Genomic DNA, 72,089 nt, shown 5'->3' on the forward strand with positions numbered 1-72,089 from the left:
GGGGCCTAGGCCAGAGGGAAATTTGATTAACTGGAATAATACTGAAAAATCTGTCCTTCTTTCTAACACTGAAGCTTTATTATCAGGTTAAGCTTTCATGTGAAGGCCTCTCTTCTTTGAGGATGACCTAATTTCCCAAGAATTACGTTCAATCTTTCATCCAAGTCAGCCTCCCTCTCACTACCCTTAGGGCCACCTCAACAGTCTTTCAGGTGCTTTAAGGTGAATATTTCTCATGTTCCAGTTGGAAATCTGCTACAGTTTCACATGTAGTGCAGAGGGTTTCAAGATTTTTCTTCTGAGGAGAAGAAGGTAAACTGGAAGGAAGAAATAACAGCATTAAGAAATGATATTGTTAAGTTAGGCTATAGTGAGACAGGGGCCTGGATCTGAATAGTGTTCCTGGAAAAATGGGCAGATGCAAGAGCCTTAGAGAAAGAACAGGCAGATGTAACCAGTGACTGGACTGGAGAAAGAGGCCTTAACGGTTCTCACGGGTGATTCTGAGTTCTCTGGGACTTTGAGAAATCTGATTTGTCTACACAGTAAAAATGGAAATTCTAGATCCTTAATGGAATTTTCCAGAATCCTTTGCCCTCAGTCCCACACCCCTTGCCATAAAACGACTCCCTTAAACCCCTCAGTGTCTACATTGGAGGCCCTTCTTCCTTTGCAGCTCTCAAAGCACCAGGCGTATGGGTGAGTTGCTGTAACTTGTCTGCTCACCTGTGTGCAATGGCGACATAGTCATGGTAGTCTTCATGAACCCGCTGGACCACCAGGGCAATCTGTCTGTGTTGGCATTGTTGCCTGCTTGGCGTTATTGCCTGTTCCCGGGACCCCTGGGATTCCTCTGGGAATGAAGGTAGATATAGTTCTCTGCATTCAAATATACATTGGATGAACATTCTTCACATGCCCATGTTTAGGAACAAATTTAAAAGGCATCGGGAACCAAAAAGTTGATTAGTCTCTCCTTCCCTCTCTTCTATACTTTTAGGTTTCAGACTATTAAACATATTTTGAGAAGTATTTGGCACAGTTTGAAATATTAATCTGAAACTTTAAGCAGAGGTACAAAAGCAGGATGGCTTTGGGCAATTCTCTGAATGGGTCTTCAGCAAACTTAGCCCTTTCCTCTGCTTTATCAGGGTCTTGATGCTGAGCCCTGGGGGCTCAGTGCTCTTCACAGGAAAGCTTGCCTAGACTGGCCTTCAGAATCCCTGTGGCCAAGCCTTTCCTCCCCAGGTCCTGTATCAGACTGTCATGTTTCCAGGGGTCTGAAGACAATGGGTGGCTTAAAAAGTAATAACAATAACAATGGTTTATTGAGTGCCTGGCTTCATGATTTTTATACATTATCTCATTTCATTCTCATACCAATTTTAGGAGACAAGTATTATGTCAAACTTTACAAATCAGGAGAGACTAAAATTCAAGAGTACAAGGAAGTTGGCAAAGGTCATGCAACTTGTAAGTGCCAGAAACAGAATAAGGCCGCAGGTGTCCCTCAGAAGTAACATCACTTTCAATCCCTTGATTCCAAGGAATGATTTCCAACGGGGATTTCAGGAATCAAGGCAACCCTCAGAGGCTTTATCCCAGTGGGGCCCTATTCTCTTAAACTTGCTTTTTGCAAAACTCTCTTTAGCAGAGAAAAACCACATGTCCTAGTTCAAAATGTTTCTTTGAAATCTCACAATCTGTTTTTTTTTTTTTTCAGAATATAGGGGCAGGTAAGCTGTTCATCTTAAAGAAATTTAAAATCTTTTTATCTTTAAAAAATAACCCAACTCTTTATAATCTCTCAATAACAGTTACTTCATCATATTTTGTTAAAAAGAATGAAGCAGACGTGTGTGGTCTGTAAAAATGTTTGGCATCTTTGGCTTTTTGGTTTCCTGATTCTGAATAAGTGAGTGGTTGTTTGTCAAACTCCTCTTTTCCTCCGTGAGCACAGAGCCCTTTCGGGGACTGAGCCCCAAGCAAAATGGTGAAGTGGCTGCAGTTTGGAAACAAGGGCACTTTCAGTGCTCTCCACCCTTTTCCCTCCCGTTTTTCTCCTGACTCTTTTTGTGTTAATAAAATAAAATAAAATGCAAATAAAACAAACTTTCCTTTTTCCTCACCAAGAAAAGATTTTCAGACCCATTTTGTGTGTGTGTGTGTGTGTGTGTGTGTGTGTGAGAGAGAGAGAGAGAGAGAGAGAGAGAGAGAGAGAGAGAGATATTCAAAGTAAATGTGATTGTTTAATCTCTGGGTGCTAGAATTTCCAGCTATATCTTTAATCATAGAATAAAAGATTTTCTTTTTGTCTCTGGTTAAAGAAACTTCAGATTAAGAAGCCTTGGGAGTGAAGGAGTGGGGGACACCAGAGGAAGAAATTGGGATAGAAATTGCATCTTCCCAAAGCAGATATGAGGCGTTATGAGAAAACATTTGAAAGTAGACTTTTCATAACTTATTTTTTTCCTTTGATTGATTTTGGCAGCTCTGCTCTGTCAGATGATACTTAAGACTCATTTTTCATTCTGCATGACAAGGAAAGAATGAGGTTTAAAGGAAATAGAGCTGTCCTCTGCTCTGGGCTTGTTGATCTGGGCAAAGTCCGTACCTTCCAGTGCCCTTAGGGGACGGAGGGACTAGTTTTTCCCCGTCTGATAAGGGTTTAGAGAATGAAACAAAGTTTACAAAGTACATTAATTGAACAGGCGAGTGGAGAAGTTTTTAACAAATGTGAAAGATTATTAAAAGTGCGTGTGGGTTATGTGGAGCAGCCTTTATTTGAAACAGTCTCTTAAAAGTTGAATTATTTTTCCCTCTGGTTATAAAAATACTTAAAAATGCTAAGCAGAATAAGCTCTTCCCTCCTTCTTGCCCTATTCCCATTTCACAAAGGTAGTAGAGAACGGTGCCAAAGTGGCCGTGAGAAACACAGGGTGGCCTGTTTGGGGTGTGACAAAATGTTTGCGGTGTTATACTGCCCACTCTGTGGTTACTGTATCGGGAAGATCACTCATGTTGTTGTCTAGTCAAGTTCCCCTACCTCCTACTTTCTAGCTGGGAGTTTCATGCTAGCTTGAAGTTTATTTTTTTGCACCATGCTAAGAAGCCATTCCACACCATTGTTGTTAAGCCTTTCTTCATGTTCATGGAACTTACTGAGACCTGAGGGCTCCTATCATACGGGGCACTATTAACCAGCAGATCTACTATGATCTCACTCTTGTGATCCATGATCATAGCTCAGGGCTATCTCTCATGTCCTTTATGTGCTCTTTTCCCATGACCCCCCCCCCCAAAAAAAAGCTGTCTTAGAGTCTGATTATCCTGCAGCAAAGTTCACTGTCAAGTCTTTCCTATTTTCAGTTTCTAATCAGCTTCTTGGTGTCTTCAATAGCCCCTCTTAAATATGAATGGGCAGTCAAAGATACCTAGATACTTGAGGAGAAATGTTAGCATGAAATGATCTCAGAGGAAGCAAAGACAAGGTTAGAATATATATGATTCTCAGAGAGATGAGAAGATAATGATTCCATGAACAAGAACCAAATACAACAAAAATGAATATAAGATAATAAAACAGAGCTCTAAATATAAAATTATGATAGCAGTTATTAAAAATTAAACCAAAGGTGTGCTAGAAAAGTTGAGTAAATGTCGCAGACTGAGTTGTGACTCCCCCCACCAAATTCATGTGCTGAAGACCTCACCCCCAGCACCTCAGCGTGTTACTGTATTTTTCAGATAGGCCTTTAAAGAGGTATTTAAGTTAAATGAGGCTATTAGGGTGTGCTTCAGTTGAATCTTACTGGTGTCCATAGGGGAGGTGGAGATTAGAACACGCAGAGACACCAGGGGCTGTGCCCACCCAGAAGGGCAACCATGTGAAGAGGGAGCAAGGGGGCTGCTGACTGACTGCAGGCTTTGGGGAGAGGCCTCAGAGGAAAGCCACCCCACTGGCAACCTGAACTTGGACTTCCAGCCTCCAGAACTGTGACAAAACAAATTTCTGTTGTTAATATACACATTATGTGGAATTTTGTTATAGTAGCCCTAGCAAACTAATGCAGATCATTTCCCAGAAAATAGAGTGACAACAATAAAAACCAAAAAAACAAAGCAAACAAACCAGAACAAAGAGATAGAGATCATAGGACAAAAGAAGAAATTAGACAAAAAATCCCAGTGGTTTGAGATGTCACAAAGAGAAAACAAACAAACAAAGAAACAAACAAAAAACAAAAAAGAAAGGAAAAAATGTATAAAAGAAATAATATAAAAACAGAAAATTAAAAAGTTTTCCAAGTGCCCAGTATCACAATTGAAACAAACCATACACCAAATCATATCACTGTGAAATTTCAGAAAACTGGGAATAAAGAACAGATTTTAAAATCTTCCGGAGAGAATTTGAAAGAAAAAGAAAGGTCAGAAGTTCGTTACACATACAATGAAACAGAAACCAGGATGATGTTCATTTCTAAAAAGAAAGTATACCTGAATAATTGTCGTAATCGAGAACTTATTTTATTAATTGAATTTGTTCCTATGACCATATGTTAGGAAACACCAAGGAACTTTTCTACTAATGTAAGAATGACATTTTCTGTATTTAACCCAAATTGCCAGACACCATTACACTTAGTAAGTTATGGTTTAGTCTGCATCAATGCTCAATACAAGTTCAAGGAAAATAAGAGGATAGACTAAATGTGGTCTATGTCAGCAGGGTTTGCTGCCACCAAAGTATTATACCATTGAATGTGTCAGATGACATTTGGATAACAGGATTCTCTTCTAAGCCACAAAACAAAATGGGACTTTTTTTTTTTAGAAGACAGAGAATAGGAAAGCGGATTAAGTTGGAGTCCAGTCATATGAGAAAAGAATAAAGGAAGTAAGAATATAAAGATTTAAAAAGGAATGTTTTAGTGAGGCCAAGAATTTGGTTTCAGAATAATTGAAGGGTCCTCACATAGAAAAGGGATTAAACTTATTCAATATGGACCAAAGACCAATGGATGGAAGCTTCAGGGTGAAATATTTTGGTTCAATAAAAAGTATGTGAGGTATTTATTTATTTGTTTGTTTGTTTATTTATTTTTGCTGTTGTAACAAATCACAAACTTAGTGACTGAAAAAACACAAATATATTATCTTACAGTTTTAGAGGTCACAGTGTAAAATGGACTCTACTGGGCTACAGTCAAGATGTCAGCAGGGTTGCATGTCTTTTGGAGGCTCTGGTGGAGAATCTCTTTCCTTGATTTCTTTGGCTTCTAGAGGCTGCCTGCACTTCTTGGCTTGTGACTCTTTTTTCCATCTTCGAAGCCAGCAGTGTAACATCTTACAGTCTCTGACTCTGACCTTCCTGTTTACCTCTTGTAAGGACTTTTGAGGTTATATTTTAGAATCATGCATGCACAATCTAAAAGTTAAGTAATAAAAAAATAGTTTGATGCTACTATATTGAATCATCAGGAAGACTAGAATAATAGAATATAAGCAATATATTGCATTGGTCAGCTGTAATGATCAGGAAGTCTTTTAAAAATGTTTCCTTATAAATTCAACTCATTGATTTTATAGTAAAATTTTGGTTCTTCAATGTCTCTCATCTCAAGCAATTTGGTTCTTGACCAAGTTGTTAATGAAAAAAAATTTTGTTTGTTGATCAAAATCTTATTTCTCAACCCAGTAGCCCTTTCATGCTGATACTTGTATGGTCAGTCACTATCATTCGATTTTCAAGCAAATTTCTTCTTGAACAGCCTTATAGAATGAATTAATTTCAAGAAATGAGGTTTCACTATATTCTGCCTTCTGAAACCACAGAGATCAAGTTCAGCCTCCATATATAAGGCAATCCTTCCGGTATATAAAAAGATCTGACAAGGTGACCCGGTCCGGAGGCACGTTTCTTGCAGGGGCAGTGCACCAACCACAGGGAATGAGTTTTCACAGGCAAGCTAAATTGGTGTGCAAGAGCAAGGACCCTGGCTTCAAGTTCAAGATGATGCAGCAGGAATATCCTGAGTTCACCTCCTCTCATTGGCACCAAAACTGCAACTAAATATAGAACGACTATCTCTGAGACCACCTGAAGACTATCAGAAAGATTTTCTACAACTACAGATATAAAGTAAAAGCCATATTGGAAAGGGTAGGAGGGGTAGAGACTAAGCCTAGCCAGCACCTACTCTACTCCCTACTCCTCATGCAGTGCCTCATGAGTGGGAGGGTTATCACAACCTCGGAGTTTGTCCCTGAAGAGAGAAGGATCTGAACCCTAAACCAGTTGACCTGAACTAGGAAGTGGAACCCTGATAACATTTGTCTTTGAAAACCAGCAAGGCTTACATCTGGGAGAGCCAAAGGGCTGTAGGAAACCCCGGTTGTGCTCTTTCCGAGTTCTGGCACAGAGGCAGCGGTTTGAAAAGCAGCTAGGTCATACTCGAAGGTGATACACTGACTAATTTTAGGGTGTGTGCTGGTGGGACAGGGATCTGTTGGAACTTGCTTGTGCCACAGGTGGTGGTGGGCACCATTTTTACTCTTCCTTGAACCTGGCTGGTCTGACATTGTCCATTAACCTTGCTAAAACTATTTTTCCCACCCTGGCATTTTCCTGAGGGCCTACCCAGGGTAGCACTGCTCCAAAGCACTTCCTGTTCTGCCACACATACTAGGTGGCATCACTCAGCACCAGCACACAGCAGTGTGTCTGCAATAAGGGGAGTGGGCTTTGCAGCCTGCCACATTGAAGGCTTTCTCTGTATTCCAGTGAGCCTGCAGAAGCTGTGGCCAGGCCTCAGAGCCAGCAGGCCAGATACCAGCCTTGCCTGCTACTATGTCCATAGAAGTTGTGACCCAGCCACAACAGGATAGGCTATGTTAGTCCCCCCTCTAGACCACTTGACTCTGGTGACAAGGGGGGGCATCAAAATAAGGGACCCATAGGAAAATACGGCCACTTTTTCAAGACCAAGAGTCTTAGCTTACCTACCTAATACAATTCATAGAAACACACAGGCAAAATGAAGATAGAAAAGAATATGTTCCAAATAACAACAACAACAAAAAGAAACAGGATAAAACCTCAGAAAAGGAACTACATGAAACTTAGGTCAGCTGTATACTAGATGAAGAGTTCAAAGTAACAGTCATATAGATATGCTCATTCAACTGTGCAGACAAACAAAACAACTCAGTAAGAACTTCAGCAACTTGAACAAAGACCTAAAAATTCTAAGAAAGGACATAACAGAAGTGAAGAATGTTACAGTTGAAAAAAATCACTGTAGGAAATCAACAGCAAATCTGTTGACAGAGAAGAATGAATCAGCAATCAGGAAAATAGGAAATCACCCAACTAGAAGATTAAAAAGAAAAAAAGGATTAAAAAGAATGAATATAGCATAAGGGACCTATGGGACAACGTCAAGTATACTAACATTAGAATCATAGGGGTCACAGAAGGAGAAGAGAGGCAGAAAGGGACAGAAAACCTATTTGAAGAAATAATAGCTGAAAACTTTCCTAACTTGGCAAAGGAAACAGACATCCAAGTCCAGGAAGCACAGAGAATCCCAAACAAGATGAACCCAAAGAGACACACATCATGACACATTATAATTAAGTTGTTGAAAGTTAAAGATAAAGCGAGAATTTTAAAAGCAGCAAGAGAAAAATAACTAGTTACATACAAGGGTATTCCCATAAGACTATTAGCTGACTTTTCAACAGAAACTTTGTAGGCCAGAAGAGAGTGGCATATATTCAATATGATGAAAGAAAAAAACCCTACAGCCAAGATACTCTACCCAGCAAAATTATCATTCAGAATTGAAGGAGAGATAAAGATTTTCTCAGACAAGAAGTTAAAGGAGTTCATCACCACTAAACCAGCATTGCAAGAAATGTTAAAGGGAATTCTTTAAGTGAAAAAGGCCAAAACTAGAAATAAGATGAAAAAAATATGTACTGGCAAATGTATAGTAAAGATAGTAGACCAACCACTTATAGTATGAGAACAATTAAAATGGCAATAAGCTATACCTATCAATAATTATTTCAGTTGAAGTTGACTAAGTGCTCCATTGCAAAAACAGGATGACTGAATAGTTTTAAAAAAGAAAAAACAAGACCCCTACATATACTGCCTACACTGAAAGACAATGTAGACTCCATATTGAAAGACACACAGAGATTGGAAATTAATGAATTGAAAAGATATTTCATCTAAATGGAAATGAAAAAAAAACAACAGAGAAGCTGGAATAGTAATACTTTTATGAGACAAAAAGACTTTAAAACAAAGGTTATACAACAAGACACAAAGAAGGACCCAGCAATTGCTTTCTTCAGTAAAGCCCCCAAAAGTGGAATAATTCAAAAAGCCCTGTGCACCTCTGTTTACTGCAGCATTATTTACACTAGCCAAGTTATTAAACCAACCTAGGCATTCATCACTAGATGAATGGATAAAGAAGTGGATGTGTATGTGCACATGTGCACAACACACTGGGATATTACACAGCCATAAAATAAACAGATCTTGCTATTTGCAACAACACGGATAGACCTAGAGGGTATTATGATAAATGAAATTAAGTCATAGAAAGACAAATACTGCATTATTTCATTTTGGGGTGGAATCTAAAAAATTAAAATGAACAAACTGAATAAACTGACCCATAGATACAGAAAAACTGGTAATTGCCAGAGGGTTGGGTGGTGGGGGTGTGGGAGAAAAGGCTAAGGAGATTAGGAGGTACAAACTTGTAAAAGTCATGGGGGTATAAAGTACAACACAGGGAATGTTAATATTGTCAATATCACAGTAACTTTGTATGGTGACATATGGATAGTGGATCCTTTTGTAAATAAGTCATGGGGGTATAAAGTACAACATAGGGAATGTTAATATTGTCAATATCACAATAACTTTGTATGGTGACAGATGGATAGTGGATTCTTTTGTGGTGATCATTTTGTAAAGTATATAAATGTTAAATCTCACTATGGTCTACACCCGAAGCCAGTACAATATGGTGTGTCAACTGTACTTTAATTCAGAAGAGCTTTACATTTCAGAATAAAAAATAGACATGAAACCAAAAAATAAATAAATAAAAGATCTGACATACCCTCTGGTCTGTCTTTAGTCTAATTGTCTTCTGCTTCTTTGAATAGGCTGTGGTGCATATGCATTTATTTTATAACAAATTCTGGACATTACATTTCTTTTCAACATAATCTCATTGGTTAAATCAATTGGTTAAATTTAATCTCTTTGGTCCATTGTTATGGCCAACAATATATCTTAGAAACCATATTCATTCATCACGGTTTTTAGTGTTTAGATCCCATGAGCAAAACATTTTCCTGAAACTTGTAGTTGAGTGGGTATTTTTGTTTGTTAGGATTTATTTCTGCTTTGGGTAAAAACTTTTACTAAATGATGTTTGAGATAACCTGTTCACCAAACTCCATCAAGCGTTGCAAGGTTAAACTAATTTGGGGAAATATAAAGAAATGGCCTTTGCTGTCAAGGAGCAGTTCTGATGTACTGTGATACTGTGCTTAGTCTATTTGTCCGGCTGACTGTGGGGCCAAGCTGATTTGTTGTCAATAATATACACAAGAGGCTGCTCTTCATTGATAAAACCTAAGACAACTGAACTCTATTGATTGATTTATTCCTATATTAGGAAGCATATTTGTTTATTCTGGAGATTTATGACCCTTTGAAATAAAGTATTACCTCCCTTATTATCCCTGAGACACAAGGGATGCTCAGAGGTCAAGATTAGACTAAGGCATAAACATACCAGGCAGTCAGTGGTCTGATACTTACTCAAATATATTTTTTCATTATGCTGTTCCTGGCATTGGATATTCTATTATTTATGATTCATTCCTTTTTGATCAGCATTGCCCATTGTCAGTAACCTCTTTTGGAATTCAGTTTTGTTTTTTTCCCTCATTAAATTGCTCAGTTTGAATTAATTAATTGATTACTTTTTCTTGTTTATCAATTTTACTTTATTTTTATTTATTTATTTTTTCAATTACTGCTGACATTCAATATTATATTAGTTTCAAGTGTGCAGCATAGGAGTTAGACATTTATATAATTTATGAAGTGATCGTCCTGTGCCTATTTTGTAACTACAAATTTTTGTTTATTTTATTAACCTTTTTCACCCAGCATCCCTCTCTTTTCAAGAGAATTTGTCCAGCCAGAGATTACTTTGACTTGGAAAATACAGGTCCATTGCTCTGGAATTTGAAGGCCATGTCCATGTAATACAGTGGAAGGTAGAAGTGATCTAATACAGTTTGTCTGTATTAGTCAAATACCTAAATTTATTTGGCCTAGCCTGCATCCTTTAGCTGCTTGCTCCCAATATATTAAATAAGGCAATTTCTAGACCTTATAAATCCACTTTATTGTGTGTCCCATAATACCAGCTACCAGGTAGAAGTCCCAAGGTATCAATACCTTCAGTCAGCATAATTTATTTTGATATCTTAAGAACATTAAAAAATGTCATTTCATGCAGAACACTAGATATATTGCAATACAGTGATGTCAAGTGGTCAACATTTGTCATTTCTTCTCTATTAAGTGTTTTATGGTGGAATAATAGTATTTATTCTTATTTATAATAACTGAAATATCGTGAATTATGTTCTGCTCCATAAGTGGTATTATGGAGCCATAATTCTGTTCACACACAAATAAAATGATTATCTGTATTTGTCCTTTGGACATGATGTTAGTGGAGAAAGACTTCATGGGATCTCAAATCCATGAGCTACATCAGGTATACCAGAATTTATGTCTACATGGGCTTTCTAGATTCGATCTAATGTGGGGGCAACTTTGCCCACGAGTCCCCCTGTCCACCATGGATGAAAGTGAAACTGCCAAGACATGATCTGCTTGGGGAGGAAAGGTGGTCAATCTCTCAGAGAAGAAAGACCAAGAACCTCTTCTTCAATGGCTTTTATTAGGTTTGTAACACACAAGAATGCAGGTAAAGCTCATCAATCAATGTCAGGCGGTAAGGATCAGACAATAGATAACATTTCAAAGAAATCTGAGGGCTTAGTCTGAGTCAGTGTCTGTCAGGTAAGGGGGTTGCAAAAACTTTGGGAAACATACTCATTTCCTGCTCAGACCCTTATCATTATGAATGAGAGCACTCTTAGCAAAGCAGGCTTCACAGGACTTTGTGCATTCTTTCTTATGCCCTATCACCCTGGAACCCGTTGTAGCTCGCAAAGGGCTGCACCCCCTTCCCTGCCATAAGTTTTTAGGCTTAAGTGGATTAGAGCCAGGAAGTGCTTCTCCCAGAGGACATAGGGACTCAGGCTATGTCAGAATAGGTGGGGGGCAAGGGTCCATCACTCCCTTTTTGCAGCAGCCCCCTGAGTCCTTCCATGATGGCCTCCCCAGTGATTGTGTCTGGCTTAGGTTGCCCCTCCTCTGAGGGGTCTTTCCTGTCTCTGACTAACCGACCAAGCGTTGGGGACAGAGATGGATGAAGCAGAAGCAGTGGTGCTGCCAGGGAGATAAGCTTTGTCTCCTTAGTGGCTCACAGTCTGGACGTTGCTCACGCAGCCTTATCTATGGGGGGGGGGCAGTTAAAACTCCCGAAACCAGGCACAGCGGTTCCCAACAATCTAAGTTTCAGATTTTCATAGGTCAGTAAGTATGAAAGTTAGAGCTAGTTTTCCTTCTCTTTGAACCAGTCATCTTTTGCATATTACCTATTTCTTTTAAATGTAGCTAGAGAGAGGAAGAAGCTTTCAATGCAATTGCTCACTGGAAAAGCAGAGAAGAAATTGGTTCTTTCTCTTATGGTTGCTGTTGTTAAATTCCAGATGAAAAGATGGCTTTATTAGGCTGTAAAAAGTGACTTCAAACAATGCTTTTAGACCCTGAGAAACAGAAATCTAATATAGTTAACTAGATATTCAAACAATTGAATTGATTTTATTGAATTTTTGACAAATTGAAAAAACTGTTAGCTTTGAGGATATTTTTCAGTAGCTTAGGTTCAAACTTAAATTCCTTAAAAGTAACAACTGCATATTTAAAAAGAGAAATGAACCTTCTTTCTAGGTCTCTCGATATAATTTATTTTATGTTCAGAGCATGCGATTATGCTTACTGTCCAGGGTTGGCCATATGACTCATAGTTTATGAGGATTTCATGTACTGTGTGGTTAACTGGTGATTGTTCGTGAAGTCCAAAGGGTATTTTTATGATCCTGACATGGAAAACCACAGCACAGATTTATCTTGGAGGCAGTTATGGGACGGTTATAAAATGACCTCAGTTGACTCCTGTGTCTTCCATTGACGTCAAGAGCATTTCATAGTTTGACTTTGGTGTATTTTTAGGGTTCTAAAGGCATGGATGGTGTTTTTAGTAGCATTAATCTCTGACTCACAAATTTGTTGTTAACCCTTATTATTATTATTATTATTTTTTTTTTAAATACAGAAGCAGCTATGGCTGGCAAAACTCTCCCAATCTTTCAAGAGATCTTTTTACTGGAAAAAGAAGTCATTAAATATTTCACTCCCAAGCTATAAAATTAGGGGGCTTTAGTATTTAATTTAGAAAAAAATGTGAGTGGGAGCAAGAGTAGGGGAAGTGAATCCTATAGTGCAAGAGCGATTTGCTGTATTTACATATATTCTTCAATACATGGGGGCTATTTTCCAAAGTTATCTTAGAAAGATATACACTTGTCCAGTGCCTTGAGCATGCTGTTGATCCCAGCTTCCACGCTCATGCGCAAGGCCTGTCCTGCCTTGGGTTCAGAAGTCACTGAGTGATGTTTGTGCTGATATTGGTGGCAGAACATGGAGTACCAGCAGCTCATGGACATCAATGACGCAGCTGGAGCAGGAGATCACCACCTACCACAGCCTGCTTGAGGGCAAGGATGCCTTTTACAACAACCTGCCCACCACCAAGGCTGCCGGAGTCCAGCAGCTCCTCCGGCTTCCTGCCTCCAGCAGAGGAGTGGAGCTCCTCGGTAGGGGCGTGGGCGGGGAACCTTTACCTCTGCCTCCTTCTCTGACCTGTTGATAAAATTTATGTCCCCCCAAAAGTTATATACCTATTACAGTGGTAGAACATTTATTTAGCAGATTTTAGATTACAATTTCAAAATGTCAGTGTATGTAATAACATTTGGCTTTATTTATATAGAGAAGTTTATGCATCCATATGTATCCTAGTGGAGTTTGAAAAGACCGAAGACTCTTCAGTGATACCCAGCATGATCCCATGACCACCCCATTTCTTGATTGAAGAACCAGTGAGGATACTTGAGGGGAGACAGCGAAGGTGTGAGAATACAAAGAGGACTCCTATTTTTGGCCCTGTAATTTGATCTGTATGACCTTTGGTAACTCATTTAGCTCCTGGGCCAGAGGTAAAAAATAGAAATAATGTTTGCCTCCGGGAAGGGCCATAAATTTCTTTAACAGTCACAAAGCAAAGGTTTTTTGTGTAAAAATAGGTTACAGTGTTTGTCTTCTCAAGAATTTGATATGGCTAGTCTCTTTGAAATAGGTGAGTAGATAGTTATCAGGTGAAAATGATCTTCCTGCAGTATTTTCACTTTGCTCATTTCAAGGTTCACAGCCATTTCTAAGATACAAGATAATAAAGATTTAATAGTTACTGCTAAAGAAGCTCTAGGTCTGAAGGTAGAAAGAAGCCGTGTGATGGGGTAGGCACATTATTTTACAGGTGTAAGGACAGGAAAAAACACTTTGTGGTTGCAATAACTTTTCTATTTACTTTAGGAGACTCTAGACCAATTGAAAGTACACGTAGGTTAATCCCTGATTAGCCCAGCTTTGAGTTCTGGTAAAAAATCATGCTGACCACATAACATGGACTGTTACATAATCAGGTGTATGGAATAACTCTTTCATAAAATCCAGCAAATTGTTCACTACCCAAAATTGACTAGTTTTGTTTTTAGTAGAATGCTAGTTCAATTTTACTTGCTCTAGGTTGATTATTTAATTTATTTCAACTTTAGTCTTTCCATGATTTACATAGTATTTCTCTCTCTTTCTCACACACTAACTTTTTAAGAAATAAATAATACCTTTAACAGGAATCTAAACAACAAAACAAAAAAGCAAGCAAAATATAACCAAAGACACTGAAATAGAGAACAGGCTGACAGTGACCAGAGGGGAGAGGGGAGGGAATTTCAGGGGAAAAGGGGAAGGATTTATAGGAACTAGTATAAAGGACACATGGACAACAACTAAGGGGTGGAAATGGGAGGGAGGTGGGGAGCACGGGGGGTGGACTGGGATGGGAGCAAAAGACAGAAAACTGTGTTTGAACAACAATTAAAATATATAGATTGTTTAAAATGGTGCTTATAAATATAAAAAGTAGCCCAGTAAGGAACACAATTATGAATAGCAATAGATAAATAAGTAAATAAATAAATAAAATGATAAAAACACTAATGGTAATATGTTTTGAGTGACTGCTACATAATAACCTCTGTGCTAAACAATTCAGCAGCATCATTTTATGTAATCCTATTCAAAATATGTGAGGAGTGCACTATCATTATCATCCCAGATTTCCAGGTGAAGAAATAATCTAATAGAGGTTAGTTAACCTCTACAAGGTCACACAGTTGGTGCATGGCAGAACAGGGTTGAAGCCCAGAGCATATGGCTCTAGAACACTCCTTTATGAAGTGAGCAAATACTAAGATCTATAGTAGACGAAACAGTATCTTATAGATAACTACTCAAGGACAAGGTCTATAATTTCATTTAGATTTCCTGAATGAAAGCTAGAACTAAGCTAGATTTCCTCTGGGCCTTGATTCACACTGGTCAGTAAACCATAGCTGGCAGAGAAGGCCAGTCCTGTCAGTGCCGTGGTCCATGGTTGGCTGAGCCAGCATTAGGAACCCATCATAGCTTTTCACCTAATGGATGGAGAGGTGTGGAAGCTCTGGGCCTGAGCAGCCTTGGCCTGGAATCCTCAGAGGCGGTGTGACAGGTAGTACCAGAGATCGATTGTCTGTTCAACCTGACAGCCCATTCTCCCTGGGGAGCGTTTTGCTCCTGAAATGACTTTCTGGGAATGTCTTCTGCCATTAGCTGTGATGGTTGCAGGCAGCTTAAAGGGCAACTCACCCACTTATAACCCTAAACCTGGATCTTGAAGATGATAGGGAAGAATGTGAGCTATGTGGTAGAAACAAAGCTAAATTATTCTCCCCAGTAGTAGGGCTGGCTCTAGCTTGCTCATTCCTGCCTCAACCCTGCAATAGCTCTTTGTTCTGCTTAATATCTGCTATGGGTTTCTGTGTAAGCTTTCACATGCATATATGTTCCCTGGTAAAAATATATTTTAGTGTGGCGTAGAAGTGGATTCATTACTCCATTATGGAGAAGCACTCTTAAACCCAAGGGTGCACTTATTACCAAATCCATTCAAGGGTCCTTACAAGATTTACATGAAGGATATAATTAATAAGATATTAAGATACGGTACTTTTTTAGTTGACAGATCTTTATCCTATGCCTTTTTCTTATTAATATATTAAGTCTAAGAAAGATTTGGGAAAAAAGGCACTTAGAACAGTTTAAAAAATTCATTTAGAGGAAAGGAAAATCTTTTATGAGTTCACACAATTGGGAAAACTTTGGCTCTTATTCTGGAAAAAGAATCATGCTTGGAAAACCCCCAGTGAAAAGGTCACTTTTAACTGAAACTGAAAGAATAAAAACTAAAAAATCAGGGGAAGAAGGGCAAGCTAACATTCTTTAAGATAAAATATGATACTTTTCTAAAGTGCTATCTCTGGGAAATACATGAAGTATTGGTTATTTTTCTTGACCTAAATGCTTTGATCATCTGTCAAGAAAATAAAATTAAAATTTCCTAAAAATATTGAGGAGAATGGATCTAACCTTAAACACAGGGAATCCTCTTTTCTTTCTGGTATTCCTTTAAGGGGGATTTTTATTGTTGAAGATAATGTTCCATTAACATTTTATGCAAAGCTCCTTTAAGAGTGCGTCTCAGTGGTAGAGGCTCTGTAATATTGTTATGTTGGTTATGAGCATGTTCTCTGTAACTTGTCAGTGGGGACTCCTTCATCTTCTAGGGTCACAGAATGCCTGGGCAGATGATCATACTGGACGAGTAGTTGTGTTCTTAGAGTTTTCACAGTGACAGAAGAGGTGTATGACGGGGTTCTTTTCTGAGGAGGATGAGTTCGAAGGTTTGCTTGCCAGCTGGAGTAATTCTGGTATCAGCCAGAACGGTCACCGGCAAACCCTTATGAGCTCTCCCGTGGAATGCCACAGGGGGAACTGGGGAGCTACGTTCTTTCAGCTATTTTACTAGCAGGGTTTCAAATTGGCAAGGCTCTGCCAATCAGCATTCTCCCATGGTTTTGCAGGGTGGCCAAGGCAGCATGAGCAGACAGTTTTTTTCTGTCCCCTGGCAGTGGTAGTGATCTCATGAGTGACTTCCCATGTGTCCTGACATGAGTGTTTGTGCCTTCACCCATTTTGGAGCCATGAGAAGCTGAGGAGGTGGCAGAAGCTGCTTGCATGCTTCCGATTTGGGGTGGCAGCCCTTTCCTTTCTCTTGTGGCCACAATATCTGAACTTGATGGCAGCTTCTGCTGACTTTGACTCTTCCAGAACTTCCAATAGTTTTAGAAGAACCTAGTTCTTTATACTGAATCTATTTCTGATTAAAATAGTTAGCATGGTTTCTAATTTTGGCTGATCCTCACTAACAGAGTATTTTCTCCACATTTTAATTTTTCCTGTGAAGAATGCTTTAATTCCTGGTTGCTGGAGTCCATTAAGGTTTGGAAAAGAAATTTTTATAGGGGGCCCATCTTTAGCAAGGACATGAGATATGGTTTTGTTTTATTTTTTAAAGTCACAATATTCTATCAAAATGACACAAGGTTAATAAAGTTTCTTTCTAGCTAAAGTTACAATGCAATTTGTGCATGCCAGCTTTTAATTTTATTTTTTTCAAATATAATTTTTATTGTATTTTTCCATAGCCATTTAACCCCCTTACACCCCTGCCCCTGCAATCACCACACTACATTTTAAGAAGCGAATTGGGCTATAAATATAAATGCAGCTGTAAAACACATATTTAATAGCCAAGGAAGGAAGCTTTCTTTTGTCATATTATTTGTGCAGTTCCTTTTCAATTGTGGTGGATATTGTTAACAATAAACAGGAAAAATCAAACACAACATCTAGGACCATCACCAATTAGTAATGTGTCCATCTGAACCTGATCCAGCAGAAGGTTATTTATCCTCATTCATGGCCTATGGCTTCACTGTAGACAATACAGAAATACTAAAAGATGGGGGGATTCTAGACCTTCGTCAGATGCTACATGGGTCTTCTTCCCAAAGGGTTCCTGGATCAGAGAGGTTTCACCCAGCAGTAGGCTCAGCTTCCACTGAAGGTTGCAGGGCATCATCCGCTAGTGGTCCTTCTCAGCCTCTTAGCTTTGGCTTATGGAAAGTCTCTCCAGAGTTGTTGATAGCTTTTGTTATTGCAGCCAAAACTGAGGGTCAGCCTTGTCTTACTGCAGTCTAGGAAAGGGAGAATCTTGTTTCTTCCTCCCTGGAGGAAGTAGAGTATAGATGGAGGTTCATAGAGGAGTCCAACTTAGCAGTTTTCAGGGGCTGTGGCACAACCTCCAGGTGAATTCCTAGATAGTAGGAGAGAGAGGGAGAGGTGAAATATGGTACAGTGAGCACCTGTTTTTGATGGGTGTAACATTTATATAATGGATATTCCAGAGAACCATTGTGTAGGTAATACCACATATTACATTCAGCTCTGAAAAACTAAGAAATGGTTGGATGTAGAGGGAGGACCACTTTACTGAGTCTCAGAACCAGAGTTCTGGCTCCCATTTCATCTCAGAGGGGCCTAAGAAACACATATTTCTTGAGGCTTTATCAGAAAAGAAGCAAGGAGATTCTGAGTGACCCAAATAGACAGTGCAAAGTCCTTCCCTTAAGTCCTATGCTCTTTTATTCTCTAGCTTTTTTTGAGGTATAATTGAAAAATAAAAATTGTATACATTTAAGGTGTACAACTTGATATATAATTATATATGTATATATATATGTGTGTGTGTATATATATATATGCTGTATGGTACCAGTTGTAAAATACATATATTGTAGGATTATTACCACAATCAAACTAATTAACTTATTCATCACCTCTCATAGTTACAATTTTTTTGTGTGTGTGTATGTGATGAGAATGCTTAAGATCTATGGTCTTAGCAAATTTCAAGTAAAAAATACAGTGTTATTAGCTATAGATACCATACCATATGTTAGGTCTTCAGAACTATTCACCCTACATAACTGAAAACTTTGTGCCCTTTAACAAATACCTCCCCATTTCCTCTACCCTCTAGTTCCTGGCAATCACCATTGGACTCTTTGTTTTTGAGTTTAACAATTTTAGATTCTACATAAAAGTGAGATCATGTTGCATATGTCTTTCTCTTTCTGGCTTACTTCATTTATCATAATGTCCTCCAGATCAATTAATATTATAAATGGCATTTTCATCAGTTTACAGTCAACTTATTGTCTACAAGTTCTATATTCTTTATGAATGGGAGTTCCTGGATACTTTATGAGCCCATTTACTCGTATTGTACTTATAACAGTCTTATTTTCAAATGCATTCTCCACCCATTCAAAAAATATTTATTGAGCACTTAGTATGTGCCCTGGATGGTAAAGTCTTGAAACTGCCAAAAGGACTGGATATGAAATCCTTTATGAAGTTATCAGATAATCTCCAGGCTTCAAATCAGCAGGCACGCGGGGCCACTGAGAACTCTCTCATTCAGAAAGAGTTATCACAGCATGAAAGAAGGAAGGTTATTGGGTACAACTTCTATATTAGGCAGGAAGCCCAGAGTTTTAAATGTAATTTCATTTACATATTTTTATAATCATGATATTATTCCAGATTTAAAATTTCTAATATATTAATTTATCTGTGAATATAAATGTAAATTTATTTAATCTATATGTTTTATAAAAATGGTGACATTCCATAATAGAAACTTCTAACATCTTAATATATTTGTGAATATATAGTAAATATATATTTTTTTCAGCTGCTGATTTATTTTCTCCTGTGTCTTATTGAACCTATTAGCTAATGCCCTTGATATTTTGCTTTTACTTCTGCAATATACTACTGGTGACTAACTGGGAAAAGCCACACAGAGCAGCACTGTCCAACAGAAACCTAACATGTTCACCAATATGATTAAAAGTTTTAAGTAACCACATTAAAAAAGTACAAAGAAACAGGTAGATTGCAATACAGGTGAATTTAAGCGATATATTTTACTTAACCCACCATATCCCAAACATTATTATTTCAACATGTAATAAATAAAAATGTATTCATGTGATATCTTGCATTCGGTTTTTCTGGTACCATGTCTTTGACATCTGGTGTGAGTTTTACATATGGCCCATCTCAGTATGAACCAGTCACATTTCAGGTGTTTGGTAGCCACATGAGATTAGTATCTTCCATACTGGGCAGTGACGTTCTGAGAACATCTTTTCTACCCTTTCTATGCCTGATGAAAATACGATGATAAATTGTCGATCATTAAAATTGCACAGTAAAAATTTACAGCCCCATCCATTGGCCCCATTTGTTTCAAGATCTTGTTCCTCATAAAGTGAACCTGGCTGTTCTACTTTGTTCCTAGTAAAGTGAACCTGGCATATAAAATGACTTATCCTTTTCTGCTTTTATCTCTACTCACAAACCGCTCATCTGCCAATGCATCAGCCTTACCTGGTTCAAGATCTCAATCCACTTCCTCCCTCAGGAAGCCTTTACCGGATCTGGCTCTTTGTTTTCCTTTGCACCAAGGTTTATAATCAGGTTGCCAGCCTGTACCTACATGTGGACACAGTACCCACTTCATATGGTCTCTTCAACCAGAACCCTTTGATTCTTTTATAACCTCTGTTCACAAGAGGTCAAAACCAGTGTTCATTGATTGGCTGACCAAGATTAGGCATGCTTCATTTCATAGAACCATAAATAAACTACCAAACCATATATTTTATTCTATGCAATTTCACTGGTTCATTCATTCATTTGTTTACCAAATATTAATTAAGCCCTTATTAGGAATCAAAGACGGTTCTAGGCATTGATGGTACAATATTCCCGGTATATTATGTGCATTGTTCAATGTGAGCATAATACCACAATGGAGAAACTGATGCTCATAGTGGTTACATGATTTAATTGGGTGGTAGAACTTACTGGTAGTGCAGCTGGGACTAGAAATAAAGTGTCAGCTTTTCTTCCAGCAGATTATGTTTCCTCTGCACTGTCATCACTGGTATCAGCACGCACATTACAAATCCTGCTTAACAAACCTGGATGTTATAGCAAACAACCCAGCTAACACTATTGCATGCTGGAAGAATTTTTCTACATGAAAAATTCTTTTGTCTTAAGCACTTTTCCTTCTCTATGACTGCTTTTCAAAAGTGCTGCAATTTTTATGATAAAATCTTAACTTGTGAATTAGTGGCAATTAGAAGGAAGACATGTTCCCAAAGTTAATTACAAATTTTATTTACCATAACTTTCTGCTTTCAGGATTCTGACTCACGAGTCAGTAAAGCTGTAGGAGTGCCTGTCACAGACAGGAAGGTCTACAGGAGAATTCGATCAATGCCACTTCCAAAGATAAATTTCAGTTTAGCCTAGAGCTAGACCTCAAATGATAAAAATCAGTCCCACAAGATTGTCTTCTACCTTAAGAAGTGATGGAGTATGAAATGTTGAAAGATGTAAGTAGTATGTATGTAAGGTTTTTAGTTGATATCTGAGCCTATATACACAGCAAGGACAGTTTTTAAACAAAAAATCTAATATTTACCTTTTCCTGCTTTGACTGTTTTGTAAAAGTCTTTTCCTTAATTATGGTGCTGTTTTAAAGGCATCATTGTCTAGAACATTGTCTTCATAAAATATATTTTATATATTATTTTAAAAGATATATTTTAAGGTTTGGTCTTTGTATTACTGCATCTGAGTAACACTAGGTGCTTATTCCTGTTACTCTAAACATACTAGGTTTACATTTTTTAAAATAAATCTTTCAGATGATTTTTATGCACATGAAATTCTAGGACACTGTAATTTGTAAGGAGAGAAGATTATAAGTTTAAAAATATTTCTGTTCTGCAAGACACTGATGGTTCCCTTGCCAGCAATTTTCTATGTATGTTACTAGAAGTAGAATTAACTGCTATTCATTAAGTTGATTGACATGACCTGGTATTCCAAAGATGGAATATCTTTGGCTAAATCATTTGCTCAGTTGAGTGCATTTATTTAGTTTATTTTCAATCAGCTGAGTAATCAGTATCTCTTCAGAACAGCTACTCATGCAAGGCTTTGCAGAGAATCACCAAATATGTCACAGAGCTGAGCCTCCAGAGCACTTTGTGAACGTCTCTATCACACATTTGTGCCACTGTGCTTGCTGCATTGCTCTGCTGTTGAGCCCAGAGCCCTGCCTGGATGGGAACTCCCTGATGGTTTGGCACCAAATCTTACTCATTTTCTGTGTCCCCAGTTTCCAGGACCATGATTGGTATGTAATAGTCACCAATTATGTGTCTGTATTTGAATTCTGAATAAATAGATATGCCACCAGAATATGTCCCAGGAAATAGGATAGTGTGATCAAATGGTTAAATCAGAAAGCCAGGGTGTGTTTAGAGACCACAGGTAACTCTAGAAAAATGTTCAAGGAAGAAAGTATAGGTGGGTCTCAACTTATGATTACTATTTTAATTAAATGTAGTGAAAATATATTCTATTAAATTTTATGTGATATTTTTCCACATATCATTGTGTTAGTATTTTTCAATGCTATTAAAAATGACCTAAGCAGCATTAATAATTATATAATATTTAATTGAATGTACGTATTCAATTAAAGTCACCTCAGGATTTTCCTGTGTTTTCTCTTACAAATGTTTCATTGATCATTCTTTATAGTTTTTTTCTACCTTTTGACTTATAGGGGACCAAATTATATTCTTATATTTTGAGGCTATTTAAATATGAGATCAAATCATATTAAAAAGTCATATTATATATATCTTTCTATATATTAATAACAAATATGGCATTTAAAATGCTATTTCTTAAATGAATTTATTGAAATTTAACGATTCTTACAGAAGTGACACTCTGAACTGAAGTTGGGTTCCCAGGCTGCATTCTGAATTTTGTTTTATCTATAGGATTGACTGAGATGTCATTTATAACCCAAATTCTAACTTGCTCTATGACATTCAAATATGAAAACTTGAACCTGATTCTAGAATGTAAAGACATCTTTACTTGATTGATATCATATTGCAAATACTATCATCTACATTTATTTATTTATAATTTTAATTTTAATTGAATTTATTGGAGTGACATTGGTTTATAAAACCATATAAGTTGCCAGTGTACAACTCACTAAAACATCATCTGCACACTGAATCCATGCACTCAGATCCCAGGTAAATTCTCTTTCAACCCCATTTATGCCCCCTTTGTCCGCTTTCACCTCCACCCACCCCTTTCCCCCAGCTATCACCATATTTGTCTGTGTCAATGTTCATATATATAATATATGTATATATACATATATACATATACAAACACACACATATTTGTTTTTGTTGTTTGTTTAATCCCTTCACCCATCCCCCCAACACCCCTGCTATCAGACACCTGTCAGTCTGTTCTATGTATCTACGCTTCTGTTTCTATTTTGTTTATTAGTTTATTTTGTTCCTTAGATTCCACATATAAGTGAGATCATATGGTATTTGCCTTTCATTCACTGGCTTATTTCACTTAACATAATTTTCTCCAGGCCCATGTCTACTGTCCCAATAGGTAAGAATTCCTTTTTTATGGCAGAGTAGTATTCTACTGTGCTAATGTACTACAGCTTTTTCTTATCCAGACCTCTACTGATGGGCAGCACTTGCATTGTTTCCAGATCTTGGTTATTGTAAATAATGCTGCAATTAAGGAGGGAGAAAGACAGAGAGAAACATTGATATACAAGAAAAACATTGATTGGATGCCCTTTGCACACCCCCAAACCAGTACCTGGTCCATAACCCTGGCATATGTCCTGACTGGGAATCAAAAAATGGTGACTTTTCAGTTTGTAGGATGACACCCAACCCACTGAGCTACACCAGTCAGGGCTTAATTATCTATTTTATCCCATTCAATATTATTTCAACAATATCATTAGTGTCTATGTAATCTGACACTAGTGTCTAAGATTAGTACATAATTTTTGAATTGTCAAATATTCATGCTGTTGCTTTAACTTTATAAAAAAATTGCTCAGATCAATAACCTCACTTTTTTCTTATTATACTACCCTAGGATACATTCACAAAATGTGATGTATATGAACATTTTATGCTTGAACTTTTCAAAGGTTAGACCAATTTAAAAAGGCAGTATTGACTGGATACACTGGCTTCACTACCACCTTGGCAGTACTGAATGAGAACTTTTTAAGCATTATGTTAACTTCTTATGTTTTACATGGTAAGAACTATGGTAGCAATAATCACCATACTGACAGCCATTTATTAAGCACTTACTTTGTGTTGGGTATTTTATTAGTTACTTTGACAGGATTATTTTATTTAATCCCTCAGATAACCATGTGGTGTGATTATGATCACAGAGTGAGGTAACTGAGATGAATACATGTGAACACTTTGTAAAAATCTTATAACTGGTAGGTGGCCAGGTAGAATCTGAAGTAGAGTCTGACTGCATACCTATGCTCTCTACTGATTTTTCTGTTGGCTTCCCTGTTTAATTTGTATTTATTTTTATTGTTTGCTAGATTGAACACTTCCTCCATTTATTTATTTGCGAATTATATTTCTTTTTTTTTTAAAGATTTTATTTATTTATTTATCTTTAGAGCGGAAGAGGAGAGAGGGAGAGAAACATCAATGTACAGTTGCCTTTCGTGTGTCCCCTGCTGGAAACTGGCCTGCAGGGAACCAGCCTGCAACCCTGGCATGTGCCCTGACCGGGAATCGAAACGTGACTGTCTGGTTTGCAGGCCCGCTCTCAATCCACTGAGCTACACCAGCCAGGTATATTTCTTTTTTTTTATTATCCTTTTTTTATGAACTTGTAAATATTGCTGAAACAATTGAAGTAAAAATAGAAGATAGAAGCCAGTTTTCTCATTTTATATCTATAGCCATGCCTACATATATTTAGGACAACTGTTGGTTTTCTTTTTTTTTAAATTTTATTTAGTTATTTTTCAAGTACAGTTTTTTTGTCTATTTCTCCCATCCCAGCCTCCCCCACCCCTTGCTCCCCACCTCCCTCCCATTTCCACCCCCCTTAGTTCTCGTCCCTGTGTCCTTCCTATTTGTTCCTCCAAATCCCTCCCCCTTTTTCCCCTTAACTTCCCTTCCCTCTCCCCTCTGGTCGCTGTCCCCTTGTTCTCTATTTCAGTGTCTTTGTTTTTTTTTTTTTGCTTGCTTATTTGTTTTGTTGTTTAGCTTCCTGTTAAAGGTGAGATCATATGGTATTTGTCTTTTAACACCTGGCCTAGTTCACTCAGCATAATGCTTTCCAGTTCCATCCATGTTGTTGCAAAGGGTAGTAGTTCCTTCTTTCTCTCTGCTGCATAGAATTCCATTGTGTATATGTACCACAATTTTTTGATCCATTCATTTACTGATGGGCACCTAGGTTGCTTCCAACTCTTGGCTATTGTAAATTGTGCTGCTATGAACATTGTGGTGCATAGGTTCTTTGATATTGATGTTTTAGGATTCTTAGGATATAATCCTAGCAGTGGAATTGTTGGGTCAAAAGGCAGGTTGATTTTTATTTTTCTGAGAAAATTCCATACTGTTTTCCATAATGGTTGTACCAGTCTGCAATCCCACTAACAGTGAACTAAGGACCCCTTTTCCCCACAACCTGATTGTGTCTTGCTAATTTATCTATTGGAATATCAGTGGCTTTTCTGACCATTTTGTGGGATTTTTAAAATATACAGCAGATGAGAATCCTCTGTGAATAATATTTGTTGAAAATATTGGTGTGTACTTTAGGTCTAGGTTGTTTTTATTACAAATTATCAAGTTCTGATGCTCCTGTTTTTTAATATAACTTCTTCAAATTAATTGAGGCATCAAACATTATTTTCCCAGAGTTGATATGCTTTTTTCATTTTTCTAGAATTTTGGTGTTTAGATTCTAAATGTTTATTTATTTAGTGTATATTTAGTATATATGTGTGTATATATATATATACACACAGACACACAGAGTCTACTTTTGGTATATTGACTATTTTAGTGAATGAATAGGAAAGTTGGATAGAGTTGTGCAAGAGAAAGGATTAATACATATGTGTGCTATGTGTTCAGCATCTTACATAGAAGCGTGGAATATGATTAGGAGATTTTTCTGATAACCCATTGTTGATATGACGAGAGGCTAAAGTAAGGGAAAGAAAAAAGGGAGCAATAAGACAGGCTCAGATAATCTCTCCTCTTTTTCTCCATGCCATATATTGGGTGTCTAACACTATAACAGGTGGAAAAAAATGGAAGAATTCCTAGTATTTTGGGGTTTTACATAGAAGCATATTATTTCCTGGTAAAAATGCTTATATGAGCAACTCAGGTAAAAGCAGGGTTTTTTTTTTTGGACTATATGGTGGGTCTTTAGAATAGATTTTAGCTGAGCAAGCTACTGATCCTGAGATGATCATCCACCGAATCAGAGGAGCCATACTGGCATCTGCCTATTGTGGGCTTAAGCATTTTCATGGGTTTATGATTTTAGCACAATTGGAAGAGTACTGGAAGCAAATTGTGCACCTCTGCTCTTTAACGGTCATCTAGAGTTCATTGCCCATTCTCTGTTTTCTATGATGTGTTCCAGAGGCAGTTCTAATGGTGTTGGACATAGAACAGGGTGCAACCCACAGCTGGCCTCACTTAAAACTAGTCAGACTAGCTATCCCGGTTACTTTTATAGTTTGAGTGACAAAGTTTTATAATGTTTGAGAATTATAAGGAAATAACTATAAGAATGGCTAACACTTGAATAGAACCCTGTTTACACATAATTTTACAATATAGTATTTGATTTTCATAATAACATCAGACAAACTTATCTTGAAACTAGAACCTGACTTCAGTTTCTATGCATTACACAGTGCTGGGATTCTCAAATAGAAGGCTTAGAGCTGCCAAAAAAGAAACTTCAGTTACAAAGGGTTGTGACATGAAAGAGATTCTTCACCTTAACTTAGGAAAGGAAAACACAAACAAGTGGATAAATGAAAGGAGAGGGGCAAAAATTTAAAAAGTCTAAGCGAGGAAGAAATTCCTCATAGTGAAGACTGGATGTCTGAAGGAAGTTCCAGCATTGCTTCTGTAGCTGAAATCTACTGTTTGAAATAATTCTTTTTTTTTTCCTGTGGAGGAAAAGGAACCATATGGCTTTTCTCTCAAGAGGAGAAAAAACCGTGGCCCTCTCAGTGACAGGTCTTTATTCCTTTTCTGGGCACATTACATGATGGTCCTCATTTACTATGCACAGGTTCACTTTAAGTGGTTACCTTTTACAAAAAACAAAGGAGACAATGTGGCTAATCACATCAGAAAAGAAGGACATTTGCAAATGCAAAGGGAAAAGTGGTTGAACCTGTTACACTTGTCCATGGAAGGTTTAGCATGGATTTTAGGAAGTTACTTTGCAGTAAATGTTTTCTGTCTCAATTCAGGGTGAGGGAGTTTTAGCAAAAGCAAGTTTCATAGCAGTCCAGGTACAATGCAGGCCTGATTCCCCATGGGAGAACCTACCCGGGCGTGTGGGTCCTGTCTGGGTCCACACCACCCAGAACGGTCTCCTATAGCAGTGAACTAAAACAAGCTTAGGATACAGGTCAAGAGAGGATTCATCCAGTTTTCCACCCAAGAAAGCATATGGGGTCAGACAAATTGAATGCTCGTGAAACAGACTAGAACAAGGTCAGTCACCCTGGAAGAGAGGGATTGGGAGGAAGAGGGGAAATGGTCAGAATGCAGGCCTGTCAACAGGGAGGAGCAAGTCTGCACCAGGAGGGGTGGGCTCGTCAGAGTGGAGGGCATTGAGGCCACTTTAAACTCCCTTTCCGCTAGATTTTGGTTTAAAAATCACCCTTTTAAATCAAGTCAAAATGGATACCTAGAGTGTAGTAGCACAACATTGAGATATTAACTGGCTATTTTTTTTTATATGGCTCAAAGCCTTTTTTGGTTGGTTTTCATTTTTTTAAATTTAAATTTAATTTACTTTCAATATTATTTGTATCAGTTTCAAGTGTATGGTATAGTGGTTAGATAATCATTTACTTTACAAAGTGATTTCCTTGATATTAGCAGTACCCACCTGGCACCATACATAGTTATTACAATATTATTGACTATATTACCTATGCTATACTTTCCATGTGGGATGTTACTGTTCGAGAAGAGGAATTTTCTAAAAAAACTAAAAATGAATCTGCCTTTTGACCCAGCAATTCCACTGTTAGGAGTATATCCTAAGAACCTTGAAACCAATCCAAAAGAACCTATGCACCACAATATTCATAGCAGCACAATTTACAATAGCCAAGAGTTGGAAGCAACCTAGGTGCCCAACAGTAAATGAATGGATCAAAAAACTATGGTACATTTACACAATGGAATTCTATTCAGCAGAAAGAAAGAAGGAGCTCCTACCCTTTGCAACAGCATGGATGGACCTGGAGAGCATTATACTGAGTGAAAAAGCCAGGTGGTGAAAGATAAATACCATATGATCTCATCCTTAACAGGAACCTAAACAACAAAACAAACAAGCAAGCAAAATAAAAACAAAGACACTGAAATAGAGAACAAGGGGACAGTGACCAGAGGGGAGAGGGAAGAGAATTTAAGGGGAAAAGGGAAAGGATTTACAGGAACTAGTATAAAGGACACGTGGACAATAACTAAGAGGGGGGTGTAAATGGGAGGGAGGTGGGGAGCACTGGGGGTGGGCTGGGATGGGAGTAAAAGACAGAAAACTGTACTTGAACAATAATTAAATAAAAAATGCTTAAAAAATAAAAAATAGTAAAAAATAAAAAAAGAACACAACGGGCAGAGTTCTAAATATTTACATGAAATAATTCTTAAATGTTTAAGCCTGGTAGCTAGAAACTGAATAACTGGCATGCCCAAACCATGTGAGAGGATTTAAGTAATGACTCTTCACCCTTCTAGGTTGTTGGTGATGCTAATGAGGATGACAATGATTAAAGTTAATGTTTATTGAGATTTACCATGGATCATGTACTGTGCTGACAGATTTACATGAAATATGTCATAATCCTTATAATAACCTGATGAAACAAGCCCCATTTTTAAACAACAGAAAATGAAGCACAGAGAGGTTGAATAAAAGTCAGTAAGGCGGTGAGCAGTGGTTGGATATGAGATTACCTGACTCCAAACTTTGCATGTTTAAATATTATATTCTACTATAGGACAGATATTAGGGATGCCTCAGCAGAGTTCCCTAAACAAAAACGTTGCTATTTAGCTTTGATGGGGTGGCTAAGTTGGCTGGAGCATTGTCCTATACATCAAAATATGAGTTCAGTTCCTGGTCACAGCATGTATGGTAAGAATCTGATCAAAGTTCCTTTCTCACATTGATATCTCTCTGTCTTTCTCAATATCTCTCTCTCTCCTTCTCTTCCTCTCTCTCTAAAGTCAAAAAACATATCCCCTGGTAAGGATAAAAAAATATGTTACTATTTATCAGTCTATTCTTCCCAGGTGAGCTGTTCAGCCAAATTTCACACAGGAGTTATTCACGTTAGTGACCTTCACAAAATAGTCCATAAAACCTCCTGTTGTGCAGGTCATAGGGCTGAGGATGCTTCTCTAGTGCACCTTTGAGAAAATGCCTGGTGTCTTCATGAGGCAGCCAATTGGCCAGAAGTGGGGGCAGGGGAGCCCACTTGGCAGCAGCTCTATCATATCAATGTTTGGTTTTGTTCTATTTATGGATTATGCCTATTTCATGGATAAGAAACCTGAGGCTCAGAGGAATTTGCCTAATTTTATAATGTCCATTCTTTTTTTGTAAATTATTTTATTGTTGTTCAAGTACAGTCAGCCGCATTTTGCCCTCATCACTCTACACCCCACCCCAACCATTCCCACCTCCCTCCTCTGATTCCACCTGGCCTTGGTTTTGTCCATGTGTTCTTTATAGATGTTCCTAAAAACCCTTCCTCCCTTCCCCTCATTATCTTTCCCCATCTCCCCTCTGGTTACTGTCAGATATTTCTTAATTTCAATGTCTCTGCTTATATTTTGCTTGCCTGTTAGTTTTGATTAGGTTCCATTTGAAAGTGAGATCATATGGTATTTGTCTTATGCTGGAGAGCAGGGAACAATGTTTTGGACTTGAAGAGGCTTTTATTAAACAGAAATGGTATGGAAGATAATCGTCTCAAGATCTCCTCCTCTGGAAAGCTACTCTGGAAACTCAGTCAACTCCCGAACATCAATCTATCTAGATATTTTTTAGGGAGTAAAAAGCTTTCTATATTTGGTTCCATTCTAAAAATACTAGGCTCTAATAGAGAAGAGATGTTTCTGTGATAAGAAAATAAAATTTGTTTTTTTTTTTTCTCAGAATAGTAACTTCCTTGTTTCTGGCCCTTTCAGAGAATGTGTGTTCTGTCAGCGGCTAAGAGCACAGATCTGGGTGCTGATCAAGGCCCTGAAGTGAGGCTTGAGAAAATACAGAACTGAGGTAAAAATTTCCAGGAAACACTGTAAAGCCTGTCACGATATTCTGTGGTATTTCAAGTGCTTAGAAAAAAGGTGAACCTGAGGTTAATATGAAAAAGGTAAAGGCTCAATTTAGTCTGAGAAACAGAAAACTCTGAAAAGGAAAATGTGAATTTGTATTTTTTGAATAACATAGAGATTTTTTTTTTTTGCTTTGGTTAAAAAGATGAAGCAATTGTCAACTTGAGTTTGGGGCACATTTTGGATGAAATCTACATCCTTGATCGTGGTCCTCAAGGCTTTTCACCATTTGGCTTCAGCGGCCACATTACCTGCCATTATCTTCCTCCCCCACTGTCTTCTCATCGTGCTGCCCTGCGTTCAGTGTACAATTGCTTTGGCTTAAGGGCCTTTTGCCCTTGTCATTCCCTCTGTCTGATATGCCTTTCCTGTCCCATTTTACTTTGTAGGCTCATTATTATTCAGGTCTCAGCTCAAATACTACCTCCTTGTAAAGCCTTTGCTAGACCACCTTAATCAGCCCTGTGTTCCCTATGTACCCCTGCCCCTGTGCCATCTCCTTCTTTTGGGATACATGGGAAGATAATACTTTCCTCAAACCCTTGCAGTTGGGCAAAACTGTGGGACAAGTTTGAGCCTATACGACGACATTGATGAAAGTGATGTGATGGTGCAGACTCATCAGCCTCTGGGTTATCCATGTGTGAGAACAACAGGGAAGAGAGCTCTGCTGATGTGTGGTGTATAGGGGCATGTGTAAGATAAAAACTACAACGTTGTTGTCGTAGGACACTGTGATTTGTGGGGGGGCTATTTGTTATTGAAACATAACTATTCCCATCTGGTCTAAATCCCTATTCTTCTATTTTATTTTCTTCAGAGCACCTGTCTTCTTTGAAATGATCTTATCTATTTGTTATCAACCTGCCCCACCCTTCCAAACGTTGCAAGATGCATCAGTAGTACACAGTCTACTAAAGGATTACTATTCCATGTTGTCTGTGGATTCCAGCTTCTAGAACAGCCCTTCGGACCTCTCCTAAGTGCTTTGGCATGAATCTGGCAAGTAAGGAGATGCCCACGAATAGTCCTTGATAAGCTAGGCTAGGTGCCCACTGTCTCACTGCTCTCTCTGCCCCAGATCATTTCTCCTGAGAGGGGCAGCTGCCTAACTTATTCCAGAAAGGATATAAACTGAGCAGAATCAGACAGAATGGATATTGTTCCGTGTCCTTAACTAGGATCTCCTTCAAATACGTACACTAGGAAGGAAAAGGATAAGTGTTTGTAGAGTCTACGCCATTCTATTCTCCCCACACTTCACCCCATTCAGGTAGGTAGAACTGATATTCTCACAGGCCAGGGGATTATGGTGACCTTGTATATTGTAGCTCACCAGCCCTGTTTAGGTATGCTGATTCCATGTAAAAAAAAACATATAAGGAATATCTCCATTTAGCATATGAAAAGTTTGCATCGCATCACTAGTCTCCAAACTATGATCCTGAGATGTGGCAAGAGGAGGGGAGATTATTGGGTCAGCCTTTGTGTGTTCTTTCCCCTCTGGCTCCCTCTTCAGCCAAAGCATCTCTTTTTAAAAATCGGTTTCTTATTTGGAAGGATTTTTTTGCTCTTAAACATGTTTTTGAGAATCATACTAGATATTTTCTAAAATGTCTCTGCTTCTAGTATTCTGGGAATCTGGGAGCCTGGTATGTTCGAGGGACTGTGCTGTGCACAGGGCAGTGGACACGTGAAAATGAAGACAACCTCTGCATCATTCAGGTGATTCACCAGAATAGAGAGGCACTTGCATGAATAATATCAGGAGATGAATACAGGCGGGGAAAGGAGGGAAGAGGGGAGAGTGCCGAGTGTGGACTCTCTGTGAAAGTCACCACCAAGGGCAAGCCCTGATGTCATAGGCCCTCATTGATTTTACACTTAGAAACACTCTTAGCCTACCCTGTATCTTCCTCTGTTCATCTCTTTTTAATTCAACACTATATTTTTATGTATGAAATTTCTACCCAGTAATAATTCTCCTAGCCAGAGCACTTGCTGATACATTCACAGGGATTACCTCATTGCTATACAATTCCTTACTGTTTTATCAACCATAAATATACACACACACAAAAAGACAACAAGAAATAAAAACCAGAGAACTTTTCCTCTTTGTGTTCAAATACTAGAAGATTGGATGGTCCCTCAGTTAAGAAAGAGTGATCAATATCACCAATGTATGTAATTTCTTGTGGCTTTGGCCTTATAAGATTATTTAAACATAGATACTGTGTGAAGGTATATTTTCATCTGGTTGGAAATGCATGGTGGGGACCTAGAAGGACTTGGCAAAGAGGCATATGAGACCTCCTGGCAAATACGAATGCATGTAGAAAGAGGTCATGGGGTATGGCAGCATCTGACCTTTATATCCCTCCATCAGCTTTGCTGTGTCTGGGCTATTTGGTATTGGACTTTACATCCACGTCCTCTGGTTAAGGTCTTTCGAAGACATAGCCCACTACCTTAGCTTTTACCTAGGTAGTAAACACACAATCACATTATTTAGATAGTATCATAATGCAGATAATTTTAACCAAATAGATGCAACCCAGGGCTGGCTTCGTGGGTGTGTGAACTGTGCAGTCGCATAGGGCCATGTGCTCAGTAAGGCCCTGTGTTTGGTTTAATGTTCTACTGTCATCACTGTGAAGTTTTTAATACTTTTTGAACAAAGGGGCTTGTCCCTCATCTGACTGAGCGCCAAAAATTATGTAGCTGGTCCTCATGTGACTCATGAGGGACCTCATGTGAGGTTAGATAGTCTGGTGAATCAATTCAGTTTATAGAAACAAGTCCAGTGGATTAGTGTTATTTGTGATGTGTCTGTCAATATCTTTCCTTCTATTAAGGTAATTGACATTCCTGTTCGTTTATTTTGTTTGGAAGTGACAACTGTTAGTGTTTTTAACAGAAAAGTGTGCATATAATTTTAATCCTTTATACCTTACTTTAAAAACCAGACCAATTATAGACCCAGTGAATGAAATATTTTCCCTGTGCTCCTGTGAGTCAATACAGAGAATGGCATTAAGATTTATTTCAAAATTATGCTAAGCATAGCCATTTATTTCTTACATTAGATGTGCTAGGTCTCATTTCTACACATTAACTTCAATTTAATATCTTAATTCAAGTTACTTGCAGAGAAGACATCCAAAGAGACTTGAAGATTCGAATTTGCCTTTTCAAGCCTAGAGATTTAACCATTATTTTGTAAGTGATTACAAAATAATTCAATACTAAAATAACCTTCCAAATTAAGATACTCAAAAGTTTAACCTGAAGGTATTCTTTTTTTAAAAAAATTAATTATTGCTCAAGTACAGTTTTCTGTCTTTTACTCCCATCCCAGCCCATCCCACCCCCAGCCCTCCCCATCTCCCTCCCATTTCCACCCCTGTTAGTTTTTGTTCATGCCTCCTTTATACTTGTTCTTGTGAATCCTTCCCCTTTTCCCCTGGAATTCTCTCCCCTCACCCCTCTGGTCACTGTCTCCTTGTTCTCTATTTCAGTGTCTTTGGTTATATTTTGCTTGCTTGTTTGTTTTGTTGTTTAGGTTCCTGTTAAAGGTGAGATCATATGGTATTTGTCTTTCACCACCTGGCTTATTTCACTCAGCATAATGCTTTTCAGTTCCATCCATGCTGTTGCAAAGAGTAGGAGCTCCTTCTTTCTTTCTGCTGAATAGAATTCCATTGTGTATATGTACCATAGTTTTTTTATCCATTCATTTACTGTTGGGCACCTAGGTTGCTTCCAACTCTTAGCTATTGTAAATTATGCTGCTATGAACATTGGGGCACATAGGTTTGTTTGGATTGGTGTTTCAGGGTTCTTAGGATATAATCCTACCACTGGAATTGCTAGGTCAAAAGGCAGATTTATTTTTCGTTTTCTTAGAAAATTCCATACTGTTTTCCATAGTGGTTGTATCAATCTGCAATGAAGACATTCTAAACAATCAGTTCATTTCCTTTAGTTAAATCCACTATTGAAGGAGGAAGTGCATGATCTGAATTTAGATGGTAAAATTCAAAGTGAGCATCTGTTTTACTAGGTTGGGATGAAGAAACAAACACCCTTGTTTGGCAGGGAAGGGAGCCTTTGACCTGGATCTCTCCCAAGAATCCTGTGGCAGGGGGAAAGGGTTTTCAGGAACTACTATAAAGGACACATGGGCAAAACCAAGGGGAAGGGTAGAAAGAAGCAAAGGGGGGAGATGGGCTTGGCTAGTGTTGGGGGAGTGGCAGGGGGAAATGCAGACAACTATAACTGAGCAACAATAAAGTAATTAAAAAAAGAAACAAACAGCCTTCAGAAGTACAAACGAAGTTTGGCTGATTTCAGTGTTAGGGATGCTCTTACACAATCAGTTCTATGTCATAATTGAAAGTGTGAGAACATGTTGAATGAAAAAGATCCTCATCGGTCTTGGAGCCCCAGGAAAGGGAGTAGTGCTTGCAGTCACTTTTGTCCTACCAATCAGGAGCTCTGTGCTTTGGCGACAGCCACTCTGCTTTGACACATAGTGGGAAGGCCGTGATTTATAACACATTGGTCCATTCTGTGTGCTTTGTGCTCTGTGAGATTAAAAATCATAACACCTTAAACATAAGGACATAATTCAATTTTCTAATCAGTACTTTTAGCTCAGATGTAATATTACTTTTTAAAACTCCTCAAATAATATTGCTGTAGATCCCAGAAGAGCTCCCTTTATGCCAATGAACTGAAGACATTGGTCACTTGTCTTCTACAAATGTAACATGGAAAGTGGGGTCGAGGGATTGTTTTTAGAAGTGAATTCTTCTTATCCACCTAGTTTTAGTTTAATCTATTTTTCAATTTGGATAATTTATTTTCTTAAAGTTAATACATTTTGACTTTCCTTTTTTGCCATCTTGAAGCCTGTGGTGCCTGCCAGGAATAGAACTGTAACAATACATATGTCTGGAAGACTGTGGTCCAAGGCCATTTTTGCTGGCTATAAATGGGGTCTCCGGAACCAGAGGGAGCACACAGCTCTTCTTAAAATTGAAGGTGTTTATGCTTGAGATGAAACTGAACTCTATCTAGGAAAGAGAAGTGCTTATGTGTACAAAGCAACAAATAACACAGTGACTCCTGGTGGTAAACTAAACAAAACCAGAGTAATCTGGGGAAAGGTGACTCGTGCTCACGGAAACAGTGGCATGGTTCATGCTAAATTCCGAAGCAATCTTCCTACTAAGGCCATTGGACACAGAATCCGTGTAATGCTGTATCCCTCCAGGGTTTAAACTTATTGATAGATAATAACCCTGACTGTGTGGCTCCATTGGGGGCCCTCTGGCAAAGCGAAGGATTCCAGGTTGGGGGACTTGGTTGGGTTGCAGGTTCAGTCCCTGGTCAAGATGCAAAGGGGAGCCAGCTAATGAATGTTTCTCTCACACGTGTATGGTTCTCATCTTTTTCTCCCTCTGTCCCCTCTCATATAAATAAATAAAATCTATTTTAAAGAGTAAATAAAAAAAGTTCATACATTTCCATTGGTAGTTTTTTGGTTATCTCAACACAAGCCTTTTATTATTTCAGCACAAGTCATCATTTTTCAATTTCCCATAATTCTTAGATACATTGAAATAAGCAGTAGAGTAAATTCATTGACTCAACCTTATTTCACTAGGCTCTGTTTATAATAATAATTGAAAATATATTGTTTTAGTCATTAGAGCTTAATTAGTACGCTAGAAGCAGCTAATTTAATTTCATGCATTATGAGTATTTTTGTTATTGAATATCTATCCTTAAATAAAGTTACATTTGCTAGGTCATTTCAGTGAAGTTACTCTTGGAAAACTCAACCAAAGAATCAGATTTTTATCTATCTGAGCGAAAAGTTGAAATAGCAGGTAGAAGATGGGGTGGGGGGGCTCTGTAATATATTATGAATTCAACAAGTTATTCAAAATCTAGTACATGATACTAGTGCCCTTATTGGATTCCTCGTGCACATTAAGACCTTTACATATGTGTTCAGCTATTGCTCCAAAACTTCAGTGTTACTATTTTCAGAGAGTTAGGACTTGTTGGAGCTCACAGAATGTTATAATGTTCAAGCTGTGCTGACTCCAGGTCTGATCGCAAAACTTCAAGCTTTTAACCCCTGCATCTTACTTGAAATTTCTGATATGGAAACCAAGTAATTTTATTATTAGTTTTATAATTATTTTCTTCACACCCTTTTGTAAATAACTTTTTATCATAGGCCACTTAGTTTCTAATTAGTGCCACCTGTGGTTTTTTACTCCTTGGTTTGTCTTATGGTTTTACTGAAAAACCAATACCCCACATATGTGCGTTATTGCTTTTGGGGGGAAAATGTGCTTATGGGTAATGCCGATTTCCACTTGTTGCAAAGCACAAAATAATGACCACCACAGACCATCTACCAGAGTATCATTTCCATTGCTAGATACAGTGAGTTTGCGGGCAGCTCAGGGCACCACCATCAGCATCATCATCAATTACGGCAGCAGCTTTTACTGAGCATTTTATTTACTTCTAGAGTGCTGCTCTAAGTGTTGATAAATATTACATTTATTCATTACAGTTACTATGCAGATAGGTAGTAATAATATTCTCATTTTATAGTAAAGAGAGCTAAGATTCAGAGTTACGTAAATTGCCCAAGATAATAGAAAGAACTCATGACTATTGGACATCCTGAATTCCCATCCAACTCTGTATCCCTCTAACTTCTAACTCCATAGCTTTAGTTACATTATTAAATGTCTCTAAGCTTATATTTTTACATAATAAAATTAGTGCATATTTATGATAGTTAATTTGGATAATATACAAAAAATACGTAGGAAAATAATTACCTAGGTTCTACCACCGAAACATAGCCACTGTTAACATGTATGGTAGCTTTTATTTATATACTTGATGACAAAAGAAATTTTCTTTTTTTTAAAAAAAAATAGAGTTGTTGCCCTGGCTGTGGGGCTCAGCTGGTTGGAGTGTCATCCCATACACAAAATATTTCAGGTTCAATCCCCAGTCAGAGGACATAGGTTGTGGGTTCGATCCCTGGTAGGGGCACATAAGAAAGGCAACCAGTAGATGTTTCTCTCTCTCTCCCCCTCTTTCTCTTCCCCTTCCTCTCTCTCTAAAATCAACAAATGTATCCTCAGGCAGGGATTTAAAACATAAGTTGTCTTCTTGCCATATGTAGAATTTTTAAAAGTAGACTTTATTTTCTAGAACTGTTTTAGATTTGAAAAAAATTATAAGATAGTACAGATAGTTTCCACATTTATTACAATACTAACGTAGTATTATAATAGTATATATTTTATTATTATAATGCATAGTTTATTCCCATTTTCTTAATTTTTTTCTGTGTCTTTTTTTTGTTCAAGATCCAATCCTGGACCTCACATTCCTGGACATCAGAAAATGCTTCAGCAAGTGCATTTTCAGGGGACACAGACATTCAGCTCATCATCGCACCTGAGGGCTAATCTAGTATACTGGGCATGCATGCACACAGCACACACAACACATGCTGCAGAGAAGGAGAGACATGTGATCGATCATGGACGGCATGGTAAATACTTCTGTTATTTCTCATTTAAGCTATCAGTTTTTTGACCAGTTGCATTTAATAATGAATGTGAATGTTAGTAATTAACTACATAGTGATTGATTTTCTCATGTAGCAAGAAACCCAGAGATAGATGGTTGCTGGTACTTGTCCAACAGCTTGAGGTCACTGGGTCTGAAGTCTTTCTTTCATGGTTGCAAGAATGATGGCTACAGCTGTGTTTTCAACTCATCCACATTCCTGCTAGGTGAAGAGCAAAAAGGTGTATGTCAGCTGGGCCTTTTAAATATTTTTCTAGAAGACTACCTAACCACTTCAGCTTATATTTTATTGACCAGAACTATGTCATGTGGCTATTCTTATCTGTAAGGAATGCTAGGAAATGTTTTATCTGGAAATATCAGTATGCCCTCTAAGATGTGGACCCTGTTAATAAGTGAGAAGACGATGAATCTTGCTTGGGTTGGAATCCAGCAGTATGTGTTCCAACTGTGTACCCAGAGCTGAAAATGCTATGAATTGACAGAGCCTCCTTTGGTGGGCTGTTAGTCCTCTCTCACAGCAAAACAGAAGCTTGGGAAAGTTCTGTCCCCAAAGGGATATTTAATTAGTGTTTCTCAAGAGAAAAATATTATTTAAGGGATCAGAGAAGACAGCATAATTTAGACAGTGGAGTCTTTACTCAGAGGACAACCACTGGTTTCATTCAGTTGCCATGAGAGGACATTTTTTGGTCGTTGGCAGATGTGCTGCTTCAAGACTTCCTTTTGGCTTTCAAGGTGATTCCCACTTCCGATTTCCTGTGGTTACAGCACAACACTGTTTTGTTTCATTCAAAGACACTTGTTCTCATCTGAGTCACCACACAATTACTCATCTTGTGTTGGCTTTTTGCTGGGCTTTGGTAAGGTTATCCAAAGAGATGCAGGGACATGAAAAACACTGAACCGCTGAAGGTCAAGAGTAGGGTGTTAATGGAGGTGCACTATCTGGAGTTCTTTCAGGGTCACATGGAGCAAGTCAAGGTTTTAAAATTTGTAAGTTTGTGAATAGCTGCTGCACTTTCTGCTTATAAGAAAGATGAAAAAGAAATTCACTCATTTCTATGAAAAGCTACAGTTCTAGATTGCTGTGGTCAAAAAAGTAATCTGAGTTATGTGTAGGATGGAATAAATTCCAGGGACACTCAGCTGGGCATTACGAGAACCCAGGGGGAGGCTTATGAGAGAACATGGGGGATTCATGCAAGAAACATAGCTGGGCCTGAATCACAGGATGCTACTGATGATCAGATACAAGGAGGAGGGGGAGAGAGGAGCCAGAGTGAGGAGTCCAAGCTGATTCTGGCTTCCAGACTTGGAGTCAGAGAGAGTGGAGCTGCCACAGGATAAAGAACCCCAGATTGGGGTCTGTTAGGAGAGATGTGTTCTGTCTGTGTTCTCCATTTGCTAATACTTTGTGAAGGAGTTAGGAGGATGAAAGTCTGGCTGAACGGACAGGCTGAGAGAGGGTCTGGCATGGTTATTAAAGTGCTTAGTTGTAGATCTGTTGCCAATCACTTTGTAACTGCATTTAATTTGTATTTTAAACCCAGATCCACTGGGCAATGTGCACAAATGTCATTCTACATTAAACCATGCCAAGAATTTGTTATTTCCTCACTATCCTATCTCTTCACATCTCTTCCATATCTCCGAGCCTGAATTATACTCTAGAATAAGGCAAATTAAGCTTAATGACTCATGTATGTTTTTCTTTAAAATTTAAAATAATATTGCCTATTTTATGCTTAAGGGGACATCTTTTTATGTTTGCCGAATTGCGTCCAAGATTTACCAATTCAACAGCTTCCAACTAGCTTTGATCACAGTGGGCAAATTGCTTGCATAGCCACCTACACACATCATTCTGATGACAATTCTTTAATACACTCCCTTTGTAGAGTGATTTCTGCTGATGAAGAATTGATGAACCATTCCTGAATGATACAGAGTACTGAAGCTATGTGAAGATGTTTGACTCTTCTGATAAGGACCAAAACTAATTACTTTTTTAAGCTTTTCTTTTACTCCCTAGGATGCCATATTTACCTTGGTCCAAGGAGTTAGTTTTTTAGAGTGGTACTGAGGAAGGGTAACAGAATTAAAAATTAATTTCTTCTTTATTTTTTTCTCATTTTCTGCTAGACCTGTGCACCTGGGCCATATGGTAGGATAGCAGCTACGTGTTTAGCTTCATCGTGATTGTGCACTTAGAATATAAAGAGGCTAACATTAATATCAGTTTTCCATGTCCCATCGCCCTGCCAGGTTAGGACATGTTAAAACAGGATGCTATCTCTCTTTGAAGACTTTTAACCTTTAGATTATATAGCTCAGCTAGCACATGTTTACATCTTACTCAGCTAGCAAATATATATGTTTTTTAGCCCATTTTATGTTCCCACCCTTGGTTACTTAAATGTAATTTAAATAATATTTAAATATTTTATGAATCATATATCTTACTGTAAGCTTCTTTAAGTGATTTTTAGATATGGTAGTAGTGTACATGCATCAAAAAACACCTGGAGAGATTCCAAAAACTACCTCAAGTCTGATTATGAAAGTGGATTCAAAGTTAGTGATAGAAATCTTTTCAGAGCCCTTAATGCCATCCTATCAGCTATTGCCAGTTCCCAGACATCATAGTCTGTCTTCTACTTAGACTCTCATGGCTGCCACGGGTTCCATCAGCCCAGAGGACAGGGGAAGATCAGGATGCTTTTTTGACATGTACTTATTCCAGACATCATTGTTTTCTGGGTTTCCTCTGATAGATTCTAACCATCAATCTGTTTTTCCCATCTGCCATAACATGGTACTAAAAAACTTAAGTACACGGGTCTCATTGAGCCTCTAGGCTTTGTCTCAGGGAATGGAGAGCTTCCTTTATTCCCAAATCTTTCACTTCTGTGGATAGGGTTTGAGATTTTTCTACCATATTCTCACCTGTACATTCTACAAAGGCAAAGTGCATTCTCTAGATTTTGTATATTTACATTTCTACAGAACCTTGTAAATATAGTGACTAAGCTTTGGAAGGGCCAGGTTCTCTTCATCAAATTGGCTTTTAGAAGAATTTTGTAAATGGATGTAAACAGTAGATATATGTACATCTGTTGGTGTGAATGAGTAGAACCTTCTGGCTGGAGGGCTTCTGATGAGTTAGTTAATCCCTGAGCCCTGGGCTGGTATATCCTCCCCTACCAAGCCATTCTCCCAGCCTTGGGGTCGTAGATGAGGCCCCAGCACTGGCACTGTTGGCTTTGTAAGTCAGATGGTAAGTTTCCTTGGGTGCTTCCCATAAGGTGTGGTGTGGAAGATGGCTGTCTGAAGGGCAATGTGAGGAACAGTTTTCAGGAAAAAGAATGGACTGTATTAGAGGTTGCTGGGGAAGGACTCATGTAGCACAGTACCTGGCACCTAGTAGAAGCATAGTATGTATTTATTGAATGAATAAACAAAAGAATGAATAAATGTGTTTGGAAACTGGGCTATTTGAGTCAATGGCAACAACCTAAGGCACTATATGGACACTATTTTTTTTTACTCTCAATTTTACCATCACTTGGAAAGAATTTCTGTTAGTTACTTGCTGGATGGTGGCATGCAGGGGAGAGCAGTTACTTTGCTGACTGAGGGAGAAATTTTGAGGCAATGTGTGTCTGTGAATGACAGTGTAGCAATTGACTCCTCAGAGATGTTGATTTTTCTAGATGATGAGTTTGCCTGAACGCTTGGACGAAGTAGGCTGACATGCAGAGTTATAGATGTATGGCTCGTTTCAGCTTATTGGTAAGGTGAATGTAGCAATGGAAGTGCTCTAGTTTGTATGACAATTCATGGTTCGCAAGATATATATAATTAATTTTACCTATTTAGCATTTCTCTTATTCTTATGTTCACTCCATCGTGCCTCTCTTTTCTCTTTTTTTCTCTCTTCCTTATAGTTTCCTTTGTAATTTTTGTTTCTGTTCATTTCTTTCAACTTTTATTTAATATATTTTTAAATAACCACAAAATATATAGTATATGGGGCCACTGGAAATATCATGATGATCAATGAAATGTATTTTATTTTATTGGTCTTCTATTGATTGATATTTGGATTTTTCCAAATCTTTTGCTGGAATTAACATACACATAGCTGAATTTTGGTGAACATCCACAACAATTTCCTGAGGAAGTGGAAGAGTGAGATGAAGAGGAGAAAAATTGCAAAATGTTTTGATAGATTTTACAAGTTACCCTCTGAGGAAGATATGAAATACTCTCACTATTATTTAGATTTGAAAACTTGATAACTGTTTCTTTTATTTGCTCAGAAAATTATTCATACAAATGTTGACATTTCTCTTATCAAGAGAGAACCAATGATAAGATTTTGGTGAAAACTAGTAGATCATTTTTTCCAAAATTATATTAGCTCATTAAACAACATTCTGTGAGAACAGTCACTTGTTATATTGTAGTGCACCTTATTAAATGATAGAAATTTTGCTAGTTCAGTGTAACAGTCTCAGTAAGTTTTGCTGATTTCTAATGCTCACTACTGTGACCCTGCTGTCCAGTGGAGCTTCATGAAATGACGATATGCTCTGTGACCTGTGCTACCCAGCATGGCAGTCATCTGCTATGCGTGGCCACTAAGCCCTTAAAAAATGGCTAGAATGACTCAGGGACTAAGATGATTTTATTTTATTAATTTTTAATAATTTACATTTAAATAATGAGATGTGACTAGTCATTAACCATTTTGGACTGCAAAGCTTTACAATGTATGGTAAACCATCTGTCTATATAATAGCTATTGTATAATCTAATTGGAGTTTAATTTAAAGCTGAGACACTCTGATTCTTAGAAGGCATGATCTCTCGCTTTCTTTTTTTCATTAAATCAGTTCATAATTTCCTAAAGATTTCTGGCAGTGATTCTGTGTGAACGATTTATAACAGCAGCTTGTCGTCAGACCCTGCCACGTAACTAACTCTAGTAACAGTCATTTCTTTCAAATCATCCTGGTTTCATTTACTCTAACAAGACTGTCCTACCCCTTATGATGTGAACATCATTCTCCTTGATAGAAAAAAAGGTACAAAAACCCAAATAATTTTGTTTTGTACTTTTTATCTTTATTTTTTATTGGTTGTTTCTTATATGTGAATGTACTGGGAATTGAACCTACAACCTTAATATTGGGACAATGCTTAACCAACTGAGCTAGCTGGCCAAGCTATCTTTGACATTAGGTCCATTCTTCCCAGTCCATTTCCCTTTAATCATTTTTTTTGAAGTTGACACAGCTAATGGAGCCCTTTATGTTCTCAATAGCCTTTTTGTTTTTCAAGGCCAGATGATTCTGGTTATTAGCACTTTTATTAGAATACTTATAGCTATATACCACTCTTTTATGTCTATCCATAATCACAGGCTTTTTATTTCCTCCCCAGTTTTTTTATGCCATTTAAAAATTTGAGTTTGATGGGAACATGCATAATGATATAGATGGGAACATATCATAATGATAATGATATAATGATTTCTTTATTATATAAAGAAATCCCTTTGATTATATTTTAATTCATTTGAAACTATCCAATAGTGTTGATTGACCTTCAAGTGCCAGGCTCTGGGTGGGGGTTGGGGAGTTCTAGGTGAATTAGACGTGGACCTTACCATCAAAGGACTTATACTTTACTAAGAGACTCAAGTTCATACACTAAAGCCATGTGCAGTGCTGTATATGCTCATTAAGAGTATTCACAACGTCCTGGGGGAGCACAGCAGAGAGACAGGGCATGTAAGAGGGGTTAGGGAGGTTGTGAAGAATCAGAGTTCTCTGTCTAAACCAGAAATCATGTTTTAGAAAGGATGAATAAGAGTTTGCGTAACAGAAGAGCTGGGTAATGTGGTATCCTATTCATGAATGAATAATATGAACAGAGGCCAGAGTAGATGACATATTCTGGGCTCCATGACTAGTCCTGCAACTGGAGTGTGGAATACGTCTTGAGAGAGTGAAAAAGTTGAGGCTGAGGTTAATAAGCTGCTAAGTGGTGAAGGACATTGTGTATTATACCGAAGAATTTGGATTTATTCCAAATGGAATAGGCTTGAATGTTCTGGAATAGAGAAGGGAAATACATTCCTCTTTTTGAAGAACAGTTCTGGTGACATCAACTTAAGATACACTAGACTGGAAAACTTGGGGAGGGAAAATCATTAGTCAAGAGGAAGAGGAAAGTACTAATTAGTACAGTGCAGACTAATAGAGAAGAGGGTTTCAAACAAAGATTTTTAGGAAGTAGAATTGATGAGATTAGGTGGCTCCCTGGGTATGGGGGAAAGAGGCAGGAAGATGATTCAGAAGTTTCTCATATGGTTTTTTGTATTAGAGTCCACTTTTTCTCTTGAATCACTTTTCCTTCAGGATCTCTGGATGTGAGCTTATGTCTGGCTTTTCTCTGAACTTTCGGAAACTTTTGCCAATGTCGAGTGAGTGTACACTGATTTTATCTGGTGTTCCATTCCTCCTGTCCTAAGAATTCCAGAATGTGCTCATCACATTTTAATAAACTTCTTTATTTTTAGATCATTTTAGACTTATAAAAGAGTTGCAAAATTAGTCTGTTGATTCCCAAATATCCTTCACCCAGTTTCTCTAACATATATATTACATAATTATAAAACAATCATCAAAATGAAGAAACATACCTTAGAACTAAATTACTATTAACTGAAGTACAGAATTCATTTGTATTTTAACCTGTTTTTTCATGATTGCCTTTTTTTATTACAGGACCTAATCAAGGATTACACATTGCATTTGAGTTGTCACATTTTTAAGTATCTTTCAATCTGTGACAATTCCTGTCTTTCCTTCTCTTTTATGACCTTGACACTTGTGAGTAGTACTGGTCAGTTATTTTTGTAGAATGCCCCTCAACTTGGGTTTGTATGTTTTCTCATGATTATATTGAGGTTCTGCTTTATTGCAAAGGACACCACAGACATGATATGCCCTTCCCAGTACTTCAAAGTAGGAGGTATAGAATATTGATAGCAATGAATCTGCATCCAGTTTTGCATTAAGCTAGAACATTCCTCTGTATAAACTATTCAGATGATTCAGAAGGGTGTAGCCATGGGCAATTGGCGACTGGCAGCTTCATCACAACAATGCTCCCATTCACGCATCACTTCTCGTGTAGTTTTTTGGTGATACATCAAATCACTCGGGTGACTCAAGACCATACAGCCCAGATTTGGTGCCCTGTGACTTCTGGCTTTTCCTGGAACTAAAATCACCTTTGAAAAAGGAAGAGATTTCAGACTGCTGTTGAGATTCAGAAAAATACAACAGGCAGCTGATGGCAATTGGGAGAACTGTGTGAGGTCCCAAGGTGCCTATTTTGAAGGGGACTGAGACACCATTGTTCTATGTACCATGTTTCTTGTATCTTATAGCTTCAATAAATGTCTCTGTTTTCATATTACATGGCTAGATACCTTCTGGAAAGACCATTATATATATATCACATTTTCTTTATCATCCATAGATAGACACAAATTGTTTTTATGTCTTGGCTATTGTATACAAGGCTGCAATGAACATAGGAGTGCAGATAACTCTTCATATATTTTTATCATTTCTTTAGATATATACCTAGTGCTGAGATTACTGGGTGATATGGTAGTTCAATTTTTAATTTTTTGAAGAGTGTTAACACAGCATGCTATAGTGGCTCTAGCAATTTACATTCCTATAAACTGCACAAATTTTTCCATTTCTTCACGTCCTCACTAACCCTTGTCTCTTATCTTTTTGATAATAGCCATTTGTCCAAGTGTGAAGTGCTATCTCATGAAATGCTTTTGTAAGGAAGAGTTGTATCTTCTTCCTATTTATTTATTTAATCATTTATTTACATTAGGATGAATTCATGGTTATTAATTTTGTTATGAGGGTTAGAATGCTATATTACTATTATTTAATTCATTAAAGATAAAGTTCTGTTTTAAAATTTGTTAAAGATAACAAATATAAAAATAACAAATACAAAATACAAACAAAGATAAAGTTCTTCCATCTTTGCCCATTGGGTACTCTTTTAGGCTCCTGTGTTTTTTCCACGTGTTTGTATGTTTTATTTTTGAGTACTTCCTTATTTTCTTATGGGATACTTTGTGGTCTTCTGTATTCTCCCTGTCTCAGCCCTGGAAGAAAAGCATTGTCTAAGGAGTGTTCATGACTGCTTAACATATTCCTATCGTTCTGCTTTACTTAGCAGTTCTTTACTGCTGATTTGAGTTGAGTCAATAATAACAGAATGACAGGTTAAGGGTTCTCTTTGTGCTTTCTCAAGCTTCTAAGAGAGAAAAAAAGTTTAAGACATGCTGAATTTGCATTGAACAAATGTTGATAAAAGCCTTTTCTATGCCAGTGCTGAAGTAGATACAAAGATCCATCTCCCCAGTATCTGAGGGGTATTCTCTAGGCAGCTTGTTACATATTTTGATATCTTACCCTAATTGAAGAGCTCTTCTTTAAGTATTGGGTTGGCTAAAAAATTCACTTTTTTTCCCCATAAGATGCCTCTAGTAGCACTTAGTTGTCTTTAACTTCATTCAAAAGTTTTGTTAGACTGTATTGTGACCACTGTCATATCAACCTGGATTTTTTTAAAAAACTCACCTAAGCTGGTGAGTTTTTGTGTAGTCATTTTAACATTGAAGATGGGGAAAAAAGCAACATTTTAGCAACATATTATGCTTTATTATTTCAAGGAAAGTAAAAGTGCAACTGTAGTGCAAAAAAAACACATTTGTGCAGTGTATGGAGAAGATGCTGTGACTGATTGAACATGTCAAAAGTAGTTTGCGAAGTTTCATACTGGAGATTTCTTGTTCAGTGATGCTCCATAGTCAAGTAGACAAGTTGAAGTTAATAGCTATCAAATCAAGACATTAACTGAGAATAATCAATGTTATACCACATGGGAGATAGTGAACATGCTTAAAATATCTAAATCAATAGTTATTGGTGAAAATAAAAAATTCATCTTTTATTTTACAGAATAAACTAAACTTTTTGACTAACCCGATAACTTGAGTTTTGCTTTCTCATACCTCATCTGATAATGTAAGACTTTATTAACCTAAAATGTCCCCCAAATCCCAATATGTTGACATGTACTGGGATGTCTCATCACACACTCACAAACAAGGTCTGTGAGTCATGTTCAGTTGCCATGAAGAAGCCTCTGTTTGTTTCTTGTCCTGTTGATCAAGCTCCCTTCCTCTGTTGTGAGTCAATAGAACACAATGTTTTCCCCTTTAAGTAACTTTTGGCTAGTGTGGCTCCAAAGCAGGTTACTTTGCCCCAAAGTCTTATGGAATTGTTGTTACAAATAAAACTTTTAGTGGCTACTTATGACACTCACCCATCTACCTACCCACCTCTCTTTCTTAAGATCTAGTCATGTGTTCCTCATGGGGCTGGATCAGGGTACATCACGATGTATTTCTCAGGGTCCACTATACTTCCAGCTAAAAATGGCTTTGGTTTTAAGTCAGTACATTTGTGCCCACTGTCCTCTTAAAACAAGATGACACCCAGAAGGTTCCTTACTCTCACAAGTAAACTTGGTCATGTCCCATCAGTTCACCAGGCAGGTCTGATCCTCAGTGGTGTGTTGTGCTTGAGCTCAGGCTGGGACACAAACAACGCTTACACTGAGCTGAAAACAACTCTGCATTTAGTACCCAAAAGTTCTTATTATACATTCTATATTATAATTCCTTTCTAATACATCCACCTTCCAAAACTGAAGACAGCTTTCATTTCCTGCCCCCCTCAAATCTCTATTTTCCAGGTCAAGCATACTCAGTAATTTTTGCCATTGATTATATGACTTAGTTGATGTTTCCTCATCCTTTGGGCCCCTTTCCTTTGAATATGCTCTGACCTATAAATGACCTTCCAAAGATGTAAGGTCAAAAACACTCTCTGCCTGACTAGGGAAGATCAGACTATCGCCTCTTTTTGTTCTACCTACTATGCAGCTTGTGGTAGCTAAACATACAATTTTTTATTATTGACTTATAGTTAAACCATATTGACAAATAACAGAAGTTCAAAATTTAAAAAGTTATTTAATAATGAAAGATACAATGAAAAATAACCAGGCTGATTTGATACTTAAAAATAATGCAATTCCCTAATTATGTTAACATTTCTAGGACACAATAATGTTTTCTAAGAGAAGACACAATATTATTTCTAAGAGAAACAATAATAAAAACCAGAAAAAACAGGAAAGGATAAGAAAGTTCAGTTATGCAACTTCTGGACATCCTGCATATTTATGCATGTTTTCTTAAATTTTTTTCTCAACACAGATCCCAAACAGGTTATGCTTATTGACTGAGCCCAACCAGAGTCAAAGAGTGAGGCGGTCCCTTGATACTGTCCAAACAGTGCAGCATTCCTGGGTGCAAGTCAGGACGGGAATAGCTCTGAAGGGACAAACAGCACATATCCAGGATACTGTAGAAGAGGGTCGCAAAAGAAGGAAATGAAAGGATGACAGAATTCTAATTTATGCAGCCTGATTCTGAGTTCAGTTTTGTAACAAGATAAACTTGGGTTTAAATTTTGCCTATATTTCATAACTTGTGTTTTTTGAAAAAAATTATCAGTGGTTTTTTTTTTTTTTTTTGCTTAACAGAGGGGAAGGGAGAAAGAGAAACATCAATGTGTGATTGCCTCTCATGCGCCCCCTTACTGAGGAACTGGCCAGCACACAACTCAGGCATGTGCCCTGACTGGGAATTGAACTGGTTCTCAGGCTGGCATTCAATCTACTGAGCCACACCAGGCAGGGCAGAAATTATTAGTGTTTTTAACCTTATAGTTCTTCACCTAAAAAGAGTGTCTGACTTATTATTGATTTAAATGCTTAAATAAAATAGTGCATGTAAATTTCTTAGCACAGAACTTCTTATTAGAAAATAATTCAGTAATGTCAGTTATTATTTTGAATTATTGCTTACTGAAATAATATCTTGCATTTTTTCTTTATAGTGTAAAGAATATTCACATACGTTATGTCATCTGATTCTTGTGACAGCTTGTTAAGTAGGTAGGTAGATATTATTATTGCAATTGGAAGAAGTTAAACACGACTTGCCTTAATTAATTAGTAGAAGAAGAGAGACTACCAGAACCCGGTCTACAGACTGAAAATCCCATGAACTCTCAAATGATTCACAATGCCAGTTTACACTCCATCCATGGGAACAGACGGAGAGCTGATATGCTATAGGAGGACTGCTCTTATTAGTATGTGACAAATACATAGAGATACAAAATGTATACAAATAGTGTTTTTTGGGGAAACTCTGATGACAAAATGATGATGATCCATACAGTTTCTTCTATGTGGTGCATTCTTGTCATTAAATGAAAAAGGTGCTTGATAATTTCCAAAGGTTTTTTTTTTTCTTTGCAGAAAGAAATTAGGGTTCAAAACTAACTTTTAAACAGATATCTTGAAAATTTAGTGACTAGAACTGGGTTCTGCGTTGAAAGAAAAGTAATTATTTTCTTTAAGGAACAGGGAGTCTTGTTAATTTAATGAACCTAAGTTATAGAGTGGTGATAAAAGAATGTAGTATAGTATTTCTAGTTAAGTATGCTACATGTCTTGTTCTGGCCATTGAGTTGCTTTGTTATTGCTTTAGACTCTATCTTATTAATGGGAACTTGAGTGAAACTGACCTAGGCATATAGCTCATTATTGAAGCCAAACTTCCTTGGGAAATCAGATGTAATCTGAAGTTTAATCTTAAATTGAAGGCTAGAATGCACCTAAATCATTTGATTTAAAAGTTACTTTTCTTCTTTTATAAGTTTTCCAGAGATGAAGATTCAACACTAGAGGCATAAGTAGTTAACCAACTATTTGTCAAAATATAATTTCTCTGTACTTCCATTTTTCTTAAAATAGGAGTTAAGTTATCCTGATTACAAAGTCCAACAAAAGCCTCAAAAAATGATCACTAATTCCATGCAAAATTATAAATAAAAAGAAAACTAAACAAAATATATGCAAATAAATTATAAGAGCATACTCTACAAATGGTAAACAAAGACTGAATAGGATTTAATCCAGGAACATGGCACAATAAAAAGAAATCCAGTAATAGGTTACAGGACAAAAACATAAAATAAAAGTACAAGATGAGTTTGATTTCATTTAATGTCTTCTTTGAACTCTTGGTAACAGTAAGAATAGAAGAAAGAGATTTAATAAAATAAACAGGAGTTTCATGACCAATAATGAGAAGTGTTCAATGAAACAAGAGTTTTGATTAGTTGCCTTTCATGCCTTATGTTAAGAGGAAAAAAAAAGCATGTTAGAAATCACTATTGAAAATAACATTAGCTGTTTAAGACAAGGATATTCCTACTAATATCTGAAATAAGATAAAATTATTTTCACTCTGTGACTATTTTTACCATTTTGGGGATTCTAGCCAATACAATAAGCATGAAAATAAAACTAGAATATAGATTCCAGACAGGAAGAAAAAAAGCTGTCATTATTTTCAAATGATGTAATTTTTTACACACAAAATCCAAGAGACTATTCATTAAAAATACTGGAGGTAAAAAGAAGCTTGGTTTATTGGTAAATTTCAAGATTAATATGCACAGTTAAACATTGTCTTATATATAAGCAATAACAAAGTATAGTTGTAATGTGGTATATTAAAAGATTCTTTTCAGCCCCTCCCATTGAGTAGTGGAATGTTTTCACCAGTCCCATAAATCTGAGCAGGCTTTTAACTTGCTTTGCCTAACAGGATGTGAAAAAACTGATGTCATGCAACTTTGAGCCTCAGTTTCAAGAGGTCTTGCCTCTTTCACTGTGGCTTTTTGGGGACACTACTCCATAGTGTGAAGAAGCCCAGTTTCTAGTGGAGGATGAATGGTCACATGGAGCATGGATGAGCTAAACCAGCTGGCATCCAGTAAACTAACCAGCTGACAGCCAACACTAACTACTAACCATGTGAATAAGGTTGTCCCAGACAATCCAGTCCCAGTAAACCAACAGATGACCACAGCTACATAAATGACTCAGGTCAGACCAGAAAGAGTAACCCCTCCCAATAATCAAGCTTAGGGTAAATATTTTACCACTAGAATTTTGAAGAAATAAATGTTGTTGTTTTAAACCACTTAAAACATTGGGTAGTTTGTTATTCAGTTATATATAATTGATTTTTTAAAAAAGGTCCTAGGATTTGTAATAATGAAAGAAAATTAAAAAGTGCCTCAGAATATACTTAACACTGTGTAAAAGCTACTATATGAAGATCATTGTAAATCATTAAGAAGAATATAAAACAATGTGTAAATAAGTAAAAACACACACTAGTTTTGGAAGAAAAATAATAAAAATATCAACTGTCTCCAAAAATAACCTATATATTGAATAATATACCTATTAGAATATGCCACTGATGAATTGTTTATGAAGAATGCTGGCAAGTAATACTAAAACTTAGATAAATAATGAGAAATGGCTTGCACTAGCAGGTATAAAAACACTAAAACTGCACTATTATGGTAACCACTAACCACATGTGGCTATGAGAATTTTAATTAAAATTGACTAAAATAAAAATTACATTCCTCATGACTGTAGCTATTTTTCAAGTATTCAGTAGGCTCATGGGACCTGTTACTACCATGTTGTTGGACAGTGCAGATAGAGAATATTTCCATCATTTCAGAAAGTGTTATTAAATAGTGATACTCTAAAGCTACAGTAATTAAAATGGTATAGTATAGGTACAGCTATGTGAATGGATGAAAATAGTACAAAAATAGGCATATGTATATATATTTAGTACACAAAGAGTTAGCATTTCTTCAATGAAATAATTGCATTAATGGGGAAGTATAAATTGCTTATAACTTGTGTTAGAGCAATTAAGTAGTCATTTGGAACAATACAATTATATTCTGTTTCACATCAATTACAAAAATAATTTTACATAGATTAAGATATTTAGAGATTGAAGATTTAAAATTTAAAAAGTAAACTCTAAAAGAATTTAAAGTAACTATAATTTTGGCATGGGAAATGACGTTCCTCATACTATATAAGATTACAAATTATAAGGAAAAGGTTGATAGGTCTGGCTCCAAAAAATACAAAAGAAACCTCTAGGGCTAGTCCAGTTATTTATTGCTGCCTTAAAAAAATGCTTCAAAATGTAGTGGTTTAACACAAAAACTTTTGTTCATGAGTCCGTAATCTGGGTAGGGCTGAGGAGGAATAATTGTGTCTTTTTTTCTACATGGCATCAACTAGACTGACTTAAGTGGGGCTGCATGATTTACTTCCAAGATGGCCCACTCACAGGGCCAGCTGGCAAGTTGGTGCTGTCTGTCCACTGGGGTTCAGCTGAGGCTGTCTTCTGAGGGTCTCTGTTTTTTTTTATATTAGCCTTTCCTTGAGGCTGCTTGGAATTACTTATGACATAATGGTTGCATCTCAAGAGCAAGTGCTCCAAGAGACAGACAGTAGAAGCTGCCAGTTTTTAAAGAACTGAGCCAACTCCTGGCACAGCCTAATTTCCGCCATATTCTCATGGTCCAAACAATCCCAGAACCCACCTATGTTCATGAGAAGGGAACATAGAACCCACTCTTGTTGGGAAGATCATCAGAGAATCGGTAGCCATCTTTAACTCAGTGGCAAAAAATAATAAAAAAATAGAAGAACAAATGAAGAGAGAACTATTTTTAAAATTGCCCCATAAGGATTAAAAAGTACAAATTGACAATTACAAAATAGTCACAGGAATATAAAATAAAGCATAAGAAATATAGTCAATAATATTGTAATAACTACATATAGTGTCAGGGGGCACTAGAAATAGCAGGGGGACACATTGTGAATTACATGATTGTCTAACCACTATACTGTATACCTGAAATCAATGCAAAATAATATTGAAACTAAATTGTAAGTAAAAAAGAAAAAAACCCTAAATGTATCACATGGTAGAAATTAGAAATCTGTGTAAAGCATTTTATGGAAAAAAGTACAAAAGGAAAACTACAAAATCATGATTAAAGTTTAATCAAATGTTCAAAGTATAATATTTCAACTTCAGTAATTGTCAAATAAATATTCATAAAACTTTTAAAAAGATGGAAACATCTTAAAAGCAGATAAAAACATGTTATAGCTGAAGAAAATAGAAAGTACACTGACTTTGTTTTAAACTTTTAAAATCTTTACTTAAATTTACATTTTAATGGAAATACATTCAAACTTTATATATTTTGAATCGAATGAAAAATTTTTAATCATTATTTTAAAAAGTCTCCATAAATCAAGAGGAATTTGGATAACCCAATAGAAAAATGGTCAGAGGATATAAGCAGCTAACTTTCACAAAAAATACAAGTGCTCAATCAATATATTAAAATGCTCAATTTATCTAAGCAAAGATACTTACTCTGTATATTGTCTTTTCTATCAAATTAGCCAACTTTGGGGGAAGCAGGAATTATTACCCATTTGGTTATGGTGTAGTAATAAAAAAGTAGATATGCATATATTAGGTAAATTTTTACTGTATTTTATTAAATAAGAGTGGTAAAACCATCATATCACATAAACTAATGATGACACATGAACAGCATGGAAAATATGAAAGTATCCAGCCATGTAATATGAAAAATAGAGACAGTTATTGAAGAAGATACAAGAAACATTGTACATAGGACAATGACACCTCAGTCCCCTTCAAAGTTATGACCTTTTGGAGGAAATCTGGTTCATTGGTAGCAGTTTGAATCAAATCATTAGCAACTGTAGCATGATGCTCCTCCTGCTCTGGTAGTAGAAGCTACAGAACAAATTTGGCCATGACCCATTTCATGCCAAGATCCTGCATTAAAATCTTGGACACAGTAGTGTTAGAATCCCCAGATCAGCTTCTAGTTTTTGCACTGTCAGTTGCCAATCCTTTGTTGATTGCAGCCTGTACACATTCAATATTCTCAGGTGTTCTGCTTGTTGCAGGCCTTCCACAGTGTGGACCACTTTCAACAGATTCTTGACCTTCTTTGAAGCATTTGTACCACACTTTTATTTGCCCTGTACTTGCTGCATCATCCCCAAAAGCCTTCTGAATCATCCAAATAGTTTCTGTAGAGTAATGTTTAAACTTAATGCAAAATTTGATGCAAATTCATTGCTTTATTTATTCAGTCATTTTGAATGTGATGGCCAAACAGTACACATGCTCACTTAACAGGGTCTATCGTCCCCACTAACTAGTTAAGGGAAGTCATCATTGTTCATGCATGCACATTCCAGTCCACACTCCTTGGCTGCCAGGTTACATCGATGTCATGCAAATTCTCACATTAATAATGTCTGGATCTGATGAGGGTAATTTAAGGCTTAGGAGTGTTCTGAGGCATTTGTTTCTAGGTATTGTGACTGTGGTCTTTGCCTTTAAAAGAACTGAAATTATTCTGCCTAAATTGGGACTTGGACTCTCAAAGGAAGCCCTTAAACAGAGATGGGAGATTCCAAGACCTAGCACTCAGACAGGAAGTAGGAGAAGATGGCAACAAGATAAGTGGGAGCAGAGTCCACTTCCCCCTGAGCATGGGTGAAACACCTAGCTGATCTTCTGAGAAACAGAGTGAACATCCAGTGGTATCCTAGCATATATGAAGATTGGAGAACAAAAATTGTAGAAGACATTGAAAAATTAGACAAGAGGTGGAAGCTGTGAACATCAGGATATGTGCTGGAAGAGGAAACCCACCAACAAAGGAATTACCAACAGATAAAAACAGAAGAAGGTGAAGGAGGGAGTGGAAACTATACTAACTCAACCCAGGACCGATCTGGAAATACAACTAAATGGTGGAGAAATTACACAGAACAAACAACTGAACAAGAGCAAGAGAGAATCCTCAAAACCTTGTACACATGGAAGAACCAGCTTCAATACAACCTGTCCACACCTGCACAACAGAATACAAGATGTGGTGGATGGAATGACCCTCAGTTAACCAGTTGGAGGGAAGGACCCACCAAAGAAAGACCCAACAACAATTAAAACCCAAGACATGCAGAAAGCCAACATAAATGACAGCCCAAGACCAGTGAGCTCAGGAGACCAAAGAGACTACACCATTGAATCTCACAGGTCTTGTACCATAGAAGTGCACATCATAAACCTAAAGAGTCAGAAGAGATCAATTGAAGAAGCAGAGGATAATGAGAAGAGTTTCAAAAACAATGGAAAGATAAAGAAAAAAATCCCCAAATGAAGGGAAAGAAAGAAGCTTCAGAAAGAATGTTAAATGAAATAGAAACAAGTCAACTATCAGATACTGAGTTCGAAGCAATGGTTCTCAAGAAGCTCAATGAGTTCACAGAAAATTACCAAAAACTACAGGGAAACTACAATGAACTCACTGCAAACTATATCAACATGAAAAAGAAAATAGAAGCTATCAACAAGGGCCAAGAGGAAATGAAGAATACAATTTCTGAACTGAAGAACACAGTAGAAGGAATCAAAAGCAGGATAGATGAAGCAGAGGATTGGATCAGCGAGCTGGAGGACAAGGTAGAAAAAAACACCCAGAAAGAGCAAGAAAAAGAAAAGAGGCTCAGAAACAATGAAGAGAGATTAAGGGAAACGTAGGACAACATGAAATATAATAATATCTATATAATAGGGATACCAGAAAAAGAAGAAGAAGAACAAGAGTTAGAAGATGTATCTGAAAAAATTCCCTAATTTGATAAAAGAAAAAGTGACGCAAATCCAGGAAACACAGAGAGTCCCAATCAAGAGGAACCCAAAAAGGCCCACTTCAAGATACATCATAACTAAAATGGCAAAATTCCAAGATAGAGAGAGAATCTTAAAGGCAGCAAGGGAAAAACATGAAGTAACAGATAAGGAAACCCTGATAAGACTAGCAGTTGACTTCTCAATGGAAACACTCCAAGCCAGAAGGGAATGGCAAGAAATAGTCTGAGTAATGAAAACCAGAAGCCTGCCACCAAGACTACTTTATCCAGCAAGGCTCACAATGAAAATGAAAGGCCAAATGAGGAGCTTGCTAGACAAAAGAAGCCTCAAAGAATATCCCTTCTCCAAAGCAGCTCTGCAAGAGATGCTCAAGGGTTTGCTTTAAGAACAGGAAGAAAAACAGTGAAAGAGAGGAACACAGGTATAAAAAATGGCAATGAATAAGTACCTATCAATAATAACCTTAAAGGTAAATAGATTAAATGCCTCAATCAAAAGACACAGAATAACTGAATGGATAAGAAAACATAACCCACACATATACTGCCTACAGAGACCTACCTCAGGACAAAAGATCTACACAGACTGAAAGTGAAGGGCTTGAAACAAATATTCCAAACTAATGGACAGGAAAAAAATTGGGGTAGCAATACTCATATTGGACAAAGTAGACTACAAAAAAAGCCATAAAAAGAGACCCAGAAGGTCACTTCATAATACTCAAGGGTAGAATACATCAAGAAGTCATAAACATTGTAAATATATAGGCAGCCAACATAGGAGCACCCAAATACATACAGAAAATCTTGGAGGACTTCAAGAAAGATGTAGACAGCAACACAATCATAGTAGGGGATTTTAACACCCCTCCCATGACAAAAATGGATAGATCTTTCAAACAAAATATCAACAATGATATTGTGGCATTGAACAATGCCCTAGATGAAATGGACTTACCTGATATATATAGAGCCTTTCATCCCAAAGAAGCTAAACACACATTCTTTTCAAATGCACATGGAACATTTTCAAAGATAGACTGCATGATAGGACACAAAGCAAGCATCAACAAATTCAAGAAAATTAAAAGCATATCAAGCATTTTCTCTGACCACAAGAGACTGAAACTAGAAACCAACCTCATGGAAAAAAAACCCCAAAATACTCAAACTCATGAAGATTGAATATCATGCTATTAAACAATAAATGGGTCAAGAATGAGATTAGGGAAGAAATCAAAAAGTTCCTGAAAACAAATGAAGATGAACTCACAACAATCCAAAACTTATGGGACACACTAAAGGCAGTACTGAGAGGGAAGTTCATAGTGATACAGGCCTACCTAAAAAAGAGAAAAACATTTCAAATAAACAACCTAACCTTATGCCTACAAGAACTTGAGAAACAACAACAACGCCCAGAGCAAGGAGAAGTAAGAAAATAACAAAGATCAGAGCAGAATTAAATGACATAGAGACTAAAAGCACAATCCTAAGGATCAATAAATCCAGGAGCTGGTTCTTTGAAAAGATAAACAAAATGGACAAGCCTTTAAGCAGACTCATCAAGAAAAAAGAAAAAAGAGAGGATCCAAATAAACACAATCAGAAATGAAAGGGGAGGGATTACAACTGATACCACAGAAATACAAAGGATTGTAAAAAATTACTACAAAGACCTATATGCCAAGAAATTTGAAAACCTAGGTGAAATAGACACATTTCTAGAAAAAATATAATCTTCCAAAACTCAATGAAGAAGAAGCAGAAAGCCTGAACAGATCCATAAAAGCTGATGAAATGAAAGCAGTAATCAAAAAACTCCTGGCACACAAGGATGTCCACTTTCACCACTTCTATTCCACATAGTATTGGAAGTCCTAGCCATAGCAATCAGATAAGAAAAAGAAATAAAAGGCATCCAAATCAGAAAGGAGGAAGTAAAACTGTCATTGTTTGCAGATGACATGATAGTATACATAGAAAATCCTATAGACTTTACCCAAAAATTACTTGACCTAATAAGTGAATTTGGCAAAACAGTGGAATACAAAGTTAATATTCAGAAATTAAAGGCATTTTTGTACACCAACAATGAAATATCAGAAACAGAAATGAAAAAAAATCTCATTTGATATAGCAACAAGGAAAATAAAGTACCTAGAAATAAAACTAACCAAGGAGGTAAAAGACCTGTACTCAGAAAACTATACAACACTGAAGAAAGAAATTAAGAAAGACACAAACAAATGGAAGCATGTACCACACTCATGAATTGGAAGAATTAACATCATCAAAATGTCCACACTACCCAAAGCAATTTTATGGATTCAATGCAATCCCAATTAAAGTACCAATGACATATTTCACAGATGTAGCACAAGCATTTCAGAAACTTATATGGGACCATAAATGACCCCAAATAGCTGCAGCAATTTTGAGAAAGAAGAACAAAGCAGGAGGGATCATAATACCTGATATCAAACTGTATTACAAGGTCACTGTAATCAAAATGGCCTGGTACTGGTATAAAAACAGACACATAGACCAATGGAACAGAACAGAGAGCCCAGAAATAAACCCAAGTACCTATGGTCAATTAATATTTGACAAAGATGGAAGAAGCATATAGTGGAGTAAAAATAGCCTCTTCAACAAGTGGTGTTGGGAGATCTGGACAGGTACATGCAAAAAAAATGAAACTCGACTACCAAATTACACTATGGACAAAAATAAATTCAAGGTGGATAGAAGACTTAAATATAAGTCATGACACCATAAAACTGCTAGAGGAAAACATTAGCAGAAAAATGTCAGACATTCCATGTAGCAACATCTTCACTGATTATTCCCTATAGCAAGGGACATAAAGAAAAGAATAAACAAATGGGACCTCATCAAATGAAAAAGCTTCTGCATGGCTAAAGAAAACAGCATTAAAATGAAAAGAGAACCAATGATATGGGAAAACATATGTGCCAATGATACCTCAGAAAAGGGTTTGATTTCCAAAATATATAAAGAACTCACATGACTCCACTCCAGGAAGACAAAAAAATTCCATTAAAAAAATGGATAAAAGACGTGAACAGACACTTCTCCAAGGAGGACATACAGAGGTCCCAGACACATATTAAAAGATGCTCAACATCACTAGCCATCAGAGATAGGCAAATTAAAACCACAGTGAGATACCACTTCACACTAGTCAGAATGGCCATCATAAACAAATCAACAAACAAGTGTTGGAGAGAATGCATAGAAAAGGGAACCCTAGTGCACTGTTGGTGGGAATGCAGACTAGAGCAGCCACTGTGGAAAACAGTATGGAATTTCCTCAGTAAACTAAAAATGTAACTGCCTTTTGATCCAGCAATTCCACTACTGGGATTATACCCTAAGAGTCCTGAAACACCAATCCAAAAAAATCTATGCACCCCAATGTTCATAGCAGCACAATTTACAATAGCCAAGTGCTAGAAGAAATCTAAGTGCCCATCAACTAAATGAGTGGATCAAGAAACTGTGGTACATTTACACAATGGAATTCTATGCAGCAGAAAGAAAGAAGGAGCTCCTACCATTTGCAACAGCATGGATAGAACTGGGGAGTATTATGCTAAGTGAAATACACCAGACAGTGAAAGACAAATACCATATGATCTCACCTTTAACTGGAACATAACCAACAAAAGAAAAAAGCAAACAAAATATAACCAGAGACATTGAAATTAAGAACAATCTAACAATAGCTGGTTGGAGGGGACAGTGGGGGGAAGGGTTTTCAGGAACTACTATAAAGAACACATGGACAAAACCAAGGGAGAGGGTGGAAGCAAGGGAGGGAGGTGGGTTTAGCTGGAGTAGGGGGAGAGCAGCTGGTGGAAAATGCAGACGAGTGTAATTGAACAACAATAAAAGTACTTAAAAAAGAAACAATGTCTGGACTTTTTGTGGACAGGCTTTGTATAGGCCAAAGTTTTAGAGTGGTTATTTTGGGGGCTGGTATAACCCACAGTACCAAAACTGATTATTGTATTTGTACTTTTTATCAGTGAACATTGATTATGTTTACTTTCTAAAAAAGTAAAAGTGTTTTCTTTAAAGAATGTTTCAATAGGAAGAAATAAATCATTTACAACTCTGGTGGGAAGTCCTACTGAAATAATTTGTTTAGACAAGAACCATCATGACTATAAGCAAAAAATATCTCTCAAAAAATAGAGCTATTCCTCAAATTTCAAAGAATCATAAATTCAAGATATTTGGTTGTGAACTTAGCCAAGTCAGGTTCCTAGGTCTCAGTGTCCTCATTCTGCAGAAACAAGAGAAAAGAATGGACTTAAAAAAAATCCCTGTGGTCTTTTTTATGTTTGATAGCCCAATTCACATTTTCACACATAGGCTTTACTAGTTCAATATATGCTGTATTAGTTTAATGTATTAAAGTGTTCCTTCTTCATTTCTAACTTTCAGAAAGAACAGGGAATGAGGGACATGTTGTAAGACAAAATGGGGGTGCAATCAACAGAATCCACAACATGGAAAGCTTGGGGTTAAATGACCTGGCTCCTTCAAGACAGTAAGGGTGTGGGGAGAATGGAATCCTGTATCATGTAGATTAGGGTTTCTCAATCTTCTCACTCCTGATATTTTTGGACAGATAATTCTTCATTGCTGGGGCAGTCATGTGCATTGTAGAGTTTCTTAGCAACACCCCTGTCTCTACCCATTCCCTGCCATTGGAACTTTGCATCCTGGCCCCCAAGTTGTGACCATCAAAAATCCCTCTAGACAAAGTGGCCTGGGGTTGAGAACCACTATCATCGACTAAAAGAAAGAAGATCTAAATGATATAGTAAAACAAAAAATAAAACAAAACAAAAACTTTGTTTTTTGTATCTTGATTCATGTAAAACAATTATAAAGAAGATTTATGAAACAATTGGAAAAACAGCATCAATACCTGCATGTTTGATGATATTTTAATTGTTAAATGTGGATGTGTGATAACGGTATTGTGATTATGATTATATATATTTTATTTTATTTTATTTATTTATCTTTAGAGGGGAAGGGAAGGAGAAAGGGAGAGAAACATCAACGTATGGTTGCCCTTTGTGCATCCCCTGCTGGGAACTGGCCTGCAGGGAACCGGCCTGCAACCCAGGCATGTGCCCTGACTTGATTATATTTTTAAAGAGACCTTTTTTGTGATGTACATTAAGTATATATATTGGGACATTTATGGTCAAAATGATATATTTTCTATTGCTTTAAATAATACAGTTGAGGTGAGTGGGTGAATGAATAGATAGGTGTGTAGATGACGTGAGATTGACTATGTGTTGATATTAACTACCATATTTTATGGACCATAAGACACACCTAGGTTTTAGAGGAAAATAGGAAAAAAAATTGAAGCAAAATATGTGGTAAAATATTTAATAAATAAATAACATAATATTTCCCCAATGTAAATGTAAACAGAACTCGACAACAGCATTAACAATCATTATTCCTCCCCAATTGGGGGGGGGTGCATCTTATAGTCCAAAAATATGGGTAACTGGTAGATACGTGTGCGTGGGGGTTATTGTGTTACTCTCTAACTTAATTGCTCATGTCTGACATTTTCCGTAATGAAGTATTTTAAAGTGATAGTCATATAAAAATATCATTTAGACATATTCAGTTATCCACCAGAAGAAATAGCTAAAAAGAGATCAAAGTTGTAACCTCTGGAGAGGGGTCGGGTGAGACCAGAGTACTGCTTTTTTGTTACAAATTTTGTTAGCACTGTTTCACTTTTCAAGCCATATATATCGAATACTTTGATGAACAATTAAAGAACCTAAAATCCAAAGATGGGAGAGATTTTTGTTACTTTTCTTTTGAAGATGCAGTTTGGTTCAGAAATATAAAAATTTCTGTGTACAGACAATCAGTTAAATGCCCTCACAAGGAAGCAATAAGCTGTGTCCCCAGAATGTGGGACAGTGTGAGACACTGGACTTTGTCCTGAGGCGGGTCTGGCCATCCTGTTTTTTCTCTTTTACCTTTTATCTTGGGCACATGGAGACAGCAGGGGCTTTCTGAGGATGTGGCGATTTCCCCACCATGTCGCTCGCAGTAGGCAGGCAGGGAAGATCTCTTCCCCTGGGGAAGATCCACGGCAGCCCGTCGCTGCTCTCCGACCGACAGTCCAAACAAGAGTCTGTTTGCACACCAGATTATTTCTTACTTAGGGGGTGGAAAGTCTTTCCATTTTTCTTCTACTGTGTCTCTTGGCCGAAGCTGCATTTGGCAGTTCAGATTTTTTTTTAATATTCCTAAGGTACGTTTTATTATTGAAGAATAAAGGATTACAATCTTTGAATTAAGAAAATCACCAAGATACTAAGGTTTATTTTAGAAATTTTCATCATTGTGCCCAAAACAATAATCTTTTTTTTATTATTGTTGTTCAAGTATAATTTTCTTCCTTTCTCCCCCTTCCCTTCTCACCCCCTTCCCTCCCCACCACCCCAACCCTCCCCACCTCCCTCCCCTGTTTCCACCCTCCCTTGTTACAGTCCATGTGTCCTTTATAATTATTCCTGCAAACCCTTCACCCTGTCCCCCACTACCCCCTTCCCTTCCCCCCTTGTCACTATCAGCCGGTTCTCAATTTCAGTGTCTTTGGTTATATTTTGCTTGCTTGTTCATTTTGTTGATTAGGTTCCAGTTAAAGGTGAGAACATATGGTGTTTGTCTTTCACCATCTGGCTTATCTCACTCAGCATAATGCTCTCCAGTTCCATCCATGCTGTCACAAAGGGTCAGAGTTCCTTCTTTCTCTCTGCTGCGTAGAATTCCATTGTGTAAATGTACCACAGTTAAGTGTCCAGCAGTCAATTGGCAGATCAGTTTTTATCAGAGCCCTCTGTTGGGGAAGAAGGAACTGTTTGCCAAACTTTTACTTAGAACCTTATCTCTAATTCTGCTGTTAATAGTTGTTTGTGTGGAGACTTAGTCAGGAGCCCAGAATGGACAAAGAATAAGTAGATTATGATACCAACGCCTCACCCTGATCTCTAACAATTTTTGTGGTTACATGCAAAACAAACACTTCATTTGACCTACTATTCCCATTTCTTGTCAGAAGCATAACACTACCTCCTTCATGGAAATGTAGTATCTGATAGCCAAGTACTCACAGGAGACCAAATGGCAGAGTGAGCAGAGCCCAGTGTGGGTGAACAGGCCAAAAGGCAGTGTGCTTTGAATGACCGCTGAAGGCTTTTGTATTTGGAACTTTGTTCACCAAGGTTTCCAGGCTACCACGGCACTTAAAACTACCACCTTTAGAGTCAACCCTTTGTGAAATGCATGATATTTCCAGGAGCTTTCTGCTATACAAATGTGTTACTTTGGAGAAAGAATACATTAATTCTGTGCATCTGCAGATTGCTTAAGCAAGAATTAGTTTTTCAAGTTATTTATGTTGAGAGGAAGGCCCTTTAGGAAAGAATTACAAAGTAGTACTTTCAATGTACTATTTCATACTGTACTTTTTTTTTAAAAGACTGTTTTCATCAAGAGGCAGTGTTTCTTACAAGACTAGTATAATATCTTTTTTAAAATAAAGATTTTATTTATTTATCTTTAGAGGGGAAGGGAAGGAGAGAGGGAGAGAAACATCAATGTATGGTTGCCTTTCATGCGTCCCCTGCTGGGAACTGGCCTGCAGGGAACCAGTCTGCAACCCAGGCCTGTGCCCTGACTGGGAATTGAACCACGATTGTGTGGTTGGCGGGCCTGCGCTCAATCCACTGAGCTACACCAGCCAGGGCTTCATACTATACTTTTAAGGAGTAGTACTTTCAACTATGAAAAGGCTCAGGGGAATTATGAGAGCAAAAAAAGAAGAGTGAAGGAATAAAATCATGGGGAAAAGCTTGGGGAGGCCTGGCCTGGCTAGGAAGAACCCCGGCTAGAGAGGTGAAAGCAAATACTCTTAAGAATTTAGAACAGCCTGGTGCTTAAGAACTTTCTTCAGTGATGAAAATATATATCTGTACTATTAAATACAGTAGTCATTAGCCACCTGTGATTAATGAGCTCTTGAAATGTGTCTGGAGTGACTGAGGAACTGAATTTTAATTATTATTTAATTTAAATTGGGATGTAAATAACCACACGTGGTCCATATGGGGCTGTGTATATCCAGATGGTGGGTGGGGGGTAGCATCAAAGAAAGGCAACGTGAGAGAACCAAAGATACATCTTACTTAATTCACAGTTTGTATGACATCACTTTGTATTTTTCCAGGCAATAAGTAGTTGACAGATTGGTTTCACTATGTCTTTCTGATCTAATTTTACTCAGATGAACACAGTTGAATGAGGGAGAAAAGAACATTGACTCAATTGTCATAAGAGGGATTTCTGTGCTTAATATTTGAGAAGGGCTGCAATAGCTTTTCCTGAGACAAAATAGCAAGTTTTGATATATTCTTTCTCTTTAAATAGTTGCTTGTTTTTGTTCACTGCTGATGCCTACATCAAGATATGAATAAAGCCCAAGTCACATTCACTGAAACTGCAGTAAGGTGGAGTCAAAGGACATTTTTTCACAGCTCTCAGAAGCAGTACCACTGCTTGGAACAATTAACCAAACATGCCCAACAACTTGTCCTTGAACGCTGGTTGGACCTACAGGCATGGAAATAGAATTTTCCTTCCTGGTATTACTAAGATGCATACTAAACGTATTTTTAAAAAAATGTGTTTTAGTCAAGGCTGAGCTGTTCAGGAAGTATTAATTAACTGGCACCAGAAAATTTGCCTAAATCACTTGGATGATGTTGTGGGTTATGAAATTTAGATGAGGATGAAAATAATCTCTTCAGTCATGGCTTAAGCTAGAAAAATCATTTTGTTCTTTTTCAGGAGAAGACAAAATTCCCAGTGGAATCTCTGGAAGGTCCTCCTAATTAATGTGGTAATGTTTAGCATGTTATTCCCATGCCCTGGTTACCCCGAAGACAGAATTTTGTCCATTTTCCATTTCACACCATGTGAAAATCCCCTGTCCCAAGATTTCTGTGTGGAATTCTTACAGTCTTGTGGTTGTCCATGACTGAAATGCTGTTTGCTCTGAAGTAATTAATTGATTTAGGTCATGAATCATTTTGCTGGGCTGTAGCTAGTGTTTCTGTTCTGTACTCTAATCAAACCAAATGTGAAAGTTACTCCTTTATTATTTTCCACAGATTCCTGCTGTCACAAAGCATGTGAATCAGAATTAAGGATTTTATTTATATGTCAGTTGGGAGCTGGGACTCTGTGAAAATGGCCTGGATGTTGGTGGAGGTGGAAGAGCCTGCCTTATGACACTTAATAGGGGTGAGGGTCAAATACCCTGGTGACTCATCCGGAAGGGGGTCAGAGCAGTGGGGCTGTGGCTCAAGCCATTTAACTTCAAAATGTTTTTTGAGAGGGATGAAGTTATGTTTGAAAGTGACCACGTTATATAAGCAGGAAACACAAGGAGCCAGCATTTCACTGAGATTTTTTTTTTCTCTCACTGACATTGTGATGTTGTTTTAACATGGACAGGCTGATTTCCTTATCAGCAGAAAGTCAGTGTTTATCCTTTTAATAAGAGCACTTTTGTTCAGTGGCGACCTATAAGAAAAAGAGAGGGGAAGGTGAAATGTGAAAGCAGAATTTTACTCGTCTTCATTAGCTGTCTTTGTAATCTGTGCCTCACTTTTGTGCTGTTATATTTATATAATAACGTGTCCCTTTCTGTGTGATTTCTTTATTTCAACATACCATTTTAAAATAATCTGTGTTCTCACATGCATCATTACTTTATTCTTCTTTTATTGCTGAGTAGTATTTATTGTATATGTCCATTTACTTAACATTTCCTTTGCTTTTTTTATGTGTTCTGAAGTTTTCTGCGTACAGATTCTACACGTATTTTTAAAGACTTGTACCTGATCTCTTGTATTTTTTGTAGTTCTAAGTTCTAGGAGCCTCCTTCCATTTTTAAAATTCCTTCAAATTTTCTGTGTAGACAATCATTTCATTTGCAAATAAGGACAGTTTTATTTCTCTGTTTCTAATCTCCATATCTTTATTCCCTTTTCTTGTCTATTGCCCTGGCTAAAACATACCCTACAGTTGGACGGCATAGGAGTGGTGAGAGAGGAAATCTTTGCCTTGTACCTGATCTTAGAGGAAAAGTAGTCAGCTTTTTACCATTGATTATGATGTGGGATTTTTGTAGCTGCATCAGGTTAAGGAAGTTCCCTTCCATTTCAAGTTTCCTGGGACTTTTTATGATGAAAAGCATTTGAATTTTGTCAAGTGCCCTTCCTACATTAATTAATTTTTAAAAAGTGAAGTCATATTACATTTTAGTATGAACCTCAATTGGTAGTGGTTCTCTTTATGTATTACTGGATTTAATTTGTTAAGGAGTTTTTTTGTTTATGTTCTCTAAGTATATTGGCTTATAATTTTCTTTTCTTGCACTGTCTTTTTTTAGTTTTGGTATCAGGGTAAGGCTGGCCTTCCAGGAAGAGTTGGAAAGTGTTATTTCCTCTTCTATTTTCTGGAAGATAGTTGTAGAATTGATGTTATGTCTTTCTCTAGATCTTTGGTAGAATTTACCAGTAAAATCATCTGGGGCTGGAGTTTTCATTTTAGGAAGTTTATAAACTATGAATTAAATTTATTTAATAGACATAGAATCACTGAAATTATGTATTTTCTATTAGGTGAGTTGTGGTAGTTTGTGTGTTTGGAGAAATTGGTTCACTTAATCTAAGTCGTAAGTTATGTGAATAGACTTGTTTGTAGTATTCTCTTATCATTTTGGTGTCTGCAGAGTCAGTAGTGATATCCCTTATTTTGTCCTTGATAATGTCAATATTTGCATTTTATCTTTTCCTTTGTCAGTCTGATTAGAGGTTTATTAATTTTATCACTGCTTTTAAAAACTAAGTTTTGGGTTTTGCTGATTTTCTGTATTATTATTGTTTTCAGTTTCTTTGGTTTCTTCTCTTGCCTTTATTAGTTTCTCCTTTTTTTTTTGCTTTGGATGTATTTTAGTCTTTTTTTTAGTTTAAGGTAGATTTATTTTTAGGTAGACTTTTAAATTGCTGATTTGAGAAATATTTTTTTTCTAATATAAGCTACGAGTGATATAAATAGCACTTCAAACATTGCTTTGGCTGCATCTCACAAATTTTAATATGCTTAATTTTTATTTTCATTCAGTTCAAAATATTTTTCAATTTTCCTCACAGTTCCCTCTTTGATCCCATAGAATATTTAGAATTGTGTTGTTCAGTTACCAGGTATTTGGAGATTTTTCTGTTATATTTCTATTATTGAGTTTTAGTTCGATTGACAGGTTTCATTATAAGAAATTATTAATTTAAAAAAATAGTTAAGTTAGCTTTGACCCAGGATATGGTTTATCTTGGGATATATTTCATCTGCACTTGAGCAGAATGTGTATTGTCATTTCATGGAATTTTATAAATGTTAATTAGATGCAGTTAGTTAATAGTATTGTCTTCTATAATCTTTGTTAAGTTTTTAAAATCTACTCATTCTGTTGATTACTAAATGAGTGTTGAAGCTTTCAACTAGAACTGGAAACTTCTCTTTTTAATTTCATAAATTTTCCTCTCCTGGATTTTGAGGTCCTGCTGTTGAATAATACATGTTTAGCATTGTTATGTCTTCATGGTAAATTAACTCTTTAATTTACCTACATTATTATATTTAAAGTGGGTTTATTGTAGCATATAGTTGTGTCTCTTTTTGTACATCCTGAAATATCCGTTTTTAAATTGGTGTATTTGAAGCATTTATTTTTAATGTAATTATTTATTTGTTTGGACAAGTTTAAAACAGGTCTACACTTTTATTATCATTCTCTTGTTTTCCTCTGATTTTTATTTCTGCTTCTTTTTTCTGTCTTCTTCTATGATATTTGAGTATTTTTTAGTATTCACCTTTATTTTATCTATTGAGTTTTTGATTATACTTTTCTGTATGTATATATAAGTATGTATTTTAATGGTGGCTCTAGAGCTTATATTCATGCTTACCTTTTCACAGTCTACATAAAATGAATATTTTATCACTGCACATGAAATGTAGAAACCTTACTATACTATAGATCTGACCCCTTAATGTAGTAATTTTCATATGCATTATACTGATATGCATTGAGACCCCATGGGACAATGTTACCATTTTTGCTTTCAGCCGTCATAAATATTTACAGTACTGAGCAGAAAAATAGTCTTATGTTTATCCATATAGTTACCATTTCTGATGACCTTCCTTCACTTCCAAAGTTTCAAGTTCCCCTTTGGTATCATTTGCCTTCTTTCTTCAGGTCTTCCTGTAGCACACGTTTCAGAGTAAGTCTGCTGTTGATAAATTCTTTCATTTTTTCTTCATTTGATATTTTTAATTTCCTCTTCATCTTTGAAGAATATAAACTTTGAGTTGACAGTTCTTTCATTTCAGCACATTAAAAATTTGTCCTTTAGCATTCCATGGTTTCTCATGAGGACCCTGTGATCCTTCGAATTGTTGTTTCCCTCTCTGTAACGTGTTTTTCTCTGGCCACTTTCAAGAAATGCTCTTTGTTTTTAGTTTTTAGAAGTTTGATGATGTTGTGGCTGGACATAACTTTCATTTAACTTATCCCTATTTGGGATTCACTGGATTTGAATCTATAAATTTATGTATTTTGCCAAATTTAGGAAGTTTTCAACCATTATTTATTCCAATATTTGTCTCTGCACCTTATTCTTCTTCCTCTACTTTTGGGATTTGAATGGCATGAATGTTAACTCTTTTGACATTTTACCACAGGCCTCTGAGGCTCTTTTTATTTTTTTTAAGATTTTTAAAAAAAGATTTTATTTTATTTATCTTTAGAGAGGAAGTGAAGGAGAGAGGGAGAGAAATATCAATGTATGGTTGCCTCTTGTGTATTCCCTGCTGGGAACTGGCCTGCAACCCAGGCATGTGCCCTGACTGGGATCGAACCAGCTATCCCTTGGTTCACAGGCCAGCACTCAGTCCACAGAGCCACACTGGCTGGGCCTCTGTTTATTTTATTTTTTTAATCTTTTTTTGCCTGTTTTTTTATTAAATAATTTTTATTAATCAATCTTCAAGACTTTCTTCTATCACTTCTATTTACTATTGAGTTCATCCAGTGAATATTTTTACTTTATTGTAATTTTTAGTTCTAAAATATTAATTTGAGTTTTTTACATATTCTGTTTATATGCTAACATTTTTCATTTTTCTATTTGCTTCCTAAGTATTTACCTTTACTTCTTGAAGCATAGTTAGAATAACAGCTTAATAGGTATTATCTGATAATTTTAACATCTGTGTCATTTTGGGTTAGCAGTCGCTATGGCTGTCACTACCACCACCATGGGATTGTCTGGGACCTGGGGTAGTTTGCACACTTAGTATTGTAAATGCCCGGTAGAAAAACAAATCAGCAGGCTTCAGAGGAAGATAATAGAATCTCTACAATGTGTCTTTTGCTATGTCTAGTATATAATAATATAACAGGCAATTAAATTACTGAATGATAAACTGAAATTTGATTTTAAGTTTTACAGATAGAAGATTGGCTCACAGTTTTGTTTGGTCAAGTGTGTGGAAAGCCCAGGACATCTACCAAGCCCATTCTCCAGACTTGAGACTCTTCTTCCTTACAGAGTGAAGCAGATTGAAACTCTGATAACTTTTAGCCTTCAGGTTATTATTTTCCACTGGGGTGCTTGGACCATATCTTGTGTTCTAACAGCTCAAAGCAATAATCCTATAGGTTTCTTCTTGTATCTAGATGAGCCTTGCAGACTGACGCATATCCTCAGTGGAAAAGCCTTGTATATTGAGAGTACACATAGTATAATCTCATCTTCCAGTTTCTACCTTTTCCCGGTCAATCTACAGTGACTTTGAATAATTGTTTAGTATATCTTATAACTTGTCCAGAGTTTATGATCATTACATGTGGGAGTTTCCCTGCTACAAGATACTCTGCAAATACCTGAATGATAACTGCTAAATATGTTTATTCATTTATCTATCTACCACATAGATTTATAATACATTAATATTTAGCCATATGTGTTTTTATTTTTTTGGAAATAGAATGTTTTTTAGTTGAAGCCCCATATGAATCACAGCCCCAATTCCATTTTCCACTCTTGAGAGGTAGTCAATACTTTCAGATTGGTAAAGCACCTCCCTGCTCATGTTCCTGTATACTTACTGTTCATGTGCATATATATAATATATTTTTGTAAAATATTTCACACAATATTATTCTGAAATATCCTTTTATTTTCCCAGTCAACCCATATTATAGATCTAGTTTTTTCATTTAAACTTCTAGGTTACTATTTTAAAGCTGTTAATGGTTTCTCTGTTGCCCTAAGGGTGGATGCATAACTTATCTTTGGGGAAAGGTTGTCTTTTCCTTTTGGGAAAAACTTTAATGCTCCTTCAACTTAATCAATAGGTAAATCCAAAATGTCACTCTGGGATGGGAAAGTTAGGATCAAAAAGGAACTTGGCTGTTCAATAACAGGAAACTTTGACTCTATTATAGGCAGTGTGTCTCTAAAAAAATGTATGGTTTCACATTGACATAGTGGAGGAACAATGGAAGCTAAGGGGTCCTCTGGAATTCTTCTGTTTGTGAGAGGTAAGAGGAACCCTGCCATTGGCACCCATCTGTGAAACTAAAAAAAGAAGACCAAATGAAAGACTTTCAGTGAAGAGGGACACCAAACTGTCTCTAGGAGTAGAAATAGCTGATACCCAATTATATCCACAGAGATCTGGATTCACTCAAACAAGCTTTGTATTTGACATGTAACCAGTTCCATGGAAAACCACTAGAAGAGTGTTATTGTTCCAACTGTGGACTAATTCCATAAATAATCTGATGAACACAATCTTTTATGCCTATAAAAGTAGCTTGGGTTCCACTGCACATGTGGAAAAAAGCCTTTTCTGTCCTTATTTAATTAAGTAAATGCTTGTCTCTTGGCAAGGAACAAAGAAAAACAGTAATCATTTCCAGTTCATCCACATCAGAATATTTAGTCCCCAAAGACAAAGACTGAATTTATATCTTTATTATTGTAACCTCCAGGTATTTTTCTCAAAGTGGTTGATTCTGGAAAACTTCAGAAGAGATTGTTTGTAGATACATCATGCTTAGAAGAATAGCGTGTGGACAACAGCATGAGAATACCTTGACAATGCTTGCAGATAACCTGCTATTGGCACTGGTCCACCATGACTACAGTCTTCTACTTATTTGTTTTAATAAATCTAGTTCAGTCATGGTCTTTGAGGCTTCTGGCTGTTTCCCTCCACCCCCCTTTCCCAATCTTTATCCCTGTAAATGTGCTAGATTGTTGTCAGGGTTGGATCTCATCTCTGGCCATATTAAAATCCACCCTTCACTGTAACCTTACCTCTGCTCCTTCATCCTGTAGGATTGCCCCTAACTTTTGCTTAGCCCTGAAGCTCCTATAGTTGGCAATCATTGCCAACCTAATTTCCTCTTTGACTGTTTCAACAATAGTACAAGTAGAGCCGAGGCTGGAATCTAGGTTCTTGTGAAGAAATCCATGTAGAAGCTGGATTGGGTTGTGTAAAGAGGAGGTAAATTTGTGAGAAAAAGAAAAATGGAAAGTATGCAAATCCATATGCAGGCATGTAGAAGACAAAGGCCCGTGCTTGTGAAGGGCTGGACTGGGCACCAGCAACTTTCTGTAAATATACTTACCTCTCCAACCCAGCATCAAGATGATATTATTTTCTATTGAAGGCTGCAGGTGTTAGTTAGGTATGATCTTTTTTGGGGCAGTTATGACCACCAGCTAAGGATATTTATTATCTATCTATATCTATCATCTATCATCTATCTATCTATCTATCTATCTATCAATCATCTGCACTCAAGGATGATTATTTTAGAGAGAGAGGAAGGGAGAGAGAGATACACACAGAGATAGAAACATTGACATGAGAGGAAAACATTGATCAGTTGCCTCCCACATGCGCCCTGACTGGGGACTCAGTCCGATATGTATGTACTCTGACCAGGGGTGAAATCCACAGCTTGTTGGTGTACGGAACCATGCTCCAACTAACTGACTCACTCAGCCAGGGCAGCCTTTGCTTTATTCTTAAATTTTGATTAAATGTTTTCTTTTATCTCACTTCAAATCTTTTCATAAACTCATTAATAGAATTCAGAATTCATATAAGTTAGCTTGATATCAAAAGTCATAGCAATTTCTCAGGACTGTCATAATACATCAACTTCCAAATAAGATATTTTTCACCTGCCTTCTTTTATAATTTTCTACTGAAATTTTCTTTCCCTCATATAACAGAAGTAAAAAGGGGAAAATATG

General features: G+C 37.0%; 1 pseudogene; it reads left to right on the plus strand.

Moving 5' to 3' along the window:
* The first annotated feature begins 35,036 nt into the window (after window positions 1-35,036).
* Window positions 35,037-35,369, plus strand: LOC119047303 (60S ribosomal protein L35a-like; annotated as a pseudogene).
* The last annotated feature ends 36,720 nt before the right edge of the window (window positions 35,370-72,089 follow it).

The sequence above is a fragment of the Artibeus jamaicensis genome, unplaced genomic scaffold (assembly GCF_021234435.1).
Source record: "Artibeus jamaicensis isolate MK-2021 breed Jamaican fruit bat unplaced genomic scaffold, CSHL_Jam_final contig_3126, whole genome shotgun sequence".
In the NCBI taxonomy this organism is placed as follows: Eukaryota; Metazoa; Chordata; class Mammalia; order Chiroptera; family Phyllostomidae; genus Artibeus; species Artibeus jamaicensis.